This window comes from Dasypus novemcinctus, chromosome 9 (genome assembly GCF_030445035.2).
Source record: "Dasypus novemcinctus isolate mDasNov1 chromosome 9, mDasNov1.1.hap2, whole genome shotgun sequence".
Lineage (NCBI taxonomy): Eukaryota > Metazoa > Chordata > Mammalia > Cingulata > Dasypodidae > Dasypus > Dasypus novemcinctus.
In genome coordinates, this window is record NC_080681.1 from 38,837,946 (window position 1) to 38,910,034 (window position 72,089).

Below are 72,089 nucleotides of genomic sequence, written 5' to 3' on the forward strand. Positions count from 1 at the left end.
GAACATAAAGAACATTTTTGCTAGATGTTTTGGAAGTTGTTTGAATTGATTTAAGACAAGAATGTAATCCTTTATTTCATATTAGTACCAAAGTGAAAGGGGAACCAACAATGTTTTCCATGTACCCTTTTGAAATAGTTCATTGGAAAGGGAAAAAAATGCTTAGCTTTTAGGTTTCCTGGTAAGAAGCCATTTTATTCCACAAATCATAATGCTTAGCATACATGAAGCACTTTATATTTGAAGTGCTTTTTAAAGAGTTATTATTTTTGTCTTCATAACAACCATGGGAGAGCAATGGAGTTATAGATTAATTTGATAGATGAAAAAACAAAAGCCACACATTTGCAGAGTCATGAAGTCAGTCATTTTTTGGAAGACTGGATGGTGTTTTTGTTGCTTGATATTATATTCCCAGATAATGAATCTAAGGAATTAAGTAGTTGATATGTTTCATTAATTAACATTGTCCTCAATATCAAGTTGACTATTTTTCTGGACTCATTCTTTGGGCTTAGCTGATAATTTTATGGTTTTTACAGTAATAATACTTTTTTTTTTCATTTGTAAATCATTTTTGCAGTTAAAAATAAGCTTAAATTATTAAATCTCATTGAATGAGCAAGAGTATTATAAATAAGTTTCTTAACTACCCTGCATACTACAAAGAGTTGTTTTTATAAATTCAAGGAAAAATCCAATCAAACTTGTTCTTTACTGTGGACTGGATAAACTTGAATTTCGGACAATGGACTTCTTCTAATCTACTCCTTGGCAGGCAGAATTATTTTAATTTACTGCATTAGCCCTGTTTTAGTTTCCTGGCTGCTAAAATAAATACCATACAACTGGTTGGCTTAACCAATGGGAATTTATTGGTCCATTGTTTTGAGACTTATAGTCTCTAGTCCAAAATTGTGGGGAAAATTTCTCCCTGAAGAATGTGGCATTCTGGTGCTGGCTGCACATAATAATTGAGATTTATGGCTTTCCCAGTACATGTCCATAGCTTGTCCTTTCTCTTCTGGCCTCCCTTGACTTTCAGTTTCTTGCTCTTTTTGTGGCTGTGTCTTTCTGTGTCCCATATCCTTTGTTTATAAATACTTCATCTATACTGGATTAAGGCCCACCCTCATTCAGTTTGGTGATATCTTTTTTTTTTTTTTAAGATTTATTTATTTTTATTCATTTATTTATTTCTCTCCCCTTCCCCCCATTGTCTGCTCTCTGTGTCCATTTGCTGTGTGTTCTTCTGTGTCCGCTTGTATTATCCGGCGGCACTGGGAAACTGCGTCTCTTTTTTGTTGTGTCATCTTGCTGTGTCAACTCTGTGTGTGTAGCACTACTCCTGGGCGGGCTATGCTCTTTTTCATGCGAGATGGCTCTCCTTGCAGGGTGCAGTCCTTGCATGGGACATCCCTACGCAGGGGCGCCCCTGCATGGCAGGGCACTCCTTGTGCACAGCAGCACTGCGTGTGGGCCAGCTTACCACGCGGGTCAGGAGGCCCTGGGGATCGAACCCTGGACCCTCCATATGGTAGATGGATGCTCTATCAGTTGAACCACGTCTTCTTCCCAAGTTTGGGCATATCTTTACTAATAACATCCTCAAAGATCTGATTTACATCTGTATTCATAAATTCCTAAACAATACGTTGTCTAGGTCTGTTTTTTGACTTTATCAAAATAGAATAACACTCTATTCAGCCTTTTGCAATTTAAATTTTTTCTTTCAAAATTATGATCCTAAAATTTGTTGATGGATATACCTGTAGTACATCTGTTTTGGTGTTTCATTGTATGAATCAACCATAATTTATTTACCTAATCTTTTGTTGACAGACACTTGGATTGCTTCCCATTTGCTTTGATATTAGAAACAAGGTTATAATAAAAATTATTGTACAGGTCTCTAGGTTCCTATGTTCAAGAGTTTATCTAAGGCATATATGTAGGATATAATACATGGCTAAAGAATGCTCATTTCTCTTCCAAAACGGTCGTTCCAGTTTATACTTATACTGGTATTGATTCAGAGTTAAATTTGCCCCTCAATCTGGATAACTCTCAATGCTGTCAGACATTTTAATTTTTTCTGGTCTAATGAGGATAACATTATATCACTCTGAGGTCTTAATTCACCTTTCATTGGTTACTAATGAAATTGAGTGTCTTTGCAAATATTTATTCACCATTTGCCTTTTCTTTACTGTGTAATGCCTACTTATGACATTTACCCATTTTCAAAAATTTTTATTCCCCAACCCCTCCCCAGGTTGATTCCCTTGCCTTTCTGCTTGTTTGCTCATCTTCAAAAACTGAACCTGGGAACTCCAATGTGGGAGGTAGGCACCCAATTGCTTGAGCCACTTCTGCTCCCTGCTGGTTGCATTCGTCTGCTGGTTGCAGCAACTGCTCTTTGTGGTGTCTTGCTGGTTGTGGCATCTGCTCAACGTGGTGTCTGCTCATTGCTGTCTGCTTGTTGAGGCATCTGCTTGTCTTCTTTAGGAAGCTCTGGGAAGCCAATGTGGGAGGTGGGCAGCCAATTGCTTGAGCCACATTCGCTCTCCTTACCCATTTTTTATTAGGTTATTTATCCTTTCTTTATTGATTTATTGGAGTTTTTATTATATCATCAACTGTAAACTTCTATTGGCTATATATGTTATCAATGCTTTCTCCAATTTTGTGGATATTTTTAAACTTTCTTTATGAAATATTTTGCTAATCATTTCTTAATTCCACGATAGACAAATTTATCAGTTATGCCTTTTATGAATAGTGGGTTTTGATTCTTGTTTAAGAAATCCTTCTCTTCCAGAGATTATAAAGTTATTCTCTTATAATCCTTCAAAAGTTTTTAAAGTTTGCTTTTCACACATATGTCTTTACCATCTAGAATGTTCTTGTGCTACAATGAAAAGAGGCAAGTTAATTTTATATTTTCAATGGGTAATCAACTTTCCTAATGCCATTTAAGACTATTCCATTTTTTCTTTACTAATCTGCAAAGACACTGTCACATGTAGGTATAAGTGAGTCTGTTTCTGGACTTTATTATGTCACAATTTTTTTCTATATTTGTGCAAATACAGTGCTGCCTTAATTGCTATAACTTAATAATAAACCTTTGTTTCTGATAAGGACATTTCATCCACCAGGATTTTATTCTCTAGGAGTATCTTTGCCTTTCCTAGCACTTTTCCTGTGTATGTTTTAGAATCAAATTGATAAATTTCTCTAGTATTCTATTTGGAATTTCATTGAATCTAAGATCACTTGGAGGAAGAATAGCTATCTTATTATCTTATTAAGCTATCCTACAGACATTATATTTCTCAACTTATTCAGACATTTTAAAATATATTTAATTCTCTTTGGGAATAATTTTCTTCCTGCCTAAAGAATACCTTTTTGTATCATATTTAGTCCAGACCTTAATTAATATTTTGGTTGTTGAGCATTTCTTTATTTAGTTTTCCTTTTTGAGGATTAATTATTTTTTTGTTATAGGATTCTAAGGTAGAGTTATATTTTTCATCATTTAAAAAAAGTCATTCCTTTGTCTTCTATCTTGACTTTTTCTGTGGGGAGGCCAGCTACCAGGCTTATTGATGCATTTTGGAAGGTGTCTTTATTTTCTATGTGGTTATATGATTCTTATACAAATCATAAAATATTTATGGCTGATGTCTCTCAATAATTTTGAAAAATTCTCAGTCATTATCTTCTAAAATAATATTTCTGCTTCATTCTCTCCCTTAACTCTTTTGGGACACCAATTATACATATATTTAAGCTTTTAATTGCATTTCCAGTTTCTCTTACACTCCTTTATGTATTTTTTTACCCCATCTATTTTCCTTTCTGTGTTTCATCCTGGATATTTTCTGCTGACCTGTATCCTAAATCACTAATTCTTCCTTTTGTGGTGTCTATTCTGTTGTTAAACTCAGTCATAGAGTTCTTAACTTTTTATTATATTTTTCAGTTATAGAATTTCCAGTGTTTATAGCTTCTAGTTATATGCTAAAATTTCCAGTCTTGTGCTTTATTTCCTTGAACATGTTAAGTACAGTTATTTTTAAGTCCATAACTGATATCTATAACATCTGAATACCCATTGGATCTGCTTCTATATTCTTTCTCTTAGGTTTTGAGTACACATATGCCTGGTTGTTTTTTGTTAGAGATAAACAATAAATATGAAAAAGTATAGAGATAATTTGAGTCTTAGGGTAATATTATCTTCCACCAGAGATAATTTATGGTTATTTATGACAGGTAGATAAGGGTACTTATAATCAAGTTTGACTTTAATTCAAATAAGGCTTATGTTTCCTTTGAGGATGGCTCACCCTTATTCCAGAGATTGGGAAATTTACCTATGTTTCCTTACTTGTCAGGCCCTGAACTTAAATTTCTGTCCTTTTAGCCTCATGAGTTCATTAAAAGCTCTGCTCAGCAACTTAGCTTCCCAGCTCTTGGTTCAGCTCTTGGTTCTGGAATCCCCAGAGACCCATAGGGAAATTAGCCTAAGACTGTATGTTGATTTCTCTGAATTTTTTCTTCATCTGAATTTTGACTTTGTAATTCTTTACTTTCATATTAGATTGCCAGTACATTCAAATAGATTTTTGAAAATATTTTGCATACTTTAATTAAATGTTCTAAGCTGGAGGGTTGAACATTATCAGAAGCAGAACTCCATTCCACTGATTTTTAAAATTTATTTATTTTATTAGAAAAGTTGTGTGTTTATAGGACAATCCAGCATAAAATACAGGATTCTCATACACTATTCCACCGCCAACACTTACCATTGATATGGAACATTTGTTAAAATTGATGATAGCACATTTTTGTAAATGCACTATTAAAGACCATGGTTTAACTTAGAGTTCCCTGTTTGTGTAGTATAGTTCCATGCATTTTTTAAAAAATGTTTATTCTGTTACCATAGATAATATCTAACATTTTCTCTTTTAATTATGTTCAGATATATATTTCACTGCTGTTAATTGCATTCATAATAGTGTGCTACCATTACCCCTATTACCTAAACATTTCTATCATTCCACATAGGAACCCTGAGCATTTTAAGCCATAACTTCCCATTCCCTAGCCCCACTCAACCCCTCGATAACCTATAATCTAGATTTTGAGTCCATGAGTTGCTTATTCTAATTGTTTCAAATCAGTGATCATACAGTATTTGTCCTTTTGTGTCTGGCTTATTTCGCTCAACATGATGTCTTCAAAGATCAAAATTCAGTAATATTCTGTGTATGTGTGTGCATTTTTTTAAACATTTTATTTATTTTCCAAATATGACTCATCTTGTTTGCTAACATTTCTTGATTTTCTCTTTTATTTTTAGAATATTTCATATGGAGTTATTTTATATTCTGTAGCTAATATTTTCAGAACCCTGAAGGACTGGGGGTTTAAATCTGTGGTTTGTTTCTACTCACTGTCATACATGGTGGAGTATTTCTTTATGTGCTTAGTAATGTTTTGAAATTATAAGCTCATATTTTGTTGAACTTCTATGGGTATCTCTTTTTTTTTAAAGATTTATTTTTTTTAAAATTTCTCTCCCCTTCCCCGCCCTGCCCCCCAGTTGTCTGCTTTCTATGTCCATTCGCTGTGTGTTCTTCTGTGTCTGCTTGCATTCTTGTCAGCAGCACTGGGAATCTGTGTCTCTTTTTGTTGTGTCATCTTGCTGCATCAGCTCTCTGTGTGTGAGGCGCCACTCCTGGGCAGGCTGCACTTTTTTCATGCTGGGCTGCTCTTGCGGAGTGCATTCCTTGGGCGTGGGGCTCCCCTACGTGGGGGACACCCCTGCCTGGCAGGGCACTCCTTGAGTGCATCAGTACTGTGCATGGGCCAGCTCATCACACAGGTCAGGAGGCCCTAGGTTTGAATTCTGGACCTCCCACATGATAGGTGAATGCTCTATCCATTGAGCCAAATCTGCTTCCCAACTATGGGAATCTTGAAGGCCCAATTTGGGAATGTTTTCCTTGAGAAAGAACTTGTACTTACTCCCAGTAGATACTATTCATGCTACTAAGTTGGGACCACTTTAACATAATATCTCAGGTTTAGGGTTCTATGGCTGCATGGATAGTGTATATTTGAAATTTTGACCTGGATGACAGCAGGTCTATGGGGCTAAGTCTCAGGAGAGATTATTATTGTTGTTGTTGTCTACTTAGAGTCCTGATGGACACAGATTGGTCCTTAATAGTTTCCCATTGCTAATAGACAGCTGTCTTTAGCATTCTTTTTCTTGTGCCCCTTTGAGATTCCCAAATTAGGGAAAGCCATATCTCATGGGTCATGCCAGTGGATGCATGCCCTTGATGTGTTGAATCAAGAAAAATACATCTAATACATTCAAGAACAGATAAGCTAGCATATTAATAGAGATGTAAAATAAATTTCTAAGTCAGGGTTAATACTGAGGTCTGGCAGGGCATGTAAAGGCATGCAATTGTTAAAAATAAGACAATAAGGAGTGGTGAGCACTCTGTCTGAAAATTCAAATTCAAATTATACAACAGGATGGATAAGAAAATATTTCCTGGAAGTACTTGACCTAGAGACTGCCAGCTTTTGACCTCTGCCTAAATACAACAAGTTTCTTATAATATTTTTAAGTAGATGTGAATACATGCTAATATTTCCTTATGTACTTTGAAAACTCCAGTTTTTCATTTATATATAACTCAAAACAACATGACTTACATATGCTTATTTTTGAAGCCATATGCCTGACACAGCCTTTGTTCTATGTGCTAATTTTTCCCCCCAAGATGTAGAAATGTCTTTGGCCTACATTGAAAATAATGGTCTTGAAGCAAGGATTTCCTAATCATAATAAATTGAGAGAGTTTGGATAAAGGATCAGTTCTGTAAATTAAGGATTCCAAAGCCTAAATTCTATGACTTAGAGAACAAAAGTTACTATTAAAATATTGTGCATAAAATGCTTCCACCCCTAATCCATGTTATATGATGATGAGAGAAATGAGGTGAAATAGAAGATTAATGAAAAAATCAATGGTAATTTCTGTCTTCTTACTAAATAAGAGTCGCTTTGTATCATCACTATTAGCATCTAAGTATAAATGGGAATAAGATCAGGTCTAGAGGGAAAATTTGTGTTGAATTTTATGGCTCAATATAAGCAAAATGTAGTGTTTAATTCCACAGCTTTCCACATATTGTGTGATCACATGCTAATTTTTCCATATTTAGACTAGATATCCAGCAAACTCTTTCTATATGTTAAGGAAAAAAAGCTGCAGAAATGTATTTCTTATTTAATTTCTCCTATTCTTTTAAGTGGCAGTTTGCAGAATGCATCTGGGTGTACAGCTAATGACCCATGAGCAATAAGCAACTGTTTAAGTAAAATGCACTATGAAAAAGCTTTTACCAAACAGCATTTTAATATTTTAAATAGATTTTCCATTGCAGGCTCTTTGTAACTGGATTAGTTCTCTGATGTGTTCTGACAGAGCTGTGGTTAGGGATACTCCATTAACTTTGTCTGTCATCTTATTTTCCCTAGTATCCAGCAGAACACCCTTATATTTCATAATTTGTATTGCTATCAGTGCTGATTTGTAAATGTGCAAATTATAATTAACAGTGGCTACTACTTCTATTAAATATTAAATCATTCTTGCAGCTTGTATTTTCCACAGCAGATGGAGCCCTGTGGTATGCAAATAGACTTTCCTTATATTGTCAGCAATTTTCACCTATATTTTAGCTTAAAGAATACATTTTTTTTTCTGTTTGCTTTATGATTTCTATAGCATTTAGGTCAATATTTATTTACTGCAGATTCTCTTTCTACCAATAAGAATTTCATGGACTATTACATCCCAACCCTGTGGTTTTGTTTCCCTTCATTAATAGCTCCTTAATCATCCAGCTTGCTTGTAAGTACAAGAGCTGTTATTTGTACTGATGCTGCAGTATTGTATAAGAAGCATTTAGTTATGTTTTAATATGCATAGCAGAAGCAAAAGTGTTGGGTACACTATCGTAGGTTTTAATTTGAAATCCAATCTATGTGCACATTTTTTCCCCCAGAATAAGCAAAAGCATTTAAGGTTTTATATTGTGTCTTAAACATTCTATTAAATGTCATCAGCCGATTCAGGAAAATGTATTGCAAAAATATTAGAGAAGTATAAAATGTGTAAATGTAATAGATGCTTGGAACATGGAGAGGAATGTAAAAGTCCAACATTTATCAGGTAACCATAAACCACTAAGAAACATTGATAGAAAGTAACATTCTTATGATATATAGCATCTTAAGCATGAACTCTTACTTCTGGTATTTATTGCAGTGCTGTTGTATTAAAAAACACTAATCCAGAATTATTGCAACCTTTCCTAACTGTGGATTCCTGGAGTATGAATATTTCCGTTGAAGAGGAAGTTCTAACTTTCTTAACAATGAAAGGATATCAACTCTTTAAACTCGGTTAGAATCAGAAGGTTGTGTTTCCTTGACAGGTTTTTAATGGTGAGTTAAGACTGCTAAGGAAACCGTAGAACTCAAAGGCATTAACTGACAAATTAAGCAAAGAGTAATGAAAACTTCGATGTGTTTGAATCATCATTCATTGAACTGTAATTGCCTTAGCAGCACAAAATTAAATTGTAACAAGTAAGGGTCTTGACACTTCCCGCAATTTAAAAAAAAAAGTTTGAGCATGCCATGGAGGATAAACAGCAGTCACATGAAATACCGGATATGATGTGAGTCTCTTTAATTAATTAATTTTATGTTTTTAGAATCAGCCATTCAATATTCACTCAAGGTTATTTTAACAGTCTGCCTTTTCAATCCTTTAGACTGAAAAATTTTAGTCTGTAGGAGATGATGCAATTCTAAGCAGGGTCACCTTCAAGGTATAGGGCCTATTGGTTTTCGGAAACAGTTAGAAATGACTTGCCAATTATGTGATCTCCTCCCGCCCCCCATCCTGATGGAGGAAGAAAGATAGGGATTATGCAGGGATAATTGTTCCGATTTGTCTTTATGGGTGTCATTGGGGGGTTCACGTGAAAACATCCTAGTTTATTTGTGATCGGCCAAGGAAAGTTATCTCCAGGTAGAATGGTTCTTTTACCTCCCAGAAATCAACTCTCCAGTGTCTTTTTGTTGTGATTTTTCAAATGGTACATACACCAGGGAGAACATAGGATACACAGAAAGGAAAGCATCTTTGTTTATGTGCAGATACACTATAGGAGTCAAAACAGAGAGAGTACACACAGCCTTTATAAAATAAGATTTTGTATTAGTTGAACATTATAGTTATGGAACCCACAAGAACAGCCTGACCAAACATTCTGTGGGCTTTGAGATTGTGAATTTCCCAACAGATAGTGCCTTGGCTTTGGGTGGGATGCTGTGATGAACATTTGAGGGAGAAAATATGTGTCTGAGTTAGAGCATCTGCTTTCATTACTTAGTTTTAAAGAGGACATTGTGAGTCAAGGAATTGAGTGGGTTTTTTTCCTGGAAAAGATCCAGGGGAAACTAGATCTTCTTAAGAAGACAAAGGAAGAGCAGATTTCAGCAGCTCTGAGCAGGGAGATGTGGGCGAAACTGAGTGGGGTGAGGACTCACCCTGTTGATCGGTGGTGAGCTCTGCTCATCTGGGCTCGTTCATGGTTCAGTGTTAACGGGTGTAGAATGTTCCCATTAAAATCTTCCAAAATGAGATGCCCTAAGAGAATATCTTTGCCCCCAATAGCTGTGCTTAATGAGGATTACCTGGAGATAAGGCCTTCACACAACATCTGTGAAGGTCTTGTAAAGGAGCAGAAAACAAAAAGTAACTGGGCTCTGGGTGTGGAATTTTAAATTTAAAGTTGAGTGAAGAGTCTCCATGACAAGACCAGAGCTCAGAGTCAAGTAATTTCTTCAATGATTCATACATCATCTATCTTCAGAAAGAAAGGAGGGGATTTGTGTACTACTCAAATATTCTGCATATTTTTATAGCTTGAAAAAATAAATTTAGGACCTAGTGCAATACTGATGATTAGGGTATATGTTAATATTCATATGAAAATCTGTCACAGAAAAGAGAGTCAGGCTAACTGCCACTTCCTCTTCATTCAGGGAAGCTGAGGGTAAAGATATGGGATAGGTAGAGCGGGGACAGGATGCAAAAGGGGACACTTTTAGAAGAACTAGAAAGAAGGCTCGTTTTATTTTGTTTTGATTGTGAATGCCTATGCCATACTCTGGGGACTGCATACTGTCAGTATCTTCTTATTTATAAAGCCAGTGGCCATTCTGAGCATTATTTCCTTTCTTATATATCTTTGGCCAGCAATATCTACACACCCAGATGGAGGTCTCCTGGCTTTCTGCTGCTGTTTCTTACAGATAAACAAAAATTCCAGTACTCCATGCCTGTCTTCATGGCTGCCAGAAGGCAAAAGGATAAAGTGGGTGAAGTGGAATTCAGTGTTCTTTCATCCAGTTCTACTGGATCCTCCTCCTTGCTATGACCCTCTTTTAGTCTCTGTGGTAGATTACGTACCTGGAAAAAAGACATGTTCTTAATCTTATTCTGCATTTTTGTGAGTGTAAAGTCATTTATAAATGGGCCTTTGTGAAGATGTTATTTTTAGTGAAGTTCTGGCCAAATGAATTAGGGAGGATCTTAATCAGTATTGTTGGAGTCCTTTAAAAGCAGAAGAAATTCAGTCTAAGAAAGCCACCTGGAGGAGCAAGTGGAAATCAGAAGAGCAGACACAGGGAGAGAGAGAGAGAGATTGCCACCTGAGGAGAGGCAGAGATACAAGCCAAGGAACCAGGAGGATTGTGGCAAGCAAGCACCAGAACCCTAGATTTTGGGGAGAAAGCATGGCCTTGCCATCACCTTGACTTGGGACTTCTAGTCTCCCAATCTGAGCCAATAAATTCTTGTTGTTAAAGCTGACCCACTGTGTGGTATTTGTCATAGCAGACTGGCAAACTAAGACCACCTCCTTCAGAAAGCCCAATTACCACTGTCTACCCCTGGTATACCTCACCTCCCAACCATCTCTCTTGTGGACCTTATCAAAATGTATAAGTTCTGTGGTACCCTGTTAGGTTTATTTAATCTAATTGATTAAATTAAATAATGTAAGATGTTATTGGCTGATAAAGGTCTTTGGATAATGTTTACCTTTTTATAGAGGTTTTCATTTACATGGGTCAAAAAGTGATGCTAAAACCAGTGAGCAGAAGCCTCACTTGCTCCCCTTCCCATCATCAGTTTAGCTGCTTTGCCTTTCAGTCAGTTTGGCCATCAACTTGAAGAACATGAGATTATGTAAGATCCAACCAGTGTCTTCTTTTTAAAAAAACTAATGAGTAAAATTAGCAATATCAGTCTTTTAGCATGTCCTCCAAGATAATTCTTGTCCAATCTGTGGTCTTATACAAATCTCAAATCTAATATTAGGCCTAATAGACAGTAAATAGTAAATCCAAGTAAAATTACCCTGTAAGACATCTAACATAAAGAAAATGTGGAGTCTCCCTGAGTTCTTCATGTTCCTGGTATTTTATTTTAAACATTTATGGATCCTGAGTATACTCCTAGAGATAAACACGTTCTCTGGAAAAGTTGACTTGAGAGAAGTTCCATGCCAAAAGCGTTTTTTTGGGGGGGAGTGTAGATCCAATAACTTTGCAAAATGCCACAGACACTATTTAAATGTTGAAGATTTGAAATGTGCATTAGTGTATTAAAAGCTCTGAGAAGTCCTGCAGTGAAAACATCTGTTTGATTTTTTTTAACTCTGTATTTCCTAAAAGTAATTCTTTTTTTTTTTGCAAAACGTTCTTGGGTAGTTTCCCAGTTACAGTCATAGAAGAGGGAGGGAGAGCATGCTGCTATAGACCTCTGCTTATACTCTAGTTTATTAGAAAAGAAGGAAAAATGTGTTGCAAGCCAATGTAGGCAGCACGGTATTCATTAAGAATTTACTAAACATCAACCATGTAAACAAGACTGAATTAGGAACTGGCAAGTACAAAAATAAAGGAACAAAATTCTTGTCTTGAAGGCTCCCTAGGCATGTTGGGAAACATAATAAAACCATTCTAGACTGTTCACATATGACTGAATCAATGATCAAAGGTGAGTTGATGGCTTCATTGGTAGGAACCTGACTTTGAGATTTGAAGGGTATATTAGATGCTGATGACACCTGTCTCTTCTTAGTCACATTCCATGCAGATGTCTAGACTCAGTAAACAAACAAACCCAAATTCAAAGACCTTTCTTTTTGGTAAAGACCTCAGTTGGAAGAGTTGGAAGTAATATTTGCTTTCTCTGATATTGAGAAGCGAGCACAGGGCTTGAAATCAGAGGACTTCTGTGTGAATCCTCTCTCTATCCTTCATTAGTCTTGTGACCTTGGATCCACCCCTTGATGTTGCCAAGGCTCAGGAACTAAGGATCTAGATATTTTGCCTCCCTGGAGTAATGAGAGGAGCTAAAAAAACAGTATGTGTCCTTTTTAAAGTGTAAAATTCTATACAAATATTAGGTATTATTATTATTCTTGGACTAATAAAAATAATGAGTTGATATGCAATACACTGCCTTAAATGCTTTCCATTTATTTTCTTGCTTAGTCTTTACATTAAACTCTAAACATTAGGTAATTTAATTATTACATTTTACGGATGAGAAAATTGAGGCTGAGGAATTTAAATCACAAGTTTAAGCTATGTATCTAAGAATTTCCGGTATGCTAGAGCTCTGCGATGTTCAGCAACTGTGGATTTCATTCATACATTCAACTAATATTATTAAGCATCTACTATGCACCATACATTGTTTCAAGTTCTGGGTCTACAGAAGAAACAAAATGGAATGAAATTCCTATCCTTTTGGAACTTAAATTCTAGTAAAGAAGAGAGACAATAGCATAAATATGAAAACTATTAGAAGGTGATGAGTGCTAGGGAGGAATAGCAAGGGGTATTGGGTTGACATAAAATATTAAACAGCTGGACAGGGTTGAACTGCTGGGATGGTGACTACTAAGCAAAGACTAGAAGGAGGTGAGGGAGGAATTGGTCATGTGGATATTGGGGAGAAGTTTTCTGGTCAAAGGGGGACAAATAGTGTGAAGGTCCTGAGGTGTGACTATTTCATGCATGTTTGAGAAACAGTGTTTCTAGTGAGGCTGTAAGTGGTGGGGGGAGGGTGAGAGATAGATCAGAGAGGCCAGATTGTGTAGGGCCTATAGACCATTGTGAGGGCTCTGGCTCATTTTCTTTGTGAAATAGAAGTCATGGGAAGGTTTTGAGCAGGTGACATGATCTGATGTATGGCCATTCTGTTGGGAATAGACTGGGAGTTAAGGGTGGAAGCAGGGAGATCAAAAACTGCTCATTCCTGTTACAGAATGAAGTGAATTAGAACATGCTTCCAAATCTCATTTGGTGTACATTAAACGTGGTTAGTTCATTCTCCCTATAGCAAAATGAGTAAGCTGGAGAAACCTGTTTGAATACCTATTTATCTTGGCCAAATACTTTCTTCTAGCATCTTGAAGCCATTTATTTGACCATGGTGGTGCTATAACCAAAATGAGTTTTTCTATAATAGTGACATAAATCCTGGAATTTCAATAGAAGATTGAATTAAATCAGACTTTTGTGTGTGCGTGTGTGTGTGTGTGTAGTGTATTCCAATCACTTCTGATCAAAATCAGTATAATTTCTAATATAAGCTGTGAGGTGATCTGAAAATATCATTTATCCAGGTTCCATCTTTAGGTAGAATATAGATTAATAGTAGAATATCTTCAGAAATCATATACTTCCATGCAGGCATGAGGATCAGAATCATGATCTTTTGAAAGCAAGGCATAGAAAACTAACACAAAGTATTTAAATTTATACTGAAATGATTTTAATCATTGATATTATTTCCTAATCCTCAGCCCTCAGATTGAGCCTGGATGAGGAATTTGATGCTATTTTTCTTTTTGGACTGATAGATCATGAAATCACATACTCTTGTACTAAGCTTATTTGTGGATATTCGAGTAACTTTATGGACTATGCTTGGGCTAATGATAGAGAAGAAATGCTTTTAAAGCAGAATACTATTAGTTAGTCCATTGGTGACACACATTAGTGATACTTGGATAGTTATACAGTAATGGGGGAATTTTGTGGTATTCGTTCATCTCCCTATTACAATTTGTATGCATGTGTGTTATATGAACTTATGATTCTCCCATTCAACCTCAATGAATGGCTCAGATCTCTTTAACCTATGGAGAGACGTGCTTGAGAAGGCTTTCAGTTAATGGAACATGACTGCCTTATTTTCTTTCAAGATGCAATACAGTTACTTTGGAATTACAAGTCTACTCTGTGACCAAGAAAGAAGTATCCTCAGTGGAAATACAGATTATGCAGTTTATTGGAAATGTGAAACATATTTTCTTTGTTTTCTCGAATTTATTAATATGATGGTTGGGAGTGGAAGTGCAGAAAAGAGAGGAAACTGTTCAAGAATATATTGGTTAATTTGAGGCTTTTCCCTTTCATGTTTGATTTACTTTTGGCCAAGAACTTACTAATGCCCAAGAACTTACTAATGGGAATATGTGCAGAAAATGACGGTCAATTGCTATTTTAGAAATATTTGGGTTGGGGGAATGGAGGCCAAAGGGACAGGTAAGGCAGAAAAGAATTCCATCTTTTGATACTGTGGTTGGGAATTTATCAAGAAATTGAAAATGCACAATGCTTTGTTAAGCACATGTATAGTTACCTGAAATCCGGCATCATTTTAAAACAAAGTGGTTAAGAGGGAATAAATGTTAGTATTCCGTTGCCATCCCTGCCACCACAAATCTACAGCCTACTATTTTCCTACCATACATTTCCTAATGATACTTCTGTTGATAGAAAGCCCCAGTCATTTTTTATTAATGGATGCTGTGACTTCTTCCTACTCTCTTTCCATTGGCACAGCATTTACTGATTAGGGATGCTGGGTGAGTCAGAATATTCCTTGCATAATGATTGGTTATTTGGAATGAGTACCAGGTCTTCCTTTGTGATAAAAAACAGTGTATATAAATAAGAGTAAGAGATTTTCTTGATGTTCAAGGTCTTTGGTCACTGAGTTACAGACTATAAATTTCCTGGGCCACATTCTAGATGCAGAACTTTCACTGAAGTCAACAAAAGTTTTGTAAAAAAAATTAATGGCAGGAAAATGCACTATTATTATTTATTATTATTTCTTTTTGACTGCTCCGAAGATAATTTGGTGCATAAAGTATTGAAGAAGTTTTGAGTTTTTCACTGATTCATTTTCATGCAAGTGTTTATCACATTTCTGGGTATTGTTTCCTTCTATCATATATATTTCCATCTTCCATGGGTAAATCAACATCTTCATCCATATTGTACAGTGGCTGTAAATTCAGCCTGTGTTCTCATTAAACGTTATGAATATGTGATTTTCATTTATGATTTTTGCAGTGTATCTGAAATTCCCACAGCAGCATCTGGTCAGGAAATAGTGTCTGTGAATCAGAATCACTGCATCTAACATTATTTTTCTCCTGTATACTCACTGCAAAAATCCTTTCCTAGCAAACGGGAGGCAATTTGGATTTCTTGCTATTCTAATTCTCAGAGATGCCTCTCCTGTACAGACTTTAGGTTCGATTTTGCTTTATTTGGTACACATGGTTCAGGAAACAATGGAAGAAAATCTTGTATCCCTTCCCCTGTCTCACTGCTTCCATTCACATCTAAACCCCTACTGTGGTTTGCTCTGACTAGCGCAAGAGCCTCTCCTAAGAGGTTTCTTACTACATTCGGCACTGGTCCCTTCCCATCTCTTGATGCTCTGTTAGAATGATCTTTTAAAAGTGCAGATCTGATTCTGCCTCTTCCTGCTTAAAAGTCTTTACATTTCCCTTAAGATAAAGATCAAATTTCTGAACATACTCACAGAGCTCTGCATACACTGGTCTCTGTTGCCTTCTCCAGAAAATTGTTCTACCGGCTTCCTCACTCTCTAAGCTCTAAGTACAGTAACCTGCTTTCAGCTCCCCAGATCATCACTTTCCCCGCTACTTCTAGTCCTTTATACATGTTTTACCTTGTGTTTCAACCACCATTTCTCTCTGCATGCCCTTGAATATATCCTACTTATCCGTCAAGCCTCTGCTTGAACTCATCGCCTCTTCCAGGATCATTCCTACTGAATTTGATTTACTCTACATCCCCATAGTATCCTACACTTGCCCTTTTATTTTATTTATTTATTTATTTATTTATTTATTTATTTATTTATTTATTTATTTCTCTCCCCTTCCCCCATCCCTCCCCCCACCCTCCCAGTTGTCTGTTCTCTGTGTCTATTTGCTGCGTGTTTTTTTTCTTTGTCTGCTTCTACTGTTGTCAGCGGCATGGGAATCTGTGTTTCTTTTTGTTGTGTCATCTTGTTGTGTCAGCTCTCCGTGTGTGCAGTGCCATTCTTGGGCAGGCTGAACTTTCTTTCGCGCTGGGCGGCTCTCCTTACGGGGCACACTCCTTGCGCGTGGGGCTCGCCTACGCGGGGACAGCCCTGCGTGGCACAGCACTCCTTGCGCTCATCAGCACTGAGCGTGGGCCAGCTCCACACGGGTCAAGGAGGCCTGGGGTTTGAACCGCAGACCTCCCATGTGGTAGATGGACGCCCTAACCACTGGGCCAAGTCTGCTTCCCGCACTTGCCCTTTTAAAATATCCATCTTTTGTTTAATTGTCTATCTTCCCTACTAGACTGCTTTCTTTGTGAGCCCCAGTGATTCTGTGTCTATTTTTCTATCTGCAGCACCTTGCACAAAATAGGTATTTGAGCATACGATAGGTATGTAATAAGTGTTTGCTGACTGTAATTTAGTCCTAATTCCATTGCTGTTTTTGGTTACACTTCTTTTCCACTCATATCACTAGACATGTGTGCATCTTTTTCCAAGGTGATGGCAGGAGACCCATCTTTTGAGAAAGCACAATTGCATAACTTCCTAGCTTCCTTCATCCTTTCCTCTTCGGAACTGCTTTCTAATGCTAATCTTCACCTTAAGTGCACACTCATCTATGACCGAAAAATCCATGTGTGAGTGGAGTGGTCATTAGTCTGGGAGGTGGGAGATTTGAGGTTGCATTCCCAGTCATTAACTGGGCTTTTAACCCTGGGCAGGACATTTAATCTCTCCAGTTGTTATTCCCTTAGGCTACAAAATGATATGTCAGGCTCTTTTCTGATGCTGAGAAGCCTTTTTTGTGCAATTCAGGGACAGGTACAGAAGAGGAAAGAATGAAACAAATGGAAATTCTGCTCTCTACCTACAGTGACTATTGGATTTTGACTGGAAGAGGACTAAGGAGAGGCTGTCTGCTACCTTCTCCCTACTCCTCTGTGATTCGCAGTGTGCCCTGGGCAGTGGTGGCTCAGAGAAAGCTCATGGTGGGCAAACAGGAAGCATTTTTCCTGATGTGAGCTAGGGGCAGTCCAGGAAAGCATATGGCCGCATGGTGGAGATTGTTTGGATGTGTATGTGAGGGAGGATGATGGTTATTGCCTGTTCTAATCATAGTGTCTTTATTTACATAATAACCATATATCTGAAGTGCATCGAAGAAGATGGTACTTGGAATTAGACTGACCTGAATTCAAATTCCAACTCTGTCACTTAATTGTATGCATCTATGATGTGTGTTCACATGTATGTGGTGTGTGTGTGTGTGTGTGTGTGAGAGAGAGAGAGAGAGAGAGAGAGAGAGAGGAGTGCTCTAGGACAAATTATTGGCTTCTATGAGTCTTGGTTTTCTCCTTGACACATTTAAAACAATACTACTTTGTGTAGTTTTTAAAGGTTTTAAAAGATAATATTTATAAGATGAATTATTTGTGTCTATCCAGTGCACCTTCCTATGACAACATCGTTCTCATTCTGCAGAGAAAATCCTCCTCCCTGCCTAGGTCATGTCTATGATCTAGTAGGTACTGCCAATCTTGTAGTAATTTATCACTCTGCAGCAGTCCACCCACATTCTCCTCAACGCAAGGGATCTGCAGAACTGCTCCAGACTAATCAGGTTACATCTCTGGGTCTTTGAAATTGAAGTTAGGGTGAGGCTTTCTAGTGATGAAAAAAAAATGCCCATCCAGGAGCTTCTTTCAGATGGGCTTCTGGTTTCTCAGAAAATACCTATTTCCTGACGTGGACAGAAGCAGATGCAAGGAGAAAAGAGAAAAGATCCTGCTAGCATCAAATTTTGGTTCCAGTCATTCCCAGTTTTGCCCTTACCCTTCTTTGTTATGTGAGCCATTACATTTCCCTTTTGTCTAAGGTAGTTCAAATTGAATGCCAATCATTTGAATATCAATGACTCAGGACTAAAGATATAGCATATGATCCATACTCATGAAATAATTCTCTCTCATGCACAAATATGACCTTACTTTGTATTTCTTCTTAGGACATGCTCAGACATCATGGGTTAGAAAAATCAAGAGTCACTATACTCTGAATTCTAAGTTTTTCATGAATCAGTGATCTTTCTTTTTACTTTCTCCCATGGATTTAACTACTATACCTAAATACACACACACACACATTTTACTTTGGGGCTTTAAAAATATAACAACTAGGGATACTTAAATATGCTAATGTATACTGTCAGAGTGCAAAACGGGCATAATATTTCTCGGTAACTTTTGTTTACACTTTTACCTCATTTATACTTCTAGTACTCTATGCTCAGGAAATAAGCCTGGATGTGAACAATGATATATGTTCAAATTTATTTCTTTTAGTTTATTTTTTAAGGGTTGAAAATGGAAAACTAATCCTAAAAACCTCAGGGATTATTTAACTGTCATGATATGTTTTTTTCAGTGAAAAGTAAAGAGAATTTAAAGAAGTATATACAATATCCTGATTGGAATAAACACATACACAGCATATATGCAAGTTCAGAGCCATATAGCAAAAATACCAACAGTAGTTCTTTTCTGGGCAGTGCAGTCACTGATATATAAGAAGACATTGTGATTGACTCTCCAGCATCCATCCCATTACTTCTCTGCCCCCTGTACCACATGCCACAGCCACGCAATTTGGTGAGATTGACTTCCACCTCAGCATGATCCTATTCTTCTAGTTATGGTTATTAGCTCTGAGGTAGACTTAAGAACCTGGCCCAAGCCATTTAGTATATAGCATTCTCTTGGTCTTAATGTCTGGTTCAGAGACAGGCATATAATTTCATTTGGTCCAGTTGGCAAGAAGTGGAAGACTTTTGTTACAAGGTTGGGTGGGAAACACTCATTCTGTTCCTGGTCATGGACAAGGAAGCATGTAGTCCTAGGTGATATTGTAAGGTATTTTGTGACCATACAGGGAAACCAGCCATAGGATGAACTAACATCAGAAAGGATAGATTAGGGAAGCGGACTTGGCCCAATGGATAAGGTGTTTGTCTACCACATGGGAGGTCCCCGGTTCAAACCCCGGGCCTCCTTGACCCGTGTGGAGCTGGTCCATGAGCAGTGCTGATGCGCGCAAGGAGTGCTGTGCCGCTCAGGGGTGTCCCCTCATAGGGGAGCCCCATGCGCAAGGAGTGCGCACTGTAAGGAGAGCCGCCCAGCGCGAAAGAAAGTGCAACCTGCCCAGGAATGGCACTGCACACAGGGAAAGCTGAAGCAGCAAGATGACGCAACAGAGATACAGATTCCCGTGCTGCTGATAACAACAGAAGCGGACAAAAACAAGAACACACAGCAAATGGACACAGAGAACAGACAACTGGGGTGGGGGGTTGGGGGAGGAAGGGGAGAAAAATAAATAAATCTTTTTAAAAAAAAGAAAGGGCAGATTAGAGAGGTACCATGTACCTTGTTTATGGTAGCATTATCAAGTCAAACAATTCTACAAGTCAAACAATATTCAAACAATTCTAAAGTTGACCCTAATTTGGGGATGTGTTAAGACATTAGCCACTTAAGCTACTTGGCGTTAAGGTATTCCTTACCTGAAGATAAAGTAGATCAAACTTAAAGTCATTTTTATTTTATTCTTTATGTTTTCCAGTATTTTTTAGCTCTTCTGTCATGAGCACATATTGCTTATATAATTAGAAAATACTGTTCATTTAAAAAATTGCTATTAGCCAAAAACTGACAAAGATCCATTATCAGTGCATCGTCCTCTCTCCTTACTCACTCTCCCCTTCTTCTCAACCCCTTAAATCCTCTCCCACAAATTCCCACAAGAGCCAGATAAGCCAACAAAATGTCAAAATTGTGTCACTCCATTAATTAGGAGACCCGAATTGGGTGAGGAACAACCTACACTCTCTGAAAGTGATTGGCAAGTGACTGGCAGAGTAACCTTATAGTTAGCAGGGCAGTGACAGAGATGGGATTGATTATCACTGTTTATCACTATGTGGCTCATTCTAAACGAATAGAAACCCTAGGGGATTCACAGAGACAATGGTTATCATATGCTGATAACCAAAGCCAGCTCCAAAGCCAGTATCTGGAACTCCCTTGCCTAATTTGGCAGTGTGTGAGGAGGAAGAGCTGCGATGAGCAGTGTGGACCTCAAAAGCTCAAAGTAAATTTAAACTGAGAACATACTCCTATCTAGTGAGTTAGAGTTGTACCAAACTGATTGGGACATATGGCATGATACAGTGGAGAGAGGCATGGGTGAGTCTGTTTAATCAGGGGTGCTATCTCAGGGAGGTGAGTCTGAAGCAAATGACGAGTGGGAGTAGTCCAGAATTCTACACAGAAGGTGACTCAGAAATGGAACTGGAGGGAACAAGGGAGCCAAGGGTAGCACCTTTAGGATACCATGTGGACAATTATAATAAATACTGCCTTGGGGAAGAAGAATGCTCGCTGGCAGAATCTGTCTAAAGATGGTACCCCAGTCTCTACTTTTCAGTGCCCTGTTTCTCCCTGGTTCTGGATTATATGTACTAGGAGTAGCCACTAACTAGATGTGAAATCTTGGACAGCCATCTCACCTCTCTGTCCTTGAGTTTTCTCATCTGTAAATGGGCTAAGGGAGAGAGGAGAGAACTTCTAATTCCCTACCGGATTTTAAATTCTACTGTTCTATGGTTGATCCATCCAGCTATCTGCCTGCCCAAGCCAGCCAATGAGAAGAGCCACAGACATTTCTGCTTCCTGAGCACAGCACTGATTCCCTACCAGGGAGGAAGGCATCTTCCCAATGTCGGGCTCTCAGGGAGGCAGGGGGCTTTTGAAGTCAGCACTGCTCGGCTGGCAGCTGCTCCGCAGAGATGGGGGAAAAAACCTGGGTTTTAAAGAAACAAATGGTTGTGTTTTTTTTTTTTAAAGAAAATTAACTCACAGCTGCAAGCAACAGAATGAAAGCACATTTTAAAATAATCAGCTGCTTTTGGGGCCTCCTGCTGCTGCCAGAACAACTTCAGTCCGAGCGGCTGTGCAGCCTCAGGTACCAACTGCCCAGGGGTGAAGCAGAGCCTACAGCTGTTGGTTTCAGTAGAGAGGCTGGAAGTTTTATGATCTCGGGGACCCTAAGGGCCTTGGCTGTTGGTTTGTTTGTTCTGTTATAATTAGGATGGATTATATGTTTTTGAAAGGCATTTGACAGCTAATAGGTTCATTTCATTAACAATTTTGTTGTAATGTTCAGTGATCTTTTAAATTCTATTTACTCAACTAATTTTACATCAGTGATAGAATGTAAGACCATGTAGCCACTGAAAGGTGCTTGAGATGACCAAGGCCTAAAATCATGCTAGATTCTGATCTCTGCCTACATTCAATACATTGATTTTTACATGAGGACACTATATAATTTAGGGGGTTTTGCTTAAAATACTCTCTTTACTCCATCTTGATGTAGCTGTGTATTGTGTCACTGAGTAGAGCCTTAAAAGAAAAAGATATAATGGAGTTGAATGTTTTGAGAAAAGCTTGACTAAAATAATAAGCATATTGGAGGGGAAAACTTTGTCTAACAGAATTAAGAGTCTTCGCCTCGAAGAGCTGAAGACTGAGAATCACCTTGATCAATGGACTGAGCTTGGGGACTTACAGTTAGGTCACCTCAGTGCAAAAGCCTTCAGGCCACCTGTTAACAGCATGCCCCTGAGCCAGGCCCTGCAGTGTCTGCTCACAGTAAAAGTTTAGCCTAACAGATATTTATTGAGCAGCTATTATGCGTTTAATAGATGTTTTCCTTTATTTTTAAAGCACAGATTCAGCCATCAAATCACAGGAGACTTAATGGGTTTGACATCTTCTGAAGACTGAAAAAATAATCCAGGCCAAATGAAAAGCAGTCTGAATAGAATGGGTCTTACATCCCAAGACTGAAAATGTTTCTAAGTTCAAAAAAGTTTTACTGTAAGTTAAGGGATGCTCTATACTTAGCAGGCTTTATTTTTTATTTTATTTTATTTTTTAGGAGGTATCGGGGATTGAACCCGGGACTTTGTACATGGGAACAGGTGCTCAACCACTTGAGCTAAACTTTCCAGTGTTTTTTTTTTTCCCCCTAAGGAGCCTGGTGCCTGAGATCAAACCCAGGACCTCGTTATGTGGGAAGCAAATGCTCAACCACTTGAGCCACATCTGCTTCCTCAAAAATTCTGCCTCTCTGTTCCCTGTCATAAGGTGCCAGCTGGTGCCTGATAACCCAGTGGATCAGTCTCAGAACACTTCTCGAAGGAGATCCAGGACTTGAACCAGGGACCTTGTTTATGCAAGGCAGGAATTCCTCCATGGAGCTACACTGACTCCACAGAAATTCAGTCTAAAAATTCCCTATCATAGGGTACTAACTGTATGACTTATCTCTCCCTCGATCCCATCTCTTAGGAAGTATCAGGACTTGAACCAGTGACCATTCAAGACAGGAATCTCCCTCCCCCCGCCCCCCTGCACTACAGCAGCTCTACAAATAGGGTTTAAAATTAAAAAAAAGTTGAAATAGGTCTAACCTCTTCAGACTGATGTTCTCAAAGTCAACCATTTCTTCCTATCAGAATCAGAAAATAATGATTAAAAGGCATAGCCTAGCTATAATTAATAATGATGTTATCTTATATTGGGTTTTGAAGATACCCAGGTTATTATTGTCATAATTATGAGTATTTGGGTAGATCCTCATCATGTTGTTAAGTCTTATGTTTGTTTGCTTTTGGTAGAACTTTTTTCCTAATCCGACCACTATAATAGTAATGATAATAATGTCAAAAACTGTTCTAAGTTCTGTACATATAGTAACTCATTAGTACTCATAATAACTTTAGTGGTAGATACTGTTTCTAGTCCCCTTTACAAATGAGGAAACTGAGACACGGAGAGGTTAAATGACTTGCCCAAAGTCCCACAGCTAGTTCATGGTAGAGAGGGAATGTGAAGCCAGGTAGTTGGCTCCAAAGTTTGTTCTCTTAATCTACGTATCTCTACTATCTATATTATGCAATCATTTTCTTCACTCTGAGTTAAGTGTTGCCACAGTCTATCTTAAAACACAATATGCCATCTTAAATATGGAAAATATGGGTTACACATTGTTATTGTTTGGAACAAATATTTGCCTTGAAGTTTGCTGTGTTACTTGCAGTTGGTATCTAGAGTAAGATATATTTAGGAATTTAATTTATTCTTCCATTTAGCATATGGGCTTTCAGGAGCAGTATTTTTTTAATCTGATGTAGCTGTTGGTTTCCTTGTAAGTTGGAGAAAAGTCCATCATGTCACAGCATGTCAGCCAATCATTAGTCAAAAATATTTATCTATAAATATGTGCATTACATTTTGAGCACTGTGGAAGGTGTAATTTCAAGAGAAGAACAAGAATTTCCCTTTGACATGCATTCATTCTTGCCTTCCAGAAGCTTATAGGCTAATGAGTCAGGCCACATAAAATCAAAGGAACAGAGACACAGAACATACCAGAAATATGTCTATACTACTATAATACAATCCATTAAACTGTTCCATCAGTATCACTAAATACCGTTTAAGCCCACTTGCCCTACACTTTTCTTCTCCAGGCCTGATGCAGATCCTTGCCACCTCTCCAACAGCACTGCAGAGGCCTTCTACTTGGTCTCTTTTCTTCTGGTCTCTTCTCTTCCATTCCATTTTGCATACCCTCTCCAGGGTGATCTTGCTGAAACAGAAAGCTGCTCCCATCACTGTTCTTGCAGAGTACCCTCTACTGACTCGCCATCACCATGTAATAAATGTTGCACTCTTTAGGATGACATATAATGCCCTCCACAAAATGCCTTGCCTCGTTTTCCAGCCCCTTCTTTCCTGATATGGTATACCCTTAAAGCATGTAGAATGCCTCTTTTGTCTTTGTCTGCCTGACAAAATCCAATGAATTCTTTCAGATTGAATTTAACCATCACCTCATTGGAGAAGACTTCTGTGACCACCTCCCTCTTCATCCTTAGTCAGAAGTAAGCCCTCTCACCTCTGTGCTTCCATAACCCTCTATATGGGTCTTTATCAAAGTCCTCCTCATGGTGCTTTAGAATTTGTTGCCTAAAGGTGAATCTTCCTCACCAGAGGGAGTGCACTAAAAGGCAAGGACTGTACTGTCATCACTGTATCTACAGACTAACACAGTGACTGGCTCAGAGTAGATGTTCATAAATGGCTGTAGATGGAATGAACAAATGGATGAATGAGTGATGGAACAAATCACACTGCGCAAGCAAAGGGTAATTTTTATAAGTTGTCTCAGTTTCTTTAACGAGCTTACTTAAATATCAGTTCAATTGGTATAGCTAAAGTAGCATGGGATAGATGGAAGGCAATATAGGATCTAGTCCCAGCCTGTCACTAATTCACCCTGTTGCCTTGGACAAACCACTTAACTTCTCTGTGTCTCAGTGCCTTCGGAAGATGTAGACACAGATATTTGCCCAAGGTAAATTTTGCAGCTAAGAATGAATAAAAATAACTCATGGTAAAATGCTTTTGAAAAGCACAAATATGAAACATTTCAGCAAAGCTTCTCATGACCAGCCCTCTTATATCTAATACCATGTTAGAGAGGCATACCATTTATGGGTCTCCCTGCTTTTTATCATCTCATGGCCCTCAGCCTGCCCTCCCTTTAATTGCTACAGACCATTCAAGAAGCTCAAGAGGGCTATTTTTAGTAGGTCATATGTTCACGAGAAAAACCTGGAATTGTAAAGAGAGTCTTAGAAAATATGGCATGCATTTAGTACCAAAAGAACATGCCTGTGTTAGACCATCAAAAGTCAAAGGCACAATTTGAAATGATGAACGTATCCATTTTAAGTTACACATTACTTTGCATAGTTAATATCACTGTAATTAGTCATAGTTCCTATAATTTATTGAAAAAGATGCTCATCCCCTCTAGTGTACTACAGTGATGAATGTTGGGAGTGCAACTTTGGAAGCTGGAATCAAGAAAATGAGTAACAGTTGGAGAATTAGTATGTAAATCAATAATACCCTCTCTTCTCTCCGAAACCAGGATTTTCATCACACTGCAAAGCCAGGGAGCTCCCACGGGTGAGAGCTGTTACCGCACCCCACAGAACTAGGCAGGCTACTTCTACCATAGGAAATGCTTAAAATCCTCTCAAACATTTGAGTAAATCTCTAGTAAATATTTAAACTCTGTATAACTAGTCACAAATAAATTAAGCTGATTTTATGCAGTCTCTCTAATTAGAAGGGCACAGCATTTGTTGAAACGTGATTAGTATTATTCATTAAGCAAAAAAATTCTCATTTGTATCTTATTATCACTATTCTGCATAAACCAACACAATTTGTCATGAACTCCCTCATTTGCTGTATCCTCAAAAAGCAGATTATGCTTATTTTTCATTTGGACAGTGGAAAATCAAGCCAGGTGTTTGGCAGCACCAGAGTGTTCAGGTGTAACTGTGCCAGTGATGGCACATTACTAGCAGCGTGGATGAAGAATGAGGCATGGAGAATCTTGGGACTGTGGTGCCTTGAGGCCCATCCCTTCAGAGTGCCCCTGCTGATGAGACAGGTGTTGTGTCGGGCTGGAGGGGGAGGAGGGGGAAACAGGAAAGAAACTTTTTGTAAAGTCAGATCTTACCTCTTCCATCAGAACCTGAAAATTCATGCTTGAATTCCTGCTGCCTTAGAGCTATGGACATGTGCAACATAAAACATTCACAGCCTTACCTTTGTTTAAAATATTTCTAAAGCACAGAAATTCAGCCCCATGCTTGTCTAGAACTGTCTGTCTGTCTAGACACATAACCACTGTACATACTTAGCCTTCCACATTTGTAGATATTGATAGATAGGAGAAAGGCTATATTCTATTATCTGGACAAGTGGGGACCATGTGTGCTGCTTTCCCCCCTCTGCAATCTATTCTTTTTGTCTTAAAAAAATCTTTGTTCTCTAGCTCAGGTTAGAGACTCCATTAGGGCTTGTGACTGCCGCTGCTTTATGATTATGGTAGAAATAGGGACATGAATGCTGTAGGGTCTATAAAACAGTGGAACAATGATGGGAAATTATTTTTTAAGGTGGTGGGTGCTCTTAAAAATGCTACTTCAAATCCCTTCTATTCTTTCGGCACTTTAGAGCTATGAAGGACTGGCTGCTAACTATTGGGTCTCCAACTGTGCCACTTTCTCCTTTTGTGTCTCTCTATTCCTCTTTGTTACTTCACTGTCATCTCTTGTTTTGATTTTGCAAACACTCTGGCTTTCCCAGGCCTTTCTCTCCACTATTATTGATATGGTTGATTTTCTGGTAGCTCAATCATGTGGGATGGTGTGGAAACAATATGCAACAGGAAAATATTGAAGAGAATGGGGATATTGCCCTTAAAAATACACTGCACATGACGGGGTATGATGGTAGTCTTCAAATGTTGACAAAATCAGATTAGCACTGTGGAGTGGCTGCAGAAGATACTCTTAAGCCAGCAGGAGAAAGACACAGGGAGACAGATCACGTGCCAGCCTGAGAATGTGCTCTCTAACAGAGCTAGCTGTCCAGACACTGGCTAGGCTAGAGCTGGTTAGGCGGTAAGCTCCCCATCCTTAGGAGCAGGAAGGCAGAGTTTGGAATGGGAGCTGGAACTGAATGAGCTCTAAATTCTCTTCCATTACTAGTATTTGTGGATTCTCTTTCTTAGAATGGCCTCCATTAAGCAAACTGGGAAAATTCCCATGAAGATAGAATATCAAAATTTTCAGGAATCTCCAATCTCTCCTCTTTTCTGCCTCACTTTTTTGAAGCTATAAAATAGGTAAGGTGCTCCACAGGTTTCTTGGCAAAGATTTGATTAACCCCTGGGGTGGCTGTCCATGTTGAGAGACCAGTATAGTGCATGCCACTTTTAATTTTGGTTTTAGGGTACCCTGTCAAGATTTCAGACAAAACTCTGACTAATAGACTCAGGGAGTACTGCTTACTGTTGTGTGGCCAATGCACAGCTGAAAAGGAGCCAATGGCCCATAGAGAAGTTATCATCCTTTGATTTTACAGCTTTTCCTTGTCTTCTTCATGAATGAGGTCTTGCTGTGTTATATGAATACTGTGTTCCTGTGTTTTATTTTGGATGTAAATAGTTTATCCACTTTGGAGAAGTTTACAAGAGTCCCCAGGTGGAGACTCTCAGTGTGATGAAGAATTAACAAATTATTTTGGAGGGACAGTTTCACTACTTTCCCAAGTTGAAAACTCCTTGGGAACCTAGAGTACTGGACAGGTAGAAGGCCAAGTATGAAACTTTCGGGAAGGTTCCTCCAGCTGCGGTCAGTGACCACCTCCTTGTTCATATACAGATCTCTGTGCCTGACCTCAAATTTACTGTTCAGTCATTTACTACTCTGTAACAAATTACCACAAAGCTAGCAGTGTAAAACAGCATCTATTTATCATCTCATAGTTCCGAAGGTCAGAAGTCAGGGTGGACTTGGCTGGATTCGCAGCTTAGGGTTTCACAAGGCCAAAGTGAGGGTCTCACACGCTAGGATCTTATCTGAAAATTCTGGGGACAAATCCAATTCTACACTCATTCAGGTTGTTAGCAAAATTTGGTTACTTGCCTGCTGTCAGTTGAGGTCTCCTTCTGCAACTAGAGGCTGCCCCCATTCCTTCTCACTTGGCCCTCTCCACCTTCAAACTAGCCAAGGTTGGAATCGCTGCCTTCCACTTCAGTTATTTGTCAGAGAAAACTCAGCTTTTAAAGGGCTCATGTGATTAGATTAAACTTATTCAGCAAAACTGTGTATTTTAAGGAGCACTGATTTAAGACTTAATCACGTCTGCAGATCCCTGCATAGTAGCACCTAGATTAGTATTTGGTTGGATAACAAGGTAAAGGAATTTGGGGTTTAGGGGGTGCATCTTAGAATTCTTTCTACCACACTCACTAAATTGGAGTTTTTTCAGTGGAGCTGGGGGCATCTGTCTTTTTAACAATAAGTGATTATGATGAATAATAAAGATAGAGAATTACTGTTTAAGAAGGATAATAAGAAAAACACTGAATTAGTGAATGTTAGGTGTCAGGTAAGTGATCACAGAAAATAACTATTAGAGGAGTTCCAAAGAGGTACCACTGAAGACTGAAGATGCCAATGATTATAGGAATGTTCATGGAAAAATTGGAACTTCAGCTGAGTCTTGAAGGAAGGCAGACTTTCAGAAAGGAACAGTGCAGCCTTTCCAAATAGGGCAGAAGGCATAAGCAGAGATTTGAAAATGGAAAAACATAATTGGCTTTTCTGAGTACAATAGAATTGAATATGATTGGCGTGTAAGTGTGTAATGGTGATTTGAGGTAGAAGGTATGGTTCTTGATTGCCAGGCCAAGGAGTTGAAAAGGGGGGCGCCATCAAGGGCTTTTAAGAAGGATTATGTTTAAAAAGCCATGCAGTTAATTTTGTTCCCCTTACTACATTGAAGGGGATGTATACTGAATTCCTCTGCAGTTGACCAAAGAGTTATGTTTTGAATCTCTTTCAGCAAAGTCAGGATTTTGATTAGTGTTCAATCATAGCTAAACATTTTTACTATTTTTATTCATGGGCATGGAGAAAGAAGGAGGTTTGCAAGTTGTAAGAAATAAACTGGAATATGGGAAAGTGTAAAATGACCCAGGGTTCAGATGTGCTTGAGGGAGTGAAAAGGTGACAATCTCTGTCTCTTTTAGCACCATTCTAAATATTCTGGTTCCTAAAATGTTCTAAATTCACTATCCTCCAAAGTGTAAATGTACTCCAAAGACACCAGATCCTTAACGGAGGTAGGGTCAGGGATGGACTCACTGGTCTACTATGTAGTCATTAAAATTGAAAGCTGAGAGTCAATTTTGTAGCCTACAAAGAAGGTGGACTACCTTGGAGCCAGGTTCAATAGCTTTAAATACCAGATGAAGACTGCAGATACAGGAGGGTATCATTTGACAAGTGTCTTAAGCAGATGGATGACAGAGTGGGTGTACTGGGCAGTGTTGTTAATTTAATGACTAGAGATAATGATTCTTTAAAATTGAAAGCAAGTCATTGGGACACAGCCAGCAAGGCTGTTACCTGTGGCTTTCTGCTCTCCTGGTAGACATACATAAGAAAAGGCAAGGGGTGTATATATATATATATACACACACACACACACACACACACATAGTTATGAGTTCTAAAAATTCAAATTGCCTTTCAGAAAAGGGTATTATCCTGACCTTTCTTAGTGGAATTTATGAGGGTTCAAATCAAATTCTCTACCCCCCAAAATGGGGGGAGGGGTTCACTTTATTTAGTGTCAGTATAAAGCTTGTGTTAAAAATGTTAAATAAATCAAAAAAAGACTACCTAAGCTCTTCCTGCCCCACATTAATGTGGGGAAATTCTCCTGAATTTCTGTATCACTTAACCATCTGAACCATACAAGTTAGCCTTCAATTATGTTTTACTTAGAATCATAAAATACAGAATCTCAGAATTTTGAGCCCTTAAACTTCATCTTGGATTTGAGCCTAATTCATTATTTTATTCATTCCTTTAATCATCATGAATAACTACATGCTACATGAGGTTTAAGGGTTATAAAGATGCACAAAACATCTTTGACTTCAAGGAGCTTATACTTTACTCTAGAAAACAAAGAAAGAAATTAACCAAAACTAAAATTACTATACAATGTGCTAATGAAGGCTCTGATCGCTGAATGCATAAGATATTTTGAGAGCATATAGGAGTGCTTAACACTGGCAGAAGGGAAATTTTACACCTCAACTGAGTCCTGACAGAGCAATAGAAGTTCCCTGGATTCTGGGGTGAGTACGAAGCATTTGCAACGACCCCCAGGGCAAGACAAAACATGAAATATTGAGAGAGCCAATGACAAGCATGTTTAAGACTTATATAAGTAAGGCTTATACAAGGTGAAGAAAAGTGAGAAGTGAGGGTCAAAGTATATGGTTTACATTTATTGAGTCTTATCCATATGGCAGGTGCTTTACCTGTTATTCACTTAGTCTCAAAGCACTCTTCCCAGGTTAAAAGAATTATTATTGGCAATTTCACAGATGAGAAAACTGAGGCTCAGAGAATCACAGAAACTTGGTCAAGATCAAGTGGTAAGTAGAAGAGGCCAAGATCAGAAATTTGACAACTAACTCCAGAGTCTATACTCTTAATTACTAAAATATATAGTCCCCTTAATAGGAGCTATATTGTGAAGGACATTAAATGTCATGCCCAGCAGTTATCCTATCATGAGAACAATGGGGAGCTATTGAAGGATTTTAAGTAGGAAAGGTCTGTGACTAGATTTGTACATTCAGAAGTCATTCTTGTGTTTTCACACCATTGTTCATAGGATTGTTCACAATTGCTAAAAGATGAAACCAATGCAAGTCCATCAATAGAATAATTAATTTAAAAAATATAAATACATACAATGGAATATTAATCAACCATTAAAAAGAATGAAGTTGTGATACATGTGACATTATAGATGAACCATGAAGACATTATATTGGGTGAAAGAAACCAGACACAAAAGGACAATTTTTTAATGACCTCACTGATGTGAAAGAATTAGAATAAGCAATCTCATAAATTCAGAAACTAGAATACAGTTTATCAAAGTTGGGGATAGGGAATGGGGAGTTAGGAGTTAATGCTAAATTGGTACAGAGTTTTTATTTTGGTTGCTGAAAAACTTTTGGTAATGGATGGTGGTGATGGCAGCACAACATTGAGAATATAATTAGCACTGAATTATATGTTTGAGTGTGCTTGAAAAGGGGAAATTTCAGGTTTTATGTATGTTACTAGAATAAAAATTGAAAAACAAATCCATAGGAGTGTACAACACAAACAGTGGACTCCAATATAAACTAAGGAATATAGTTAATAGTATAATAATAATATTGTTTTATCGGTTGTAACAAAGTTATCAAACTAATGCAAAATGTTAGTAAAGGGAAAATGGCATGTGTGAGGGGGGATATTTGGGAACTCTATTTTCTGCATGATTTTTCCATAAACCTACAATTCCTCTAATTAAAAAAAGGTCATTCTGAGATTTTTGGTTCTTAACAATATGGAATAGCTCATTGTTCCCAAATCCTCCTTTTTACAACTAAGAAACCTTGATATATTAATCAGGGTTCTCTAGAGAAACAGAACCGATGGTGTGTGTGTATATGTGTGTATATTTAATAGGAATCAGATCACATGGCTATAGGGATTAGCAAGTCTGAATTTTGTAGTGCAGGGCACAAGTTGGAAACTTTGAAAAAGCTTATTCTGAAATCTGGCATGTCCTAACTCTGTGGTGGTGAAGTCGAATGAAGGTGAAGTTGTATCCTTAGAAAAAGTTGGCTGACTGAAGAAGAGGCAGAGAGTCTTCTTTCTGACTTCTGAAATCTTCAGTTCTACTTTTAGACCCAAGATTGATTGAATGGGGAGACTCTCCTCAATGTTGAGGACAATCTCCTTTGTTGATTATAGATGCAATAACTGTAGATATAATCAAAAGACTATATATGCAAATCCATCTCTGACATTTTCTCACAATAGCAATCAGACCAGTGCTTGCTTGACCAAACAACTAGACACCATAACCTAGCCAAGCTGGTGCATGAAATTAATCATCACACCTGAACTTAACATAGCAAGCTCAGGAAGACTATGAAAGGTGGGAAGAAGAAAGCATACTGTATGTTTACCTTGGGACTTCATAAATGACACAGCTGTGAGTTTTCTGGGTTTCTTTATTGCCTCCCAAATCCCTTAAAAGGATAGTACAGAAGCCTCGAACCTAGAATCGGCAACAAGTACAATTTTAAAAAGCTCTAAGAAAAGCCTATTCTCCTAGTCAGAGGACCTGGAAAAGGGTAGCCTAACAGAAAAGACAATGTTTTTTTTTTTTGCCAATACTTTCCCCACTCTAGCCAACCACCAAAGGAAAAGCTGCCTATCCAACTCTCTCCACTGTTTCAGGTGGCAGAGCAGGGAGCAGAATTTCTACTCCATCCACCACCCCTGAGAAACATGTGGCAGCATAAATATTCTTCTTCCAGTAGTGTCAGCAGGACCAGTGTCCGTGGGGCCAAGAAAGAAGCCTATCTTCCCATCTCTCCCTAAGTAGAAGCAGGAAGTGAACTCTTTCCTTCCAGAATAATGTTGGTACAACTGAGTGGGACACTGATCTCCCATTCTCTGCCTTGCAGAAGCTCTGATTCCTGCACAAGACTAAGTGTAGGACTTATAGCAGCAAGCTGAGCCTATACCCCCACTCAGCAGTAATGACACTTAGAGAGATAAGAGAAGGAGCTAGTCACTACTCAGCTTTAACCTTTCCTCAGTGTCAATGGGGCCTAGTAAGGAACTGGACTCTCATCCCCACCTGGCATCAAAGAGAATTGCACAAGGTGGTATGAGTTGGGGCTAGTCAAATCTCCATTTCTCCCCCCACTTCTGTTATTAGTGGGGCCTGGTTAGGGAACTGAGGCTCTATCCCAATGAAGCTGAGCAAGGTAAAATGTGTGGGGAGATCTGAACTTCCACTTCACCCATATGCAGTGAGGCAGTCTGAGTTAGCACTCTATTTTTACTCAGGTGGTATAAGCAAAACTGATCAGGAAGCTGGTTATACACACCCATGTTGCATGCATATACACAAATAGGAGGACTATCAAAAAAAAAAAGAAGATCAAATAGGATCCAGAGTCTATTAATGATATCCTAAATGTCCAGGACACAATAAAAACTTACTTGACAAACCAAGAACTAGGAAAATTACAACTTGAAACAGAAAGCAAATCAACAGTCACCAACACCAAGATGGAACACATGTTAGTTCACTGGACTCACCCAGGACAACTAACCAGAGGTAAGGATGGACAACGACCATACCAAGGAACCTAGAGAACCTACAACTGCAAGCAAGAGAGTCTCATCCATCAGCCATATTGGATCAAAGACCCCTCTCAATTAGAGGTGGAGTGGACATCACCATCCCAGAACCCTCAGGATTGGGGAATAAAATGGACTAGAGTGGACTTACTGGTATTCTATTTTAGACTATTTGTATTTTAGAAATGGGAGAAATTATATCATTGATGTGGAGACAGTGGCCACTGGAGTTGGCTGAAGGCAGGGAGAAGGAAAAAGAGGTGTAAATGGGGGCATTTTCAAGACTTGGAATTGTCCTGAATGACATTGCAAGGACAGATACAGGCCGTTATATATCCTGCCATAACCTGCAGAATGGAGTGGGAGAAAGTGTAAACTACAATGTAAACTATAACCCATGCTTAGTCGCACTGCTACAAAATATGTTGATCAATTGCAATGAATGTACCACACTAATGAAAGTTGTTTATGTGGGTAAAGTGGGAGGTGTGGGGAGTGGGGCATATGGGAATCCCCTATATATTTTTTATGTAACATTTTATGTACTCAATGTATCTTTTTAAAATAAGTAAAAATATATTTTAAAAATCAATTACAAAATATCTGGAAATAAATGAAATATTGAAAATCTCAGCAAGGAAATAAAAGTTATATATAAAAAGGAACCAAATAGAAATTATAGAGTTGAAAACCATAAAAAAGCAAAAAATCAAAACTTGTTGGATGGGATCAGAAGTAGAATGGAGTTGATAGATATTAGAATCAGTGAACTTGAGCTCAGATCAATAGAATTTTCCAATTCTGAACAACATAGAAAAAAATAGTCTTTGAAAGAAAAAGAAGAGAGAGAGAATGGAAATGATAATATATTTGAAGAAATAATGTATGAAAATTTCCCAAATTCACTGAAAGACATACACCTATAGATTCAGGAAGCTGAGCAAATCCCCAGATAGGGATGAATCCAAAGAAATTAAACTTCTGACAGCTAAATAGAAAAAAATTCTTGAAATCAGTCAGAAAGAAATGGCATATTATTTATAAGGGAACATCAATTTGAATGACAGTGGAATTCTCATCTGAAACCACGGAAGCCAGAGAGAAGTACCTGAAAGAAAAGAACTGTCTACCCAGAATTCTATATCCAGCAAAAATATTCCTCAGAAATGAAGAGAAAATCTCAGACAAAGGAAAGCAAAGAGAATTTGTTGCTAGCAAAATTGTTCTTAAAGAATGACTAAAGGAAATTCTCTAAACAGAAAGGAAATGATAACAGGAGAAGGAAATGATAACAGAAGACTTATAACTTAGGAAAGAACACCAGAATGCATAAAGATAGGGATGAATATAATAGACTGTTCTTCTAATGAGTTTCTTAAGTCATATTTAATGGTTGAAGCAAAAATCAGAAAACTACCTGATGTAATGCTTAATAAATTAGAGGAAATACAGAAATTATATATATATAAAAGTGAGGAGATTAAAAAGATCTAAATGGAAGCAAGGTTTCCATACTTCATATTGAAGTGGTTGAAACATTGTTATTTGTAGACTGTGGTAAGTTTCCATTTGGAATGGTTTAAAAAAATGTTTTTGCTAAAACTGGAAAGCAGACTTTGAAAAGTCTACCCACTAGCAGTGGACTGTACATTGATGAAAATGCAATCTTGCAGTGTTAGCAAAAGAGTCGTGTGGTGCTTATGTGAAGCTTGGATCAGAGGTCTCTTTTGGTAACAAAGGTTGGAGATAGGAGTTGCAGAAGTGGGACTTGAAAAAAGTAGGTGGATTCTAATGTCTAAATTCATGCTCTAATTTCCACAACAAATAGACTTGTTTGTTGGTGAGATATGTCAAGTTTGAACTACTCTTGTCTGTCTTTGCCTTTTGCTTTCCTACACATTCACCTTCTTTCTCTTCTTCTTCTTCTCCTCCTCCTCCTTCTTCTTCTTCTTTTTCTTCTCCTTCTCCCTTCTCCTCCTCCTCCTCCTTCTTCCTTCTTCTTCTTCTTCCTCTTCTTCCTCTTCTTCGTCTTCTTCTTCTTCCTTCTTCTTTCTTCTTCTTTCTTCTTTCTCTTCTTTCTTCTTCTTCTTCTCAAGCATATCCTTGAGCAGTTCCTGAACACATCCTGGTGGTAACTTCACTCTCACCAGCTGGTAAAGGCAGGAATTAATTTTGCTGCCATAGGTATAGTACCTGGTTCTCTAATTATGCCATAAGTACATCTTCCACCAATGGATAGAAGCCTTTCCATATTATGCTGCCAGATTGTGTTATAACATGATTCTCCAAGAAGAGATAGTCAAGATTCTAAATCCAGCCCATGCACCCACTGTGATCCCAGTCCCTCTGTATATGAAAAACACAGTGTCACTTTAGGCAAACAAGTATTAATTTTGAATTTGGGCTAACGTCTGCATTGCCCTGCACCTGTGAACTGAAGTCAACTACACATGACCTTTCAGAGCTGCTTTTACCATTCTCATTTGAAACTTTTTTTCCAAACCCCATATGCTGATCACAGTTTTCAGAAACTTATCACTTGTGGAGTGAGGGAAGGATGAAGAAGGGAGCACTAGTGAAGTTTAGAGTAGAGCTAACTTGAGCAAAATTTCCTTTTACCCATGCCCCACTCCACTCCTACTGATCCTTGTAATTGGAGCCAACAGAGTAGCAACTTTGGAGAAAGGCAAAAGAGCAGAGTAATGTGAAGCCATCCAAACTGGAACTCTTGAGTTATAGCAGAGAAACCAGCATAGCTCTTCTTCTTTTCTTTGCAAATCCCTGAAGCTCCTCCCCTAGGTATAATGCCCCATCTGGACATCCATAAGGACTTCATTATGTACTTGGGTTTTACTTTTTGGTGAGGTGGAATGAAGTGTGAAGGACTTAAAACTCCCCTACAATGTGGTTATCAAACTTCAGCTCTGAATTGTGATGGACACTCTACTTGGCACAAGTCAAAAAGATTGACATTTCTTCAAAGAAATCTCACATAAATAAAACAAATGACTTCTCTCCTTGAAATGGGGATGGGGATCTCAACTTCCTAACAGGTTAGCCTTGTCCTCTTCAGGAAAAAGTATTCCTCCACAGACCACAGCTGGAAACCACTGACTTGGAGACAAGATAATAAGGTGAATACACAGGCCTGGACTTATGGCTTCTTTTACTGATAAACATCCAAGCTTTCTGACTACAGTCCTGCTCAGGATACTGTCCAGTAACCCTCTAGCTCATATAAGGTCTGATTTCTTCTCACTTTCTGCTAACCAGCTATTCACTAAAGTCCTGTTCCCAGTGACTGATTAGTATGTGGAAATTTGCCTCTATTATATTTCTACTGAAATGTTCATCACCCTTGGGTTTGAGTTGGTACTTTAGATCCTTTAATTCCTAGTCCCAAAGACCAGTTTGTTTCTCCACTCTTGACCCAGTGGGTACCAGTGTCGTTTTCAACTTGAAGCCATCTAAACATGCTTTATGTGCTTGAGCAACCCATGTTATGATCGTCCATTTCATCTATGGATAGCCTGAGTTAGCAATTTATTTCTAAGATAGAGGCAAAACTTATACTCAATGGTCCCAATTCTGTTTCTTGGAGGCATCATGGAACAAAATTATTTTCTCTGTCTCATAACAGTTTTTTTAAGCTGAAGATGGACCTTTTGCCCTTACTGTGTCTTCTCTTTTTATATCATATATTCTCTTTTCAGATCATTTATCACTTAATTTTGAATACTAAGTAGTAAAACTTGCTTATCTGCAGAGATGATGACTTTCCTGCCTTAAAAAAAAAGTCATCTAAGAAAGAACTTCTATAAGAGGTTCTTTAGGAACTTCAGAGTGAGATGAATTTTCTCTGTACCATTATCCTTTGCTTCCTCATTCAGCTATTATCTGGGGTTTGGGCAGTGACTGACGGGGAACTATATTTCTGATTTTTGAAGGACTGGATGTAGTGAATGCATGGACAGGGAAGTGTCAGTAATGGTAATTACCTGCACACTATCTGAAATGCTACTTCTGCCTACCCCACTTTTGCTATTGAACTGTGCTGATGGTTACTGTCATCAGGGCTGGGCAACTCTCCCAAGCTCTTGAAGGAACATGTATTCATGTCAGTTCATCTATATTCTCCATTTGAATGCATATTCATGAACTTTTTGTATCTCCAGTGCCCAGCATGGTGCTTAATACAAAGTAGGCACTTCCTTCCTTCCTTCCTTCTTTCTCTCTCTCTCTTTCTTTCATAGGACAGGCATGTACTGTATGCCTACTCTATGGCTGAGTAAACAACAATGAATAGAGTACTTATCCTTGCTTAAGAAGCATAGAATCTAATGGAACCACACTGTTCCATGAAAGCCTTCATCTGTTGCCTGCTATTGAGTCCTCCCTTAAGAGTTCATTTAACTCCCCATGAGTTGGTCTGTTCTCCGGGTCCCGGCCCCATCCTGTTTACCCTCACCACTGCCTTACTGTGGCTGCCAGGCCCTGTGCTTACCTGGATGAGTCCACCTTGGAAGCCTGTGCTCACTGAAGTCACCTGTATGTTTCCATGGTGCCCACAGTCCTATGGGGACATCATCACACCCCATGTAACTGTCAAGTTCCCCCCACACATGCACACACACACACTCATACTCAAACACATGCACACATTTACAGTGCTTTCTCTACTGTATTCCATCAGAAAAGCCTTGATTCTAAAACTATTTGTTATATGTCCCCAAACATTTATGTTTACACTAGGAACTCTTTTAGGTTTTCCTGGAATATGTGGAGGCAAATACCTAAGGAACCAAGCTCAGCTCACTGGCTCTCGATCTGAATATGAATGGTGAATGGTAATAAGGACAGAGGGTTTCTTTTTTCCCAATTCCATATTAAAACATTGAATATATCAGGGCACATATTCATTGTCTACGCCTCCTGGATTGAAATGCTATATAAAAGTATAAGTAGATAAGGAAAAGTGAACCCATCCTCATTTTGAAACTCAGTGCACCTGGAACAAAGAACCTCTGGTCCTGCCTATCATCTGCTGGGGGAGAGAGGCATCCCACTGCCCCATTTGCCACACTTAAATCCAAGTGTGCATTTCTGGTGGTCCAAGAACTTGGATCTATAGCTTGCGAGTGGATTTCACCCTCAAATGCCCCCAGTGAAGTTGTGTGGGAGTTCTTTGACTTACCACACTTGGAAATAAAGTGAAATTTAATTTCTGAGTAGGAGGGCTAGTAAGAAAGAGTCAACGTTCTGTAAACTATAGAATAAAAGACAGAGACAAAAAGATGGATAATAAGTATATGTTTTATTTAATAATGTTCTCAGTGGTTTCAGTCATTTTTCTGTAATTTTCATGATGAATGCAAGTGATACTTTTCTGCATATCCTTACTGTTGAGAAAACAGGCTGGGGAAATAATTTTTTAGTCAAATATGAAACTGTACATGATTCTAATTCCTTGGAGGAGATTTCCTTCTACTTTCCATTGTTCTGTAAATGAAAAGTAAATTATGCTTTGTTAAAAAACTTTCCATTGAATAGTTTTATAGCAAAGGTTTCATTCACTTCAATAAATAAATGTACAATATTTTTTGAAAATTGAGATTCAGGCTTTGTAAAATTTAACAACTTCACCAAATTAGTCCCTTTGGTTTTTATTCTGCAATAGAAAATTATGCTTTTTAACTTTTAGTTAAGTAGCATTTAAATAAAATGTCTAGCTCACTTGTGAGCCTTTGTGAAGTGTTAGACCTATGATGCATAAGGGTAGTTAAAGTTACAAAGCTAAAGGGCTTTTAATAATTATGCTTATCTTAATGAGAGGTGCCATCCTAATGATTGGCAGCATGGTTGAGTGGAGAGAGCATTGCTTTAGATATTAGGTTTCTTGAGTCCTCCTCACAGGACTTCCAATGCTTCACTCTGTGGTTCTTTGGAGATATCTTAACTCTCTGGGCATTTGGGCTTTTTGCTATAAAATGGAAATAATAAATGCTGGTATCCACAAAGTTCTCAGGGATCCTAGAATGCGAGAAGCTCTTTTACATGCAAATGATAAAGGAAATCTTGGTGGACCTACCTAAAATGCACAAGGGCCATTCTATGGATTTCTGTTGTGAGGCCATTCATCAAAGTCCAAATTATTTTAAAGCATGGGTTAATTTCTTTGCTTTATTGCGGTCACCCCTCGGGCTGAAGTGTGGTTTGCTGGCCTAGTGGGGGAGCAGCCGGCGGTAGGCCTAATTCCAAGCCGCTGCCCCCATAATAGGGTAGCTGGTTGGACTCACCGCCACCCCTGAAGGGAGCTCGGCATGGGCGCAGAGTGCCCTCGGGTCTCCCCTTCTCGGCAGCCATGCTTCCGCGGCCGCCCCTCCTCCTGGATAGCGCCACACGATGCCTTATGAGGCAACACCCTTCTTCTTCTTTCTCCCTGCGCAGGCGCAGGGCGGAAAATTCCAGTCTGCCTTCCCCCCCCCCCCCCCCCAGCAGCAACAGCCAGGAGCAAGGCGGGAAACTCAAGTCTGCCCTCTACCCCAGCAACAGCAGCCACCAATCCCTAAACCCTGCCACTTCCCCCAGCAACAGCAACAGCCAATCCCTAACCACCACTCCTCCCCCGTCCAGTACCTCCCACTGACCTTTCTCCGGCAACCAATCAGAACAGGGCGTGGCTTCGACCAATCAGCCTTCCCCAGCCCCTATAAAACTGTTGCCTCTCCCTCAATAAAGTTGGACTTGCGTGTTTACCTTGTCTCCGCGGTAGTTCTTCTGCCGTGCGCCCTCCAGTCCTGAGAGCCCCCGACAAGGGCCTGGCCTCCCTTGTCCCCAGTTTGTCGCTTGCTTCTCCAGGTGACCCCTTCGTCGCCGGCTTCGCCGGGCGACCCCGTCAGCCGAACCGCGCAACCCCTGTGAGACCGACCCCTCGTCTGCTGCTGGACCGACCCCTCGTCCCAAGTGGGACCGACCCCTCGTGCCAAGCGGGACCGACCCCTCGTCCCAAGCTGGACCGACCCCTCGTCCGCAGCCAGACCCCTCCTCTACCGACCGAGCAAGCCTTCACACTTTATGTTTGATGGTATTGTCCTTTTGTTGATTTTGGGGAACAGGAATGAAGGAGGAAGGGAAGAAGGAAGAACTGAATGTATTGAAACAATTATTTTTGCTTCTAAAGGTAGAATTGCATTTTAATTAAAAACAATAAGCAGAATGTACACCAAGAGAGGTTCAGAAACTTCACTAAAACCTGAAGTCTGGTATTATCCTTTGAAACAGAGTGTGTGTGTGGAGGGTGGGATGGGGTTTGTACTTCTTACTTGGCATCCTTTCGTGACACTTTGTAAGCTTGGAGCAGCCTGCCCTCTGAATCCTTGATTCTTCCATGGCTCTGAAGAAAGGAAGAGGGAGATGGTGTCTTGAAAATGGTGGACCCTTAAAAATATATGATCATGGTTATTCAACCATGGTTAGTTAGCCAGAGAGGCAGGGCTGAAATTTGACACTGGATTTTCCTCACTAGCTGGGACAAGAGAGGACATTGCTTTCTAGTAGGCTAAATGCTATCCTGGGGGTATGGCTATGCTAGGCAAATAGTCTATCATGGTAGATGGGGAATTAGAGGAGAGGGGTGACTGTCATGGGGAATCTGGAATACTGATTCTTGGAATCTGAGACAGATAGGAAGGGAAAGGTGGGGGTCAGTGTCAGTGAAAACTGTGAGCAAGTGGCCAGATTCCAGCAAATGACAGCCTTTAGAGTCAAACTTTGAAGTTCTTGAAGAGAATAGGCATTGCAGTCACACAGAACTATGCTCAAATCCTCATTGTGTCATTTACTTGGTTGTTTGATTTGGGGGAGGATTATGTAACCTCTCAGATCCTCACTTTCCACTTCTGAAAAAATAGCTTTAATAATATTTTTCTGGATTATTGTGAGGGTTCCAGCAAATAGTTTGTAGAGGGCTGAGCGTGAGTCTAATATTTATGTGTATCGGAAGGTACATTGTAACTTCAGCCCTAGGAGAACCAATAGCCAGTGTCTGATCAGTCACTTTTGTGTCTGGTCAGAATTGATCCTGAGAATGAAAGAGACTTGGAATGGGTAGATAGATCAGAGCCTGGAGAAGGATTCAGGACCCCAGCTATAGGCAGGGCTACTGAACCTGGAAAACATACCACAGCTGATGATATAACCTTCGTTGTGTATATAAGGCCATTTTTACGTTTATCTCAAGGGTGGGTCTATGTCTTATTTATCTTTGTATTCTCTGCACCCAGCAGAGAACCTGACACAATATACAATTATAGGATAAAATCAAATAGAGCAAAAAAGTATGGTATCTTGAATGGGGTTACTTACCTTCTGAGAAAGTCAGAGTCAGAAGAATGCTGGCAGTCCTGATTTGTATCTTATAAAGAAACTTACTTTAATCACTTAGCCTTGCTCTGACATGTAGCTCCAACTCTGGCTTTTTTATGTTTACGAGACTCTCAGATTATGAAATAAGTCCTAGAGTAGCACACAAATATATGATGACATTGTGGGATCTTGAAGAATATGGTCACCTGTGTGTCCAGGGGGGTATTAGCTTGTAGACCATAAGTTATTCCAGAAGAAAAATGGCTAATCCATTTTCTATTGGATAGCAACTTTACCCTAGAAATGTGGCATCTTTTATGTTTCCCTATAACTGGTAGGACTAAATTTATAAACAAAATTATTCATGCAGTTATGTGATCTTTTTCAGTATCTTTTATGTGCCATTTCATATGTATTATGCACTTGATTCATTGGTCTGGGTTTATCACAGAGATAATAGGAGATACCAGAAGTGTGTGCACAGAACCCAGTTTGCAAGGAGTTCGGCAAATCTTTTGTTAGGATGTAGACAGAATGTGTTTGCATCCCAAGTGTTTATTTGAGTCTCAGACCAAACAAATCAAGTTGCTCAGAGACATAGTGTATTTTTCCTGTTTAAAGCCAAATAAAAAGAAATTGTCAGGTGTTGTGTGGCTTCAGGATGGAAGTATAAATCTCTTGGGGATTCCTAGTCATTAAGTGAACCATGCATTCACTCAGGATTTCTCCCAGGGGCACCCAAAACTTAGCACAGGTTTTTCTAAAGTTACACAAATTTTGCCTGATGTGTTGATGCACTGGGAAGTTTTGTTAATTCAAAATGATTTCTGGTCTTAGACAACATATGTAAAGAAAGTGCATGGGATAAATGTGAGTCTTCATAGTAGTACATCAATAAACAGGGCTGGCAGCAGAAGAGACAGTGCTATCCTGGAGCCTATCAGTTTTCATTTATTCCTTTGAAAAGATGAAGTTCTCAGACATAGGAGTATCTACCCAATTAGAGAATCATCTGAAACATTTTACAGATTTAGGGTGACCAGGCCATGTTCCTTTGGTTTCATAGGGGGGCCTAAAGAAGTTTCAGTCTGTGCATTTATGGCAGCTTTGTAATCACTGATTTGAACACATTTCAAAGACTTTTGGTAGTTGAACATTCATTGACTTTAGAAATCAGAATCAGAGCACCCAAAAGAACCCAGTGGTCAACAATGAAGAGCTCGCAGCACATTTTGTCCTCAATGCCTGGCTTATACCTAGTACTTAGAAGACAATGATACTTGTTGAAGAGTCAGTCAGTGCCTTCCACTGTGGCTCTTGTGTTTCCTTTCATGCAGTTGCTGCTGCTTGAGAAATTTGGTTCTCATAGCTGCCTTTAATGTGGATTTGATGTTAGAGACTGCCTGGATTTCCCATGAGAGACCCATGTGTGGCCAACTCCATTCAAAAACTTTATAGCTCACTTAACAGGTACCATGAAGAAATCTAAATGATGCAATGCAAAGGACCTAGGTTCCCTAGGAAATTAAGAGAAGCATGAAATACTGTCCATGTCCCAGAGAAGTTTACAGTCCTAAAGAAGGGAAATAGATAAATTTTAGTATATATTTAAATTACAATATTTACTTACTGGTGTTCTGCTGGGAAACTACTGTGAAAAGTAAGGGAAGAAATTGTAGTAGTGATGTGGAGAGGGTGGCCATGGTGGCTGCTGATGGTAGGGAGATGGAAGAAGATATATGGTGTGGGGGCATTTTCAGGATTTGGAGTTGTCCTGGGCGGTGCTGCAGAAAGGGTGCTGGACACTCTGTGTCCTGCCGTGGCCCACTGGGTGGACTGGGAGAGAGTATGAACTACAATGTGGACCACTGTCCATATGATGCTGTGGTGCTCCAGAATGTATTCACTAGGTGCAGTGGATGTGCCATGATGATGGAAGAGGTTGTTGATATGGGAGGGGTGGGGGGAGTGGTGTGGAGGGGTATATGGGGACCTCATATTTTTTGAATGTAACATTTAAAAGAAAATAAAGAAGAAAAAAATACAATATTGAACATTAAGTCAAAAGAACAAATCATGGGGCATAATGAGTATTATGCATACCAGATAAGCAGCAGGAGGAGATTGTTTATGGAAAGTCTACGACATGGTCTGGGAGTTGAGGATTGCACAGATCTTGGATGGAGGAGAGGGGGCATGATAGTAGAGAGGTGTAGCTGATCACCAGGGGCCTTGGCAGGATGTAGCTGGTCACCAGGGGCCTTGGCAGGCTGTATCTGGTCAACAGGGGCCTTGGCGGGGCACTGGCCTTTCCTTTCTGGCCCCTTAGAAATGTTCAAAGGTTGACGGAATCACCTGTGTGAGACTTTTCAAAGAGACTGGAAAGAGAGACTAGTTATTTGCAGTCCCGCTGCCAGTGTGGTACAGAGAAATTCAACCCAGGTAGCCTTCACAAGTTCATCAACGAACTGAGCCCTTCCTATCCATCTCAGCTGTGTTGAAAGCCCACCCTACCTCCCCCGCAAAGGGTGCCCTGCCCATCACTCCCTGTCAGGAGGCTTTGGTAGTTTTAATAACTGGCTGTTAAACCATTAGTTCTAAATTTCTGATTTTTCCTCTGGGATGTGCAATGGGATTTCCAAAGGAACATCTTTCTCTTAGGCTATTTGGTCATACGTACATGAACTTCAAGAGACTCAAGCATTTCCTAAAACATCTCCACTGGGGCCTCTTCACTTGGCGTGGCTAAGTAGCACTAATCTTGGAAATCTTGTCCAGTATCTAGTGCATCATATTGTGATGACAGGGCACAGAATCTAGTAGGTAGAATGTTGATCGTATATTGATCTGAGTGCACCATGCAGTTTTGACTCTCCCAAAAACTGTAAGTTAGTTCAGAAGAGTACATATATCAAATGTGGTGACATACACTCAAACCAGGTAATAGTATATCCATCTATCTTTGTAGATTGCTTTCTGGGCTCTATTACAGAGCTATCCCTAAAATAAGTCTTTTTCTACATTATTTGCACATTTTTCTATATTGCTTTTTAAGTATTTTAAATATGTGGGTGTACTGCTTACTAGACTGGCCTGTAAACTCCTTGAGGCTAAAAATTTTATCTTTTGGACTCATTCAGACTCATTCATAGTACCTATCAGATGGATTCAGGCTCCCGTAAAAGCTGATAAATGTGGCCTGATTTAATTCACAGAGATTTTGTTTCTGATTCCTCGCTTTATTACACCTACCACTCAAACTCTAGTTTATCTCCTTCAAAAGCTTTATATTTCTTCCCCATGTTTCATTTCATGCTCAATGTATATGTGTATAACCAGCAGCTTCATCTTACTTCTTTTTATTTCCTTGGGTGGGAGCTATTTTAATGGTATTTGTTTCAAGTGAAGGTCTGTTATTTAAAGCAAACACACAGAACTTGGCTAGAGAAAACTATTTGAATAATATTCATATAGCAATAAAACCTTGAAAATGTAAATAAAAAATACAATATCCATGGTTGGTAATATTATTCACACACTTTACTAAGTACTGTTGGAATAGAATATAGCTAATCTTAGAAGAATCATAGTCTACACTCCCTATAAACTTGTTTCATCTGGGGATCTCAAAGAAATTTTACTGAAGATAATTACAATATTTACTCATAAAAACTATTCTTTTCTTACCAATTTTTAATGTTGAAACAGAGATGGGTCAAATATGCATTTGAGTTTGCATCTGAGGACTCTAGTTTTTTTTTAATACTAAAATATATCATGGGTACATGTGGAAATTCTGTTCTCTTTCCATTCCTGGTAGTTAGATACTCAGTGAAGTCAAAGAAATGGGATTTGTTATTCACCTTTACAATCCCAGTGGAGAAGTCAAGAGATTGTTGTTTTTTTCCCTCTGGGCAGCTATGTTAAGCACCAAGATATTGTATAACCATCAGATCATAGATGTTAATGATTGTGAACTAATGGGGGAACATGATAGATTTCCAGGGAAAATATTATCATCTCATTCAAGATGGCAAACATGCTGCTTTGCAAGTACTGTTGAGCAACAGGATTTTGTGGAATGCACACTAAACACAGAGTCCAAACACTGGAATTTGGAGCCTGAGCCTGGCCATGTTCTAGTCATCTGGCTTAGACAATAATAATGATTGTAAATATAATAAAAATATTCATTATTGAATGGTCTTTATTTACCAGGCTCTTTGAATCTATCATTCTAATCCTTACTATACCAGGTAGTGATAATTATTATTTTCCATGTTTTATAGATTAGGAAGAAGATTCCGAGAGGTCAATACCTTTCTAAAGGTCATCCCACTAATAAATTGGCAGTTTCTTCGAGGTCAAAGTCCAGCCTCTTTCCATTACACCACGATGCCAACAAGGCATCTTTGAGTCCCCATGCTTTAAGCACTTAGCATAATCCAGATAACTTGAAAAGTGCTTAACATATATTATTTTATTTAATCCCTGGAAAATTACAAGCATGCTGTGAGGCCAGTATCATTTTACAGATTTGTAAACTGAGACTTGAAGAGGAAAAATAACTTTCCCAAATTTACAAATTTGGAATTTGGCAGAGGTGAACTAATTTTTAAAAATAATATTGTTCTTTAAATATGCTGCTCTTTTAAACTAGCAATCTCATTTGAGGTTTATAACTTCCCCAGGGTAGCCAAAGTAGATATATAATAATTTCTCCCATTTTAAAGAAAAAGAAAAGGATACACCAGGACTGTCCTCTTTTTTTTTTTTTTTTCCTGTCTACTGGTTGTTTCTCTTCTGCATCCCCTGGCTCCTCTTCTCAGTGGTGGAGCTCCACAGAGCTTTTCCCCAACCTTCTTCTCTATTTCAACTTTGTCTATGGTATCTCTATGGGACTAGGGAAGCCATCTAGTCCCAAGTTACTGAATGCATTCATGACTTCACATTGATGACTTCCAATTTAAATCACTAGTCCTTACTATGCCTCTGAGTTCCAGATGTCTACTCAACATTTCCACTTGATGTCTTCTTAAAGGACTTATTTAATGTGAGCAAAAACAAATAATTGATTCTACCTTCTAGTAAACCTGAGACTTTCCCATTCTTCCCTGTCTCAGTAAAGGGTACCACTTCCACCTTGTTGCTCAGGCCAAGCCTAAGAGACATCCTTGCTTTCTCCCTTTGCCCTACCTTACTTGTCTTCTCCATTAAAATGCAATATCTGGAGACAGGAACTTCTGTCTTGTTCACTGCTAGAATATTGCTTGGTACATATTATACTCACAATTAATATTTACTAATGATCATATCATTGAAAGGATAAGAAACAGGAGGCAGTGTAGGGTAGGGCTTATGAACACAGACTTTGGACAAGGAAGACTTTGTTTTGAATTCAGGCTTTGCTTACTAGTTATGTCACTTTGGGAAAATTTTTCCATTTGTTAAATGGGATATCACTACCTTATGGGATTGTTTTGTGGATTAAATAAGAGAATAAAAGTAAAGACCTTAGTAAAGAACCTAGTGCATGTTAAGGCTCCAAAAATGTCTTCTTATTAAAGGAATCTTGAGTCTATGATTTAAGGCGATAGGAAGAAGGACTCTCATATCCCACATCTTACTTGGTCTACCCTGGGTAAGCAATGAGCAAGAGGCTCAGTAAATATGTATTTGGGAAAAGTTGTACTTCTGATGTGGTTGATGGTTCATAAGGTACTGTTTTTTTTTAAGATTTATTGTATTTATCTTCCCTCTCCCCACCCCCTGCCCCAGTTGTCTGTTCTCCATGTCCATTTGCTGCATGCTCTTCTTTTTGTCTGCTGCTGTTGTCAGTGACATGAGAATCTGTGTTTCTTTTTGTTGCCTCATCTTGTTGTGTCAGTTCTCTGTGTATGCAGCACCATTCCTGGGCAGGCTGCACTTTCTTTCCCTCTGGGTGGCTCTCCTTACAGGGTGCACTCCTTGTGCGTGGGGCTCCCCTACTCAGGGGACACCCCTGCATGGCAGGGTGCTCCTTGCGCGCATCAGCACTGTACATGGGCCAGCTTCACACGGGTCAAGGAGGCCCGGGGTTTGAACTGCAGACCTCGTATGTGGTAGACGGATGCCCTATCCACTGGGCCAAGTCTGCTTCCCAAGGTACTATATTTAATTCCTTTAGGGCTGCCATTTTCATTCCAGGCATGCTGTGTACTACTCTGGGTTTGACTATGATATAAATGGCATCTCTGGAGCTGTGTGCTGAGGTTTCCTTATTCATTTAGTCCAAGGGAGAAAAATGTTAATTTAATATGATATGAAGTCTTATGACTCTTGGTTGCTTTATATCAGCAAGACTTTTCTATGCCTTTTTATTTTTAAAAGTACCAGCAATTCTCCCTTACCTTAGTTCTCTAAGTCCAAAATGTCACACACTGAAATTTTAAGGGCCCCAACTTTACCTGGTTTTTGAGAAATATACTGAGTCTGTTTTATGAAATAAGTCAGGACAAGTAGTTTAACAATGGAACAGAATATCTAGGAAAAGATCTGTCCTGAAATCCTGTATGTGTGGTCATGTGCTCCATTGAGAGTAGAAGAGTCAGGATGGGTATCATTTATCCTGCTTCTTGAGTGCCCTTTTGATAAGCCTGCCAATTACAGATGCTCAATAAATGTGCACTCTATGATTGAACATCTGACTCCTAGTCTTCTACTTTTTTTTTAAGAAAGATGGCATGAGTAATCTAGATGGAAGAGAAAAACAGCTACACTGAGTTGCATAGAAGATAAAGCACCACTGTAACATGGGTCCTGGTCTTATTTGAGGTACCGACTGTGCAATTCAACATTAGACAATCTTATCTAGAGCAGTTTCAATTTCATGCCAGATGATTTTAGACCACACATGGAGTCTTATTGTTGTTGGGATCTAAGTCTTAACTGGCATAAATACACCTTGACACACTCGAAGGTCACTAAGTAAGAAGGCTCAGCTTCTTATTGAACTTCCTCATACTCAGCCCATTTGATTTGATAGCATTGTTGATACTGTTTACTCTCAATTTTCACCTTCTTAAATTTCAATATCTAAACACTTTCCTGTGAAGGGCCTAGCATATATATCATTGTCCCTACTTCTGTTATTCTTTAACTCTTAGCAAGTGTAGGACACATAATATGTTACAGATTGCGTGAGGCATTCAACACCTGTCCTGATGAATTTTCAATAAGGTAGTGATGGAATTAAAATACACATAACTATTTCTTTGACTTCTGATGGTTTTGCCTGTTTCCTTTCTAATAAAGTTGATTTCTATAAGTAAGTAAAGAAAAAGGCTTTATCATCAAAGGAAGTTCTTTACCTCCCATTTGCTCTTAGAAACCCCATTTGTTCCTTTAAAGGGAGTTTATGGAATTATTTCAGAGCCCATTAAAATAGTGGGATCTATTTCTGCAGAGTTTCTCTGGGTGGCTTCTGGGCATCCTCCCCATCCTATCCTCCAGATAGGATAGAGAACTTTGGCATCTGAAGAGGCTTCTTGTCCTTTAAATGAATCTGCTGTATGTTTAGAAAATGGTCTTTTCCAGGAGAGGTTAATCACACTACTTAAGGCAAATTCACAGTAGTTAAAATAGGTCATTAGGAATTCATTCAGGTGATGCTCCTGTAAATTGACTACCAAATTTGCAAGGGAAAAGAGGAATACTCAGTTCTAAGGTTGGGATCTGTCCAAAAGTAATGTCATGTATCAGAAAAGATTCAGCTGAAGGATGTCAAATTTCAAAAAAAGAATCAATTCCTTTTTGAAAAAACTTGGTAAAAACTCAAATGCTAATCGGAATTAGCCTGGGTATTTATTTTGTTCCAGTAAAATGGGACAATACTATTAGATAACTGTTAGATTTTATGTTCATGGGGGCAGAAGCCATACCTTGATCCATGGTGCAGCTCATTTTAGTATCTTTATTACTTTACATTATGTCTTACACATAGAAAATGTTTAGTAATTTGGTTGTGGGTGGAATTTGATATTTGGACTTGGTTATTTCTGTTTCTATTCAAAGAATATTCAAAAAGTGAAAATACAAAGAAGAAGCATAGTTTTTTTTAGAAGATTGGTGGGCCTGTATGGTATATGGGAAATAATGAGAACCTGAGGGGCAAGAGACTTGGGTTCTAATTTGACTCTGCCATTAACTTACTATATGACTTTGACTGACAATCTCTATCAGCCTTACTTTATCTTAGCTTTAAATTGAGAAAGCTGGAGCAAAGTGATTTTTGCTCTAAAATATGATCCTTTGAGTATTTATTTTTTACCTATTCTATTTGTAACTCTAACCTGTGTCTTAGTTTATGTAAATGAAGGTATCAATTTATTCCTACTTTGATACAATATTTTATATCAACCAACCAATACACCCCCCAATTTTTTCAGCCTAGGGAGGCTTTACAGATTGCATCAAGCAGATCCACCCTATCTGAATATCTAGTTCTTAGAGTTTCAAAAATTTACTTTTAATAACTTGTAAAAAATAGGGCAGAGTAAGGATGCAAATGACTGTTCTTATACTCAGTGATTGAAGTTTATGGTATTCTAATTCTAAACTCTTGGTGAGCTGGCATAATTAAACTATTTGGTGGGAGCAAATCATTACCTCTAGGACATGAAGTTGTCTTTCCAGGATGCTGATTAGAGCACTGAAAGAGGAAAGTTACTTAAACAGTGCCTGGAAAAGTAATGGTCATCTTGTTTCCAGACAGTAGCTTGTTCACATAAAACCAAGCTTGACATTGTTGTACTATGATCATTTTATAATCACTTCGGTTTTACTGAATAATTTTCTTATTAGTCAAGAAATGATGGGTGGCTTCAAGATAGGTGAGAAAAAGTACAAATAGAAGTCTGAAGATCTTTACCTGGGAAAGAGGGGAGATGGACTGCTTTTGTTCCATTAATAACCTTCTGGGAATACTCAACGAGAGTATCTTGTGGGGCTGTTTGGATGAAACTGTAAGATAAGGAGGAAGGTAACCCTGTTCTGTAGTTGAAAGCTAAAGGTCTCTATGGATGAGATGGGGATTCACTTTCTTCTTATTTAAGAAAAGAGTGATTTCTGCTTGCAACATCTTCTCTCATCAATTCCAATGGGATGGGATCATAGTACTCATTTTGCAAGAAGAGAGGGAAGTCTTGACATAATTTAGTATGAGCAGAATGCCATCTTCTGGAGTAGCTATAATTAGTTGAGTTAGATTCAAATCAGAAGTTAAATTAAAAAGGAAACTCCCAGATTCCTCCCAGTAATATCAAGAGTGCTGTGAGAGACAGTAGGTGCCCTGGGACCAGGAAAGGGCATTCTACCAGCAGCACTTGGAAAGGTACAGCAGGCCATGGAAGCTGCTCTTGGCAGTAAAGCCTGCTGGTGATAGGATTCCATTCACACTGAAAAGCAAGAGACTCAGAGATTAAACTATTGGGTTTGCCTCTTGAAGAATATGTTTGTTAAAATTTAGAGTTCTACTACAGAATAATAATAGCTAGTGTGCTTACAAATTGGGAAGATGGTGAAAGTTGAATAAGAACTTCAGTGGAAAGCTCCCCTCTTGCTTAGTAGTAATCCACAAATCAAGTGAAGGACTGCAGGACGAAGGTGTTCCAGGCCATTTGAGTCTAGGCCTCTAGGTTTGAGCATGCATTAAAAATGTGAGGCAGGGATAGTGGATGTAGCTCAAGTGGTTGCATGCCTGGCTTTGATTCCCAGTACTTTCTAAAAACAAAACAAACAAACAAAATCAAGCAAAACAAACCGAAAAATCACCTCTCGTTGGCAAGCAGATATAGCTCAGTGACTGAATGCCTGCTTTCCATTAAGAGGTCCAGGGTTCAACCCTGGGTTCCTACTTGAAAAAAAAAAAACAACCAACAAAAACAAGTAAGGCAGTTCTAACTAGACAGGACTTAGTTACCTACACGTGGTGTTGAAGGGCGTGGACTTGGGAGTCATGTAGAACTAGAGTCAAGATTGATGTCTAAATTTGAGAATAAAATACCTTCCTCATAGTGTTGCTGTGAGGATAGAACAAGAGAGGAATGGTAGCTATTTAACAATTACTAAAGCCCAGACACTGATCTATCAGAACAATTGTCAATCACAGTGCTGGAGTAGGATCTGACTAACCCCTGCTGCACTGCTTTTTTTGTAGTATTGTGGGGTATTCCTGGGGTACTGGTGGAGTGGCCAGGGCTGACAGGGTAGTGGAGAAGCCATTGGGGAATAAAAGCTATTTGCTAACCAGAACAGAGGAAATTCATTTACATACCAGAGCATACAGGCTGAATTAACGGTCCTAGGATTGAAAGAGTTAGTGCAGATAAAGCGCTAAGCACAAAGCCTTGCAATTAGTAACTGCTCAACTAATAATCATTCGATTAATATTACCACAACTATTTCTTCTTCTTCTTCTTCCCTTCCTCTATCACCTCCTCCTTCTCCATTTTCTTCTTGTTCTTTTTACCCTTCTCCTTCTTCTCCTTCTCTTTCTTTTCCTGCCATCCTCTACTGCCTTCTCTTCTTATATTCCTATAAGAACAAATATATGCCTTACAACTTTGAATGTAATGTTTATTTAGTATGCAAGTGGTGAGGCACTCTTGAGGCCAAACTCAGTGTTCCCAAACTTTCTGGTGATGATTGAGGTTTTAGAAATTTTTTATGCTTTAGGCCAAAAGAAATAACTGATTGTTCTGTTTAGGTCCAAACAACTTAAATTTATGTCTTAACATTTTAGTGGACATGTGAAAAAACTTACATACAGAAATTGAAAAGTAAAATCACATATTTATTTTATTCTTAAGTAACAATTACTTGCTAATGGAATGGAAAATGTTGAGCACTTCACAACTTCTCAAATCTTGAAATCAGATTGCATGCCATTACCTTCATTTCCTATTCCAAACTGAGTTTTTTGAACTGTACTTGTTTTTTTTTTTATTATAGCAACCATCAAAAACTTAATTTCACATTAATAGCTGTTAAGGAAATGCAGATCAAAACTACAATGAGATATCATTTCACACTTTATAGAATGGCCATTATATATAAAAAAAAGAAAAAAAGAAAACTGCAAGTACTGGAGAGGATGTGGAGAAATAGGAATGCTCCTTTACTGTTGATGGAAATGTAGAATGGCACAGTCTCTGTGGAAGATAGTTTGGCAGTACTTCAAGAAGTTGAATATAGAACTGCCATATGAGCCACCCATTCTATTACTAGGAATATGTTCAGAAGAACTGAAAGCAAGGGTGTGATGTGACATTTGCACACCAATGTTCACAGGAACATTATTCACAATTGCTAAAATACGGAAACAGCCCAAGTGTCCATCAACCAATAAATGGAGAAACAAAATCTGCAATATACACACAATAAAATATTATTCAGCTGTAAGAAGAAATGAAATTGGGATGCATATGACAACACGGTTGAACCTTGAGGATATTTTTTTGAGTGAAATAAGCCAGACAAAAGAACAAATATATTGTCTCACTAATGTGAACTAGATATGATGAGTAAACTCACCAAGCTAAATGCTATAATATAGGTTACTGGGAGATAAAATGTAGGTTGAAAATGGGAGCTGATGCTTAATGCATGTAGAATTCTTAATGAGGTTTATTGTAAATATGTGAAAATGAATAGAGTTGATGGTAACACATTTTAGTGAGTATACTAACATTACTGATTTATAAATGTAATTGTGGCTGAAAGGGGTAGTCTGTGGACAAAAATATCAATTGAAAGGAAGCTAGAGAATAATCTAGGGAATGTATAACATAGTGATTTCTGTGGTGGATGAAGATTGTGGTTAATAACATAAATAGAAGAATGTTCTTTTATAAAGTGTTAAGAGTATGGGGAGGGAAGTGGATTTGGCTCAACTGATAGAGCGTCTGCCCACCATATGGGCGGCCCACGGTTCAATCCCAGGGCCTCCTGACCCATGTGGTAAGTGCTGTGTCATGCAGGGGTGTCCCCCACATAGGGGAACCCCAAGTGCACGGAGTACGTCCCCACAAGGAGAGCCACCCCATGCGAAAAAAGCGCAGCCTGTCCAGGAGTGGTGCCACACACACGGAGAGCTGACACAGCAAGATGATGCAACAAAAAGAGACATAGATTCCCGGTGCTGCTGACAAGAATGCAAGTGGACACAGAAGAACACACAGTGAATGGACACAGAGAGCAGAAAATGGGGGCAGTGAAGGGGAGAGAAATAAATAAAAAATAAAATCTTTAAAAATTAAAAAAAAAAGAGTATGGGGAAACAGGAAAATTACAAGTAATGTAACTTATAGATGATAGTTAACAGTAATATTGTAATATTTTTGTATCAATGGCAAAGAGGATATATCAATTCTAAGGGACAACAATGGGGGGATAAGGGGGCATGGGACTTTTCCTTTTGGAGGAATGAAAATATTCTAAAATTGACTGCAGTGATGCTAGCCCAACTCTGATGAAAATGAGAACCACTGAGCTTACACTTTGAATGTACAAAGCATGGGACTGTATGACACAGGGAATCCAGTGGTGGGAGATGGACTGTGATTAACAGAATAAATATGCAGACATTCTCACATGAACTGTAACAAATATATAATAATAATAAAGGGTGTTAATAATCAGGTTGGTGGGGGAAAAATACACCAAATTTAAGATATGGGATATAGTTAGTAGTAATATTTTGACAATGCTCTTTTATATTTTGTAACAAATGTTGCACAACAATGCAAGGTATTGGTGGTGGGTGATGTATGGGAGCCCTGTATGATGATATGTATATTTGTTTTGTAATTTCACAACTTTTCCTATATACATATTTAGGTATGTTCATGGATGAATGATATATTTCAGTAAAATGGAGAAAAGCTTTGCTTTGCAAAGATACAATGTCATTGAAAGGAATATAGCTTGACCTAATGTTGAAACTGTGAATTACCTCACTGTGATTGATTGTGGGATGTTTGATAAATGTGGTTGTGAGTCCCATAAAAATTTAAAATATCCCTGTACCCTGTGAATTTACTATAGTATTCTATAGTGCCTTGGCTCACAGTTTGGGAACCATGGGATTAAACAGATGGACTTTTTCTTTAAAATAGTAAATACTAATAGCTGGAGTCAGCTAAAGACTAATGCAGTCATAGCTCAAGGGATCTAGTGGGCATTAGTTTCATGATTATGCCTTGGCTTTAGAACTCCTGGGACAAATGGTGGTTTGGGCTGACTGCCAGTGAATTGCAGCCTGCCCAAGTTTATTTAATTTGTTGCTTTTGAACTTTCAAGAGAAATGAGAACTCCTTGAATGGAGAATAGCAGCACTTACTTTCAGTCATTCTTAGAGACTTTCTTGGCTTGCTGAAACTAAGTTATGTACTCAGAAGGATACAGTGTATTGTGCTAGTTTTACATGGACTTAATGTTTAGATTAGCAAAATTCATCTTTTTTTCCCTTCTAAAGTTGGATTTTTCTATCTCTGATCCAGCATTGGATTTTCTGGATTCCTTTTGGACCTTACTTTGGGTGTGATGTTGGCTTATATTCTGATTTGGAGGGGAGAACACTTTCTTGTGGAATTATGGAATTCTAGAACAAGATTTTTAAAAGTAATCCTCTCATTTTGTTGATGAGGGGAGGTCAGATGACTTGCCCAGGACACTCATCCTATAGCAATGTTAGATTGAAGCTCAATTTCCAGCCTCTTAGCAGAGTCCCCAGGTTGACTGCCATTTTTCTTCACAGTCTGCTTAAAGATGAAACCGTAAGAATTCCCTCTTCCATTCATGAATCTTCAGAGATCTCAGAGTATTTCATTATAAATTATCTCTCTCAGATGCTAAACCCTCCGTGCAATGGAATTAGTACTTACCTTAGTCCTACCCATAGAACAATATTTAATTGTGACTGCCATAAAGCTGAAAAGTCTCAAGATTTGGGAAGGTTTTTTTCTAGGCTTTTTAGTTTCTTGTGGTTGTTTCTTAAATCAGTGGTTCCTAATCTAATCAGAATTATGAGCCTTCATAAAAATCTAATGAAAGCTAATTACTCTATTCTCCAGAAAATGCACACATACAAACATGAATGCATCAGTACATAACACTTGAAGGGTTCTGTGGACCCTCTGAACTCCTTCTATCAACTCTGGATTAAGAACCTCTGCCTTGAGTGATCAAAACCTTTCAATGATTTATTTACTATAAATAACTATTTTGCACTACCTTTCTCAGTAATACTTGTAAATCCCATTTCTTTAACCTTTAATTTGGTTTACTTATGTATCTTTTCCATATAAAAGGAAGAGTAAAGATTATTAATAGTTTGTTTCCAAGATTGTGATAAATCATAGTCAACGTTTCTTTCGATATGAGATCTCCTGTCTCAATGGTGCCCAAATCCAAATGTCCATCCCATGTGGACGGTGGTGGGGACTTTTAAAACTAGATTTGCCTGCCCACTTCCAACCTTGGGCACACTTGAAGATCCCGACCCAGGAGATTTTTTAATTTATTTACTTATTTTATGTGTCACAATGATCTTATGCAGCAAGTACGTGGATTACAGAAAATTCAAACTATTCATTTTCAGGGATTACCTGAAGACTATATAGGAGTCAAAAATAGTGACATGACATGGCATGGAATGTATCATAAAACTCTTGACTCCCTGGGTCCAACACATTTTCTTTTTTAAAAAAAAAATTATTATGAAATATTACTGTCATACAGAAAGTTCTAAAGAGCAATAAGACAATTTAACAATCAGCTTGATCAAATTCTAACATGTTGCCAAATATACTTATGATTAAAATATAGATCCATCAGCTTTATTTTGATTTCTAATCTCATAATTGATCCTTAATTCTCATGACTTCCTTCTGGGTTAATTTTTATTTTTTATTACATTTTTCAATCTTTTATTTCAACCAGACTGTGTAATTTGTTTTACATGTGTCTAGTAAGCAATAGTTATTTTTTCATTCAGTTTGAGATTTACATTTCTGTTTTCTTTGTGTGTGTGAATATTGTTTTATTGGGGCTTATTTCTATGATCTTAGTTTGGATTTTGTTTATGTTTTCTGTGTGTTTCTTCTTTTATTACATTTGGATTGATAAAACATTGAACAATTATTTCCCCTTTCATTGCATTGTCTGTTCTTTCTGTCTTTTCTTTCTTTCTTGTGGTTATCTGTAATTTATAAAAGACACATACATAGCATAAAAATGCATAAAATTATTTGGAATTTCTCTCTTCTTAAAAAATGTGGGAATTTTAGGCAATGGCATGCTGCTAAATATTTGCCTGTCAGTTCTCTGGATGGGGGAAAAAGCCCTGATATGTAGTATTTACTGATTTCCAGGGTATAAATATTCCCACCATGGCTGATTTCAAGCTGTAAATATGATGTCATTAAATGCAAAGTTGGGATGAAATGCATAGAAGCATACCATCCTAGGTATTCCACCATACAGATACATTAGATGTAAATAACCTCAAGAGCACAGAAAACAGTTAATGTAAAATAATCAGAAGTAATGGATTTTGAGTATTTATTAATGCTTTTAGGATTATTTAATTATAAGTTTATATAACTTAATTTTAATAATAGCTGTGTTTAATAACTGAAAATTTAACAGTTGAATTTCCTGAGCTAGTTTAAGTACACCAATGATCTTATCATGCTTCAATCAATCACTGAACACAACTCCCCCTGCTACCAAATGCCCAAGCAATACTTCTTATCATAGTCTGCAGTTTTTAAATTGCCTTATTTTAAGTGTGTGTGCAAACAGATTTTACTGTCGCAGATAATCAATGATTCCATTCATTGACATAGTTCATCAATTTCTGGTCTCATTATTGTTCCCCAATTCCCATAACTTCCTTTTGTGTTAATTTGTTGTTTTCTTGAGGTACATTCTTTACTAGATCTTTTAGTGAAGGTCTGGAAGTGGTAAACTCCCTTTGTTTTCGCCTATCTGAAAATGCTTTCATTTTGCCTTCACTCCTGAAAAATAGCCTAGCTGGGTAAAAACTTCTAAGCTGACAGTAATTTCCCCTCAGCACTTTCAAAATATTCATTCATTCTTTTCTGGCATTTATCGTTACTGCTGAAAAGTCTGCTGTCAGTATAATTGTCATGGTAATTTCTTTTACTCTCCCTGTTAGCTTTTAAGTTTTTTTTTTAAAACTTTGTCTTCAATGTCCTACAGTTTATTTAAGATGCTTCTCTGCCAAGATTTATCTCTATTTATCCTGTTCAGTACTCAAGGAGTACCCAGCATGAGTACTCCCATCTTTCTTCAGTTATGGAAAATTCAGTTATTTTTTCTTCTTCAAATACTACTTCATCATTTTTTCCCTTGTCTTTTTCTCTGGCTCTTAGTAGACATAAATTGGATCTTCTCAATTCATTCTCCTTGTCTTGTCACTGGTGCTTTTTATGTATATTTTAAAACTCCAGCAAACTCTTTGTCTCTATATGCTTAATTCTCAGCAAATTCCTCAGTTCTATAGTTCCAATTTTCTAATTCTTTTTCCAGCGATTTTTTTCGATAAGACTTCTAATGGTTCTTTTCACATAAACATCTGTTTATGTTTTTATGTGGTTATATGTAGTTATATGTGGTTATAGCTTGTTGTTTTTTAATATAATGAACTTTATTTTTAAAGAGGTTTTAGATTACAGAAAAAGTTATATACAAAGTATAGGGGATTCCCATATACCCCCTCCCCCCTTTCCCACATCTTCCCCTATCAATAACATATTACTATTGTGTGGTACATTTGTTGCAATTAATGAATAAATATTGGAGCATTGCTACTAACCAAGGTCTATAACTTACAATGTGGTTTACACTTAATTCCAATTCCCTAAAAATGTCCTATGTTCCACCTATTAGTCCCTCTCCCACCCCACAGAACCTCTGGTAACCACTATCTTTATAGCAATGCTACATGTTCTTCCATTACTGCAATATTAGTAAGTTTACTTTGTCCATGGTTGCATTCCCCCTTATGTTTGGGCAATCCTCATACTTAGGATTCTGGGATGGTCATGCCAGCTCTGCCTCAGATTGGGGAAGTGGGTTTGGATCTTATGGAGCAGATGAAAGGAACTGTTTTACTTGCAGTTGTCGGTACTCTCTGTTTTGGGGGGTGGGGGTTGTCCATCATCATTGTTTTGTTAGTTGTCCAAGGTGAGTCTGGTGATCTGTAGAGTGGGTGTTGACCCAGTTCCGCTGAGATTCAGAGCCCACCCAGTACATGAGCAGACTGAAGATTTAAGTCTCTGGGACCTATTTAACTGGTATAGTGCTAGTTATACATTCAAATAAAAGGGCTAGAAGAAGCATGTGTAAAGAAACTGTAAATGAGTCTAACTCTGTTACATTGGAGAAATAGGTTGTCATGTATTTCAAGGTAAGGCCCACTGCCAGGATGTTGATGTTAAGGGACATCACCCTGCCTGTGGTGTCTGGATGGCTCTGGAACCCTCAGGAGCACACCTGCTTGAGGCTTTGTTCACAGTGGCAGTTAGCAAGATCTCCCTGAGACATGTTTAAGTGTAACCTCTGGCAGGACTTCCCGACTTATTTTGAAATCTCTTAGCCATAAAAACTCTTTTGCATTTGATGTTTTTCCCTTTTGAGCGAGGTCTTTCTCCAAATACATCACTGGTTGGTGCTTGGTATTAATCCTGGGTGCCAGGAGACTCATCCCCAGGAGTCATATCCTATGCTGGAGTGGTGTAGTGCATTTATTTGCTGAATTTGGCTTAGAAAGAGGCCACATTTGAGTAACAGGAAGGTTTTCAGGAGGTAACACTTAGGCAATAGTTATTTTTAGGTAAAATTTCAATTTTACAAGAATACAGTTCATAGTTATATGCTTTAATATTGAAGACTTCAAATATTGGTCTATTTTCTTTTATTAGGTACTGCCTATGTACTTGAGATATTCTTGCTCCCATTTGAAATGTAGCAGGACTCCCTGGAATGGGAGTTTAATATTTTGTTGATTATTGTGTGAGTCTCCATCCACTAAAATTATACCCTATGACAAGATGAACACATTCATATTCCATAGAAGCATGCCCTAGGTGCACCCTTTCCCACACATCCCCCCACCACAGACACCCTGCATCAGTAACGGTCCCCTGCCATATTCGTCAAAAGATCATTTCCACAATTGCATTTTCAACCACAGAACCTTCACCTCCCCAGAATTCACCTGGTCCTTCCTCCAACCCTCCTTCCAGTTCCATGAATAGCCCAACCACCTCTCCAACCCTGCTCACCTTACACTCCAGTAATGTCAACCCTACTCACATCCCTGTACCACCTTCACCCCCATCCACTGTGAAAACACCCCCTTCCACCTTATTATAAATTATAAATTCTGCTCAGATTGAGCATTAGCTCGCCACTCTCTATTCTGTCTCCTGGTAACCTATCTTCCAGACCCTAACTCTGTGAGCTGCTCAAAATGCTTATGTCATATTAGTGAGGTCATGTAATATTTGTCTTTTAGTGACTAGCTTACTTCACTCAATGTAAAGTCATCAAGATTCATCCATATTGTCATGTATGTCAAAACTCCATACTTCCTTATAGCTGAGTAATATTCCATTGTATGCATATACTACCTTTTTCTTATCCATTCCTCCACTGATGGACATTTGGGTTGATTCTAACTTTTGGCAATAGTGAATAATGCCACTATGAACATTGATGTGCATATCTGTGTCTCTGCTTTTAATTCTTCTGTGTATAGTAGTGGGATTGCTGGATCATATGGCAATTCTGCAGTTAGCTTTCTGAGGAACTTCCAAACCATCCTCCACAATGGCTGCACCATTCTACAGTCCCACCAGCAGTGGATGAGTGTTTCCATTCCTCCATATCCTCTCCAACACTTGTAGTTTTCTGTTTTTGTTTTTGTTTTTTCTTCTTTTAAATAGCAGCCAGTCTAATAAGGGTAAGATGATATCTTATTGTAGTTTTGATTTGCACTTCCCTAATACCCAGTGATAACGAGCATCTTTTCATATGCTTTTTATCCACTTGTATTTTTCTCTTTGGAAATGCTTCTATTCAAATCTCTTGCTCATTTTAAATGAGTTGTCTTTTTATTTTTGCATTGTAGATCTCTTTATATATATTGGATATTAGACCTTAATAAGTTGAGTGGTTCCCAAATATTTCCTCCCTTTGAGTAGGCTACCTTTTCACTTTCTTGACAAACTCCTCTGAAGTGCAAATGTTTTTAATTTTGAAGAGGTCCCATTTATCTATTTTTCCTTTCACTGCTCATGCTTTAGGTATGAAGTTTATGAAACCATTTTCTACTACATGATCCTGTAGATACTTCCCTACATATCTTCTAGGAGCTTTATGATCTTGGCTCTTATGTTTAGGTTTTTGATCCATCTCAAGTTAATTTTTATGTAGGGCCTGAGATGGTGATCCTCTCATTCTTTTGAATATCGATATCCAGTTCTCCTGGCACCATTTGTTGAAGAGGCTATTCTGTCCCATTTGAGTGGGCTTGGTGGCCTTGTCAAATATCAATTGGCTGTATATACATGGGTGTATATCAGAGCTCTCATTTAGGTTCCATTAGTTAGTATGTCTGTCCATGTGCCAATACCATCCAGTTTTGACCACTGTTGCTTTGTAGTATGGTTTAAAGTCAGGTAGTATGGTTCCTTCAATTTTGTTTTTCTTTTTCCATATGTTTTTGTCTATTCAGGGCCCCCTGCCTTTCAAATGAATTTCATAATTCATTTTCCAGTTCAGTAAAACATGCTGTTTTAATTTTTATGGGGAATGCATTAAATCTGTAAATCAATTTGGATATGACAGACATCTTATCAATGTTTAGTTTTCCAATCTGTGTACACATAATATTCTTCCATTTATTTAGGTCTTCTTTGATTTCCTTTAACTATGTTGTATAATTTTCTGCGTACAAATCCTTTACATCCTTAGTTAAATTTATTCCTAAATATTTGATTCTTGTAGTTGCTATTACAAATGGATTTTTTTCTTGATTTCCTCCTTCACATTGCTCATTATTAGTGTACAGATTTTTGCATGTTGATTTTATATTCTGCCACTTTACTGAACTTTTTTTATCAGTTCTAGGAGCTTTGTTGTAGATTTTTCTACATACAGGATCATGTCATCTGTGAACAGTGGAAGTTTTACTTCTTCCTTTCCAATTTGGATTCTTTCTTTCTTTCTCTCTCTCTCTCTTTCTCTCTCTCTTTCTCTCTTTCTTTCCCTTCCTTCCTCCCTTCCTCCCTTCCTCCCTTCCTTCCTTCCTTCCTTCCTCCTTTCCTCCCTTCCTCCCTTCCTTCCCACTTTCCTTCCTTCCTTCCTCCCTCCCTGCTTTCCTTCCTTCCTTCCTTTTCTTCTTTCTTTCTCTTAAGTGCTTGTATTAGTCAGCCAAAGGGGTACTGATGCAAAATACCAGAAATTGCTTGGTTTTTATAAAGGGTATTTATTTGGGGTAGGAGCTTACAGATACCAGGCCATAAAGCATAAGTTAATTCCCTTACCAAAGTCTATTTCCATGTGTTGGAGCAAGAGGGCTGCCGACATCTCTGAGGGTTCAGGCTTCCTGGGTTCCTCACTTCCTCAGGCTTCTTTTTCCTGGGCTCAGCATTTCTCTCTTCCTCAGGCTTGCCTTTATTTTCTCTGTAAGTTTACTTCCTAGGGCTCCAGCTTAAGGCTTCAACATCGAACTCCAACATCAAAACTCCAACATCAAAAATCCTCAACTCTGTATTTGGCCATGCCTTTTATCTGTGAGTCCCCACCCTTTGGTGGGGACACCCTACTGACTCAAAAGGTTTCCTTGATTAAGTAATCAAGTAATGAATCCAATATCATCTCATATACCCAGAGGAAAAGATTAGTTTACAAACATGATTCAATATTTCTTTTTGGAATTCATCAGTAATATCAAACTGCTACAGTGCTCAAGCAGGTACTTCCAATGTGATATTAAATAAGAGCAATGGCAGTGGGCATCCTTATCTTGTTCCAAACTGTAGAGGAAAAACCTTTAGCTTTTCACCATTGAGTATGGTGTTTGCTGTGTGTTTTTCATATACGCACTTTATCATGTTGAGAAAGTTTCCTTCTATCTTTCAAAAAGTTTTTATCAAGAAAGGATGCCATATCTTGCCAAATGCTTTTTCTGCATCAGTAGATATGACCATGTGATTTTTTTCTTTTGATCTGTTAATGTGGTATATTACATTGATTGATTTTTTTTTATGTTGAACCATCCTTGCACTTACACACCTGGAATAAAGCCCACTTGATCTGGTATATAATTCAAATGATGTGTTGTTAAATATGATTAGCAAGTATTTTGTTGAGGATTTTTGCATCTAAGTTCATTACAGAGATTGGTCTATAGTTTTCCATGCAACTGATTAAAGTGATTATCTCTAAATTTTTTGCTCTATGTTTTATATAAAATTAATATTCGTATGGTAAAAATTGTAAGCAGTACAGAAGGTCTTAAATAAGTAAATATCCTTTTCTCCATTAGCCAACAAATTTGATGTCTTCAAAATCATTAAAACAGTCATACAAATAATTTGTGAACTGAAGTTAACCTTGGAGTCTCTATCTGAAAATAATTCTGAGGTCTTTGGAATTGTGTTGATTGTTTCATATAGTACATCTCTTGCAGAGGAAAGCTATGTAATAGTCAATCTTCTCCTTCTTGAATTAAATTAAAAATAAAGAGCAAAGCTACATGGCAATATGGACACACTGACCAGAGTCAGCTGACTCCAGGCAGCATTCAGACTCCAGCATCTGGTCGTGGCTTTAGGGAGAGTCTTTGGTATCATCTTTGAAATTTTACTAACACATCGACTTGCAAGGCAATTTCACAAGTAAGAAAAATCTCTCAATCAAAATGAAGTTGCCTAGTCCTTATAATATGGAGAAGTTTAAATATGTCTGAGATACAGGTCATCTGGTTGTTACTTAATAGGAAAAAATTTTAATATCATACAAAACACCTTAGCCATTGTGTCCCAACCATAAATTTAAAAACAGGTTCAGCCTTTTCTAAAGAACAAAGGGAAGGCAAGATGACGAGGGACTAAAGGTAGAGAAAGGAAATTCTTTCAGAGAAATTTCAACTCCAGCCATGAGTAGCTAGGTATTTTTTCTTCCAAAATATACTTTTTCTCTGGGTAAGTAGAAAAGGCTTACAGAGATACTGGCTACAGTCACTCAGCTGAGTCCTTCCTGAATGCCTTGGATCCTTGTGGCCAGTTGTACATCTTTCAGGCGAAAAATGTGATGAGGCCAGCATGTAAAGAAAGGAGGTAGGCATCCTCAAAGAGATGAACTAGAAATATTTCTACTGCCTTTTGTGGGGCAACAGGGCCTGGGATTGTCAACTGAAGTCATACTGCAGGAGAATTTAACACATAATTTCTCCTATCTGAGAGGAGTGAGGAGGGGGAGCAGGACAATAGGGGAAGGACAGAGAGTAAAAGAGATTCAAGGGAAGATAGACTTTCCTTGTGTGTCTCCAATGAATCATCATTTCCATTATGTCTTCATAGCCCTTAATCTTAGGAACTTACTCAATACCAGGCATTGACTCTGGGACCTTCAGAACTGGCATATCTCTCATTGGTGTTGGGGGAAGGAAATGAGGCGGCAAACTCCCTTGGTAGGGCAAAGGATCAAATGGTGAATGGGTAAGAGGATGCCTATGTATGTAATGAAAGAACCCAGTCTCAAAAGCCTTTGGAAGGCTGATGTTTTCAGAAAGTAAAGAGTACCCTCATGTTAGTGAAGGAATCCCATAGCCATTTATAAAAGAGATGGCAGGCTCCCCAATGCCTGGGAAATTTAGAGGAGGGCAGCCTGGAAGTTGATGGGAAGCCCTGGAGTTCACCAGGAGGCTGAAGGGCTGCTTCCTTATCAATAGATCTGTGCTCTTCTGAAGCTTTAGGATCTCCTTCAGAATTTCCTACAGACCATGTTGATGGAAGGAAGTGCCCAAGAAGATGCCCCACCATAGGGTGTCAGAGGTCATACTTGTGGGATGCCTCTCAGGGGCTTCCAGCTTGTGACTCCAGTGGCATGGACCCATGGCATCTGAGCCCCCCGGCTTGCCAATCCTGTAAGTTCTCATATTATTTGTTTCAAGGTAGTTACTGATTTCTTTTGCATTTTTCTCCTTGACCCACTGATTGTTTAGGAGTATGTTTTTAAACTTCCATATATGTGTCTATTTTGGTTCTCTGCAACTTATTAATTTCCAGCTTCATTTTATTGTGGTCAGAGAAATTACTTTGTATAGTTTCAGTCTTTCTAAATTCATTGAGACTTGTTCTGTGACCTAGTACGTGGTCTATCCTGGAGAATGATCTATATACACTGGAAAAGAAAGTATATCCTGCTGTATTTGATTATAACATTCTGTATATGTCTATTAGCCCTAGATGCCCTAATGTATTATTCAAGGTCTGTCAAGATGTTCTGTCTAATGGTGATAATGGTGTATTAAAGTCCCCCACTATGACTGTAGAGGCATCTATTTCTCCCCCTATTTTTTGCCATTGTTGGTCTCATATATTATGGAGTACCCTGGTTAGGTGCATAATTATTTATAATTGTTCTTCTTGATAGATTGCCCCTTTTATTAATATTTAGTGTCCTTCTTGGTCTCTTACAATAATTTTACATTTAAAATATATTTTGTCCAATATTGTTATAGCTACTCCCACACTTCTTTGGTTATTGTTTGGGTGTAAAATCATTTTCCAACCTTTCACTTACAACATCCTTGTGTCCTTGGGTCTAAGGTGAGTTTCTTGTAGACAGTGTATAGATCATGTATATTTCCTTATTCATTCTGCCAATTTGTGTCTTACAATTGGAGAGTTTAATCCATTAACTTTCAATGTTATTACTCTCAAGACAGTACTTACATTAGACATTTTTTCTTTAGGTTAACTTATGTCATATTTTGTTTTTTATTTCCCTTTTTATCCTTTTAGTTACTCTTACTAATAATCTTCCTTTCTATACTCTCCTCCAACCCCTTTAGTATTTCTTGAGGGGCAGAACTCTTGTTGACAAACTCTCTCAATTTTTGTTTGTGAATATTTTGAACTCTCCCTCATTTTTGAATGCCAGCTTTGCTGGATACAGAATTCTTGTCTGGAAGTGTTTTTTGTTTGTTTGTTTGTTTGTTTTTAGCACCGTAACTATATCAAACCACTGCCTTCTCACCTCCATGGTTTCAGATAAGAAATAAGCTCTTAATCTTTTCAAACTTTCCTTATATGTGATAGATTTCTTTTCTTTTGCTGATTTCAGAATTCTCTCTTTGTCTTGAGCATTTGACAATCTGATAAGTATGTGTCTTGGGTAGGCCTGTTAGGATTTATGCTGTTTGGAGTATGCTGTGCTTCCTCTACACGTACATCCACATCCTCATAAGAGTAGGGAAACTTTGGCCATTATTTCCTCCAACACTACTTCTGCCCCCTTTCCCTTCTTATCTCCCTCTGGGATGCCCATAATGCATATGTGTGTGCATTTCATGTTGTCATTCAATTACCTGAGACCCTGCCAAGTCTTTTCTATTTTAAAAAACCTATATGGTCTACTATCTGTGTTATTTCACATGTTCTATCTTCAGTGTCACTAATTCTTTCCTTTGCCTGTTCAAATCTGCTTTTATATGCTTCCACTGTGTTTTTAACTTCTTGCATTGTGCCTTTCATCACCATCAGATCTGTTATCTTTTCATGTTTATGATTTCTTTTGTATGTTCCCCTAGTTTCTTCTTAATATCCTTTCTTTACTTTTACTTCATTAAGTTGCTTATGATATTTACTTGGACATCCTTAATTAGTTATTCTATGCTCTGCATTTCCTCCTGCTTTTTAGTTTGTTCATTAGACTGGGTCATTTCTTCTTGTTTCTTAGTATGACTTGTAATTTTTTGCTGGTGTCTAGGTACCTGTTTATGTTGATAGGCTTACTCAGTTGGTTAGCTTCTCTTTCTACTCTAGGGTTTTATTTTGTTTTGATTTTTTTGTTTTGATTTTTTTGTTAAGGGTCCTCTTTGACACTTGTTTCCACTTATTCTATATCCTCATAATTGTTGTGTTCCTGCAAAAAAAAATTAAGACCATAAAAAGGGAGGAAAGAAGAGATAAATAATAATAGTAGTAATAAAGGGTGGAAAGTGAACCATAAAAGAAAAATTAATAAATGAATGTGAAAAATCATAAAAATAAAAGAAATAAGAATAAAAAAGGAAGGTAGGAGACAAAAAATAAACAGGGGAAAGAATAAAATAAAAGTCCAGAAAGATGAGTATAAAGAAAAGAAGACCAAATAAGAGAAGGTGGAAAAGCAAAGAAGGGTAGGAAAAATGAAAGAAAGAAGATAAGGAGAGAAAAGAAAAGAAAGGAAAAGGAAAAGAACAAAAGAAACTAAGGGGGAACAACCTCCCCCCCCCAAAAAAAAAACAGGCCTCCCTCTAAAGCCCCTATCAACCATCTTAGGCTGCCAGTCCTCACCAATCACCCTGTGTCCTGCCTTCTGCAGATAAGATACCCAGATGTAGAGAAAAAAATAAAGAATAAAAACCAAAGAAACAAACAAAAAACTAAAGAAAAATCTTAGTCTAAGTTCCTTTCATGAGGCTGCTTATCCTGCAGCTCCCCTTCCCCCAGGGAGCTGGCTGGGTTTCTGACAACTTGCTGGATTGCTCTGTGGCCCCTTTCCCTTCTGGGCCAGTTGGGCATCTAACAGTTAGCTGGCTGCCTCTCCCACTCCTCTGAGGTCAGTTGGCTGCCTGACAGCTTACCTGCCTCCTCTCCTGGCTCCCCTCTCACCCGGGCTATTAGGCACCTGTCAGCCTACCCCCTCACTGACCCAGGTCCTCTCTCTCCCAGGGCAGGTGGGTGTGATAGCCTGCCAGATCAGCTGTCCCCTCTATTCTCCCTGGAGCCACTTCAGCAACAGCTGGCATCTCTTTTTTTCCTGGAATGGGCTGATATCCAGTCTACTCACTCTATCTCCCCTGCCCCATCCCCATCTTTCCTCCTGAGCCAGCTGGATGCCAGTCTCCGCCCCTGTTTCTCTGCAGCTACCCCACTTCGAGAGCCTCCTGTGTACTGGCACACACCCCTGGTCACCCAGTGGCTTTCCTCACCCTTGGAGCCAGCTGTGCACTGGTCTTCCAACCAGATTACTTCTCTGGCTTCTCCCTCTGAGTTAGGTGAGTGCTGACATGCCTGCCCTATCTCCCATGACTTCCCTTTCTCCTACCAACTGGGTCCGCCCTCTCTAGTTGCCTTCTCCAATTGCCTCTGCAGTCCCACGGCTTCCCTTCTGCCAGGTAAACCTGCTTACCTTCCCCCAGTTTCTGGAGTAGTGTAGCCTGCTGTTCCCTACTCTGCTATCTTGAATCCCCATAACTTGTTATTTTTTAATCTGATCTTTATTCATTTATCTCTTTGAACATCCTCAATATACTTATATTGAAGTTTTTGTCATTCTACTCCATAAAAGTAATTTCTGTAGAAGAACTACAATTCCGATTATTTAGTTAGCTACTTTTCTTCACATTGACTATCCTAATGTGCTCTGTAATTTTGGTTTAACCACTCATTTTGAGTGGGAGTTTTGTTGTTGTTTTTGTTTTGCTGCATTTCTTTTTTTTTTTCTTTCTTCTTCTATATGCATGCCTCTTTGTTTTTCATGACTGCATCTTCCTACCCATGCAACCCTCACCTCTATGTCTTTCCAGACTCAGATTTTACCATGACATTTTTCACCTTCTGTTGATATTGGGGATCTCACAGCTGGAGCCACTGAGCCAATGGGTAGGTTGATTCAATTCTTGCTCATAACATAATAGAAGCATAATTTTGCTTGTTTTGTGTTTATCTATTTTTATAGGTCATACTAGCTAGCTTCACCTTCTGTATTCAAGAATAAGCCAAGGCCTGGTTTCCCATCTCCTACCCTTTGCCATCATCCCTCCCCCTTTATTTCATTCTAAGTATTTTATTTCCCATATTCCCAGGGGCTGGACTCCTAAATTGCTGCTTCCAGACTTGAAGCCCAGTAGGTAGATAGCTTCAGCTGAGCACACAGCTTTGCATTTTTGATCCTACCCTTGGTTTTAGGTATGATCACATCTTTTTGCTTTTCTGTTTTTATATTATCAATTGTTTGTAGAAGAATGAATTTGACAAGCACACGTTTCATTCTATGGGATGATTTCTGTGTTCAGAGGTTTAAAATCTAACATAAGCAAGATTCAAACTGAGATTTCTAAACACTTTCTTCATGTTAGGAGGTCTTTCCTTTATGTTTCATAAAAGCATAGCCTCTTTGATACTCAAAATAATATATTTTAAGCCTTACTACATGAATCAGAGTAGTCTGAGCCTTTCTATCTTAAATGAAGATTTAAACAAGAAACTCTTCAAGTGACTTGGAGATAATATAATATGTATATAATTTTATCCTGGGGTGTTATTGTCTCTTCTGCTATTATCCATGATGCTTAAAGTCTTATGAAAGATTCTGCACATCTCTAACATTGGTTTGAGCATATTCAGTTAGTCACTTTCATCCAAAGCTAGTATATTGCCTGAAGCTAGTGATTAGTGTCTTGTAACATAGTGTTTGCTTATTTATGTTACCTTGATCAGTTTTATCTACTGGCATTCTTAATACAGAGAGATAAACTTATCTTTTTTTTTTTTTAGAAACTCCTTCTTTTGGTATGCAATTGTGATTCTGAAAACTTGAGATCTCAGTGTTTTCAGTACATCCCATCTCTAAATCAGTTTCTTTAAATCCAGAATGGAGCTCTATTATTTTGTTTCTCCTCATCTTCTGGTCAAAATGAATATAAATATATAAGTGAATACCAGCATCTTCCATCCAATCAAACAAAAATAAAAAACAAAACAAAATACCCTATACGTTATAGCATACAATGCACTTACATTAATAATAAGCATATTTGATGTTCCCATGTATGAAGTTCCACAAGGGGTACCACATTATGTTTTTTTCAGCAGTCTCTGTATATAATAATTGTACTTAATAACTAGTCTGAATTTTAAGAGCACAAAAATTATCCTTTGATAGCCTCAGAAAAACTGAAAAAAGATTTCCTGCCATATAGCTAAACTATGAAAGATGTTTCTCCCAAAACTGAAGAAGTAGTTTCATCTTCATCACTTTCAGGGAACTGGCCAAACATGCCACATTAAGGGAGTAATGTAACCTTATTTTGGGAAAAATTGTATTGTTTTTTTAATTTTATTTTATGGGAAGAGTTTATATGTTTAAATATAGCAAAACAGGTTTTTCGGTCATGGAATCTGGGATTGAATATTGTTTCTACCTGGTGTGTTTTAATTCCACTGGACTAAAATCCCCTGAGGTACGGGGCCCTCACAACCTCACAGAGCCTTACACTTTCTAAGGCCTTCCCATGGTTGCTCATGGTACATTTTTCCTGTGGTTCATTCTCATTAACCCTTGCATGCATTGCTATTATAAACATAGTTTTGAAGCCTGCAATTACCTCTTTGGTCTGTGTTAGGATCTTATGTGTTAACACCCTGTACAATGTATCCTTCTAGTCGAGTATTTATCAGGCTGCATGTAATTCCAGGAACTTTTATTTCTTTATCTTTGGACTGTGAGCAACTTGAGGGAAGTGCCTGATTTTTTCAACTCTGTGTGGTATCTGGAATAACTGCTAAATAAATGCTTTTTTTATTGAATATACTCACTAGTTCTCCAAGGGGTCTTAAAAAGCTGGGTTTTCTATTATTTTTGAGGTTTTCTGTTGAATTCCAATATATGAGAGACACAACAATGTTTCTGCTTATATTAGTCAAAATCTTGGTGATTTAAAATAATAAAAGCATATTTCTCCCTCAAGATTCTGCCACACAGTCATTCAGAACTAAGGTTGCTCTGTTATGTGGCTCTGCCATCTACCAGAGATTCATTCTCCTCTATATTCAGTCGGTGTATGGCAAACGAGAGAGACTGTGAAGACTGGAAGTTGCACATATGACTTCAACCTTATTTTATCTGCCAAAACTCAGCCCAATGATTTCAGATAGCGGAAAGGAAGGCTAGGAAATGTAACCTACTTATGTGCCAGGAGAAAATAAAATGTGGTTTGGTAAACCTGGCCTTGGATCTGCCACCTTGCTTTTTGGGAAGCAGAGAATCTAGTTTTCCCTGTCATACAATAGGTTATATATCTCAAGATTTTAAAAAAAATCAGAACAAATTGGCCTTTAGCTACATGGACTTAATTGGCAACACATTCCTGGGCTTTTAGTATGTCATTTGCTATAACCTCTTGATGTGAACAGAAGCTAGAAGGAACATTTGATTGACAAATGTAATTTTTTTTTAAATTTGAGAAGTAACTTTGCACCTTGATGACAGAAGTAAGACATATTGCTGAAAAAATTTTAATGCTGAAAAATATTTTTTAGGAACAGATGAAATTACCTGCCTGAATCCATACCTTAGCGAGTAATACTTGTCTCTCAAGATTTATTTAACTCTAGTTTTAGTCAAATGGGTAATCACAATAGAAGTCATTTAAAGGAAATAACATCATTTCTTTTTCAATAAGTGCATCTTTTTTGTAGGATCCGTTTCTTTTCCATTACTAATCTTTAAGCTACTAACTGGTCTGTGATGTGTTCTTTTAAATGAAACAAACGAAAGTAGGCACAATTAACTTACAATAACTAAAGGCAATTTAAAATGCTTTTCTTTTTTATTGTAGGCAAAATCCACTTTAGCAATTCCTAAGAAGTGACCAATTTAGTGATCGCTTTGACGTGTGTTTAAATATGAGTTTCAGTACTAATTCCAACCTTTCCTTGAGTTTTGTGTATGGTAAATAAGGAAATTGAATTTTCCTTTGGAAAACTCTATTTCTTTTCTTCCAAAGAAAGGAGTCATTTATTTTGTAAATAAGATATGTGCCTTCATTTTACAGGTTTTCTTTGATTTCCCAAACCTGGGTAGTCAAACTGAAAGGGTTCATTCATGTTAGAGATATAAGACACACTACATATTGTGAGGTATAG